We start from the raw sequence: 62,460 nt of genomic DNA, 5'->3' as shown, positions 1-62,460 counted from the left end.
GCAAAAGTATGGGCACCTCAACATAAAAGTGACATTAATATTTTGTAGATCCTCCTTTTGCAAAAATAACAGCCTCTAGTCGCTTCCTGTAGCTTTTAATGAGTTCCTGGATCCTGGATGAAGGTATATTTGACCATTCCGGTTTACAAAACAATTCCAGTTCAGTTAAGTTTGATGGTCGCCGAGCATGGACCGCACGCTTCAAATCATCCCTCAGATTTTCAATGATATTCAGGTCTGGGGACTGGGATGGCCATTCCAGAACATTGTAATTGTTCCTCTGCATGAATGCCTGAGTAGATTTGGAGCGGTGTTTTGGATCATTGTCTTGCTGAAATATCCATCCCCTGCATAACTTCAACTTTGTCACTGATTCTTGCACATTATTGTCAAGAATCTGCTGATACTGAGTTGAATCCATGCGACCCTCAACTTTAACAAGATTCCCGGTGCCGGCATTGGCCACACAGCCCCAAAGCATGATGGAACCTCCACCAAATTTTACTGTGGGTAGCAAGTGCTTTTCTTGGAATGCCGTTTTTTTGCCTCCATGTATAACGCCTTTTTGTATGACCAAACAACTCAATCTTTGTTTCATCAGTCCACAGGACCTTCTTCCAAAATGTAACTGGCTTGTCCAAATGTGCTTTTGCATACCTCAGGCGACTGTTTGTAGCGCGCTTGCAGAAACTGCTTCTTTCGCATCACTCTCCCATACAGCTTCTCCTTGTGCAACGTGCGCTGTATTGTTGACTGATACACATGGACACCATCTGCAGCAAGATGATGCTGCAGGTCTTTGGAGGTGGTCTGTGGATTGTCCTTGACTGTTCTCACCATTCTTCTCTGCCTTTCTGATATTTTTCTTGGCCTGCCACTTCTGGGCTTAACAAGAATTGTACCTGTGTTCTTCCATTTCCTTACTATGTTCCTCACAGTGGAAACTGACAGTTTAAATCTCTGAGACAACTTTTTGTATCCTTCCCCTGAACAACTATGTTGAATAATCTTTGTTTTCAGATCATTTGAGAGTTGTTTTGAGGAGCCCATGATGCCACTCTTCATAGGAGATTCAAATAGAAGAACAACTTGCAAGTGGCCACCTTAAATACCTTTTCTCATGATTGGATACACCTGCCTATGAAGTTCAAAGCTCAATGAGTTTACAAAACCAATTTAGTGCTTTAGTAAGTTAGTAAAAAGTAGTTAGGAGTGTTCAAATCCAGAAATTGATAAGGGTGCCCATACTTGTGCACCTGTCAAATTTTGTTTAAATGCGGATTGCACATTTTATGTTAGTACAATAAATCTCATTTCAATCCAGAAATATTACTGAGTCCATCACTTATTAGATATATGAAACTGAAATAGCTGCTGCAAAAACCCAAATTGTTATAAAGAAAAAAGGTTAACATTAATAGGGGCGCCCAAACTTTTTCATATGACTGTATATAATTCAGTGACGCAGGAGAGAGTGGTTATAATGCCGTACTGCCGGATACACTCAAAAGGATTTTCATTAAAATCAGCAGGTTTTATTATTCATAGTTCTATGCATTGCGGAGCTAGCATGCTCCTTCTTCAGGAAGCAATAATAACAATGGTACATTATTATTTCTTCCTGATCTGAAACCTAGCTTGAGTTTGTATGTTCTCCCCGTGTTTGCGTGGGTTTCCTCCCACAGTCAAAAGACATACAGGTAGGGACTCTAGATTGTGAGCCCCGATGGGGACAGTGTTGCCAATGTATGTAAAGCGCTGTGGAATTAATAGCGCTATATAAATGAATAAAATTATTATAATTATTATTATTTAAGGATTGCTGCGTCACAGGTCAATAGTTTATTAGCTTTTTATACCATTATATTATGCCCATAGGAACTCCACAAGCTAGCAGTACCTCAAATAAAACTATAACAAAGCAAAATGAGTGTGTCAAATGGCGGTGATTGGATTGTGTCCAAACTGCAGTATGTCCATGTATAGACTGTAAGCCTGCGAGCATGGTCCTCACTCCTCTTGTAATCTGTTCAATTGCGTTACTCTAATGTCTCATTGTCTTTGCATGTCCCCTTTGAATTGTAAAGTGCTGCATTACATTTTGGCACTATATAAATAAAAAATATTATTATGATGTATATTTAATTAGCAAACACAGGTATATTTCATTACCAAACACCAAGTTTACAGTTCGTCTTGCAGTGTAACTACAAGCTTAAAGTGAATCTATCATCACATCCCCTTCTATTTAAAATAATCCCCATAGCCTGGAAGAGCTAATTCACATAAAGTGATTAAAGACGATTTATATGCAAGGCTTCTGATATGAGACATAAAAGGTATGGCATTTTTCAGCATTCTATAAGCTGTAGGCTCATATTAATAGTTTAGATGAGTCAAATGTGGTGACAGGTTCCCTTTATAATAATAAAAAAAAAGGCTCCCATCTCCTCCCACAACTATGACCTGGACAACCCAGGGGCCATGCCCAGGTCACAAATGTAGGCAGAATGCAGTACCTGCAGTTGGGCACAGATCACAATCTACACGGTGTGCAGAATTATTAGGCAAATGAGTATTTTGATCACATGATACTTTTTATACACGTCAACTGTAAGCTGTATAGGCTTGAGAGACAACTACCAATTAAGTAAATCAGGTGATGTGCATCTCTGTAATGAGGAGGGGTGTGGTGTAATGACATCAACACCCTATATAAGGTGTGCTTAATTATTAGGCAACTTCCTTTCCGTTGACAAAATGGGTCAGACGTGAGATTTGACGAGCTCTGAAAAGTCCAAAATTGTGAGATGTCTTGCAGAGGGATGCAGCAGTCCTGAAATTGCCAAACCTTTGAAGCATAATCACCGAACAATCAAGCGTTTCATGGAAAATAGCCAAAAGGGTCACAAAGCGTGTTGGGCAAAAAAGGCGAAAAATAACTGTCCATGAATTTAAGAAAATCAAGCGTGAAGCTGCCAAAATGCCATTTGCCACCAGTTTGGCCATATTTCAGAGCTGCAACATTACTGGAGTATCAAAAATCACAAGGTGTGCCATACTCAGGGACATGGCCAAGGTAAGGAAGGCTGAATAACCACCACCTTTGAACAAGAAACATAAGATAAAACGTAAAGACTGGGCCAAGAAATATCTTAAACCTGATTTTTCAAAGGTTTTATGGACTGATTAAATGAGAGTGACTCTTGATGGGCCAGAGGCTGGATCAGTAAAGGGCAGAGAGCTCCACTCCGACTCATACGCCAGCAAGGTGGAGGTGGTGTACTGGTATGGGCTGATATCAAAGATGAGCTTGTGGGACCTTATCGGGTTGAGGATGGAGTGAAGCTCATCGATCAGACCTACTGCCAGTTTCTGGAAGACAACTTCTTCAAGCAGTGGTACAGGAAGAAGTCGGTATCGTTCAAGAAAAACATGATTTTCATGCAGGACAATGCTCCATCACATGAATCCAAATACTCCACAGCATGGCTGGCCAATAAAGGTCTAAAAGATGAAAAAATGACATGGCCCCCTTGTTCACCTGATCTGTACCCCATAGAAAACCTGTGGTCCCTCATAAAATGTGAGATCTACAGGGAGGGAAAACAGTACACCTCTCGTAACAGTGTCTGGGAGGCTGTGGTGGCTGCTGCACGCAATGTTGATCGTAAACAGATCAAGCAACTGACAGAATCTATGGATGGTAGGCTGTTGAGTGTCATCATAAAGACAGGTTACAGGTGGCTATATTTATTTCTAAATTTTGTGCAGTTATATTGGTTTACCTGGTGAAAATAAACAAGTGAGATGGGAATATATTTGGTTTTTATTAAGTTGCCTAATAATTCTGCACAGTAATAGTTACCTGCACAAACAGATATTCTCCTAAGATAGCCAAATCTAAAAAAAAACACCACTCCTACTTCCACAAATATTAAGCTTTGACATTTGAGTCTTTTGGGTTGATTGAGAATATAGTTGTGTTCAATAATAAAAAAAAAAAATCCTCTAAAATACAACTTGCCTAATAATTCTGCACACATTGTAAGTACGGGACCTGTCATGTTTGCTGGTGTGTAAATGTCTGACATCTCAAATGAAAAATGGTAGCAGAAAAAAAAAAAAAAAAAAAAAAAAAAAAAAAAAAAAAAAAATCGGTGCATTTATTTTGGATTAAAATTAATTGATTATATAATCAATTATTAATATAAAAATCAAAATCACAGCGCCTTCCTCTTAAGTTCCACATTCCACGTTCAGTATTTGTAAGCCAAACCTAGAAGTGGTACACGCGTTTCTATTATGCTTTACCTCTGATTGTTCCACCCCGTGTGAATGTGTCCTTAGGCTGCAGTTATGAACTGCAAAAATAAGTACTGGACTATTGGATGCTAAATTAAAGAAATTTTACTAGTTGTGTCTTCCAATACACATATACAGTACATGAGACAACCGTGAAAAGTAGAATTGTACAACAAGGGCAGTATTAAACCATCTCCGCTACAGACAGTCCACTATCTCTTCCAGAGGCTGGGAGCGACCTGGTTTATATACAGAATAGTGAAATTGAGTGAATCCTGGAGCTTTACTGCAGGCCGCACCTATAAAGATAAAGAAAGGATAAAGATAAAGGAAACAAAAAAAAATGACAATTCTACATCTTTGTGGACTTTTTCTATAAAATGACCTCACAACTTAAAAAGCTCAGTGATTACCATTAACATACAACTAAAAAACCTATTCCTACTACTTAAAAAATAAATAAAAAGAAGTGCAGTGTCATAATGATTAAAGAGTAACGAGCTTCTTCTGGTCTAATCTCGCATACACAAATCTGTGGGAAGTAAAAGATCAAAGTATGAAATAAGCAGTCTAAGCTAATAAGTCTTATTGATCGGTAAATTGTACTCTCTGCTAAACTAAAGCGTACTAATGAGACATCCTGCACAATGACTGATCGCTGATTGCTTTGAAGTCTCGAGCCTTTCTATATATTTATGCAAAACAAAGCCGACTATAAACGCCACGCTCCATCATTACATCGGGCAATTTGTAGTGGGGATTGCGGAAGATTTGAAGGAACCTTGTTAAGCAGAGCTCTTCAGAGGACGGGACTGAAATTCAACTTTATCAGAGAAGCCATCAATCGGGCATCAGTTACCGCAGGAATGCCATCCTATTCATTCTATAATGTTTACTACGTCACTACTCTACCCACTCCTATACATAATCAGACGTGCAAGCTTGGCCTGGTTTTCACCGGACCAGAAAACAGAGTTACACCTTATTCCAGGATCTAGAATGCTACCCTATGGCAGCTGGAGCAGGGTATTTCTAACTTCCCCAACTGCCACTTCACTGCCAGCATCATGGATATTTCTTGTGATTTACTAGGCTTCATGCGATGGCATGACTTGTATTGAACTGCAAAGTCATAGTTAGATAGATTGAAAAAGGACCTAGATCCATCTAGTTCAACCTCCCTCCTCCAATTACATATTTGTTCTCACTAAATCATCCAGCCCCTTTATAAAAGCTGTTATAGTATCTGCCATTACTACCTCTTGTGGTAGGGAATTCCAGTCTGGCTCCTCTAACTGTAATGAACCTTTCATATTTAGCTGCCGGAATTGATTTTCTTCCACTCGCAGTGAATGCCCCCTGGTCCTTAGTATTGAAAGTCATGAGCCAGTCCTTTCTATTGACCACACATGTATTTATACATATAAATGAGATCCCCTCTAAGACGTCTTTTTTATAAGCTAAAATAAATTCAATTTTCCAACCAGTCATCATAATAAATATATGTTATATATATATATATATATATATATATATATATATATATATATATATATATATATATATATATATATATAATGGGAGTCTAATAATCACGAAAGGCTTCCACGATACTGACCACAGAGTGCCAGCACAGATGAATTTTACAGGATCCTTGGCCAGCTGCCAGACATTACAAACATGGATGCCAGACCAGATTCATGGATTACTCAACTCGAATGCAAAATAATGCCACATCCTGCTAGTCCATTAGTTCCTTGGCCTGGGCAGGTTATAAGGCTGGGGCCACACGGGGACTACTGCGATCCCCTTGCATGAGACTCGGCTCGTGCTGGCAGTACAGCAGAGCCGAGTGTCATGCGTGTGTCCTTGCAACTGAGGTCCGTTCGTGCGAGCAGACCTCAGCTGCGGGGGGCGGGCCGGCATTCAGGAGGGGAGGGAGGGATTTCTCTCCCTCTCTCCTGCGTAGTCAGCTATAGCCATTCTCGCATTGCACTGGCAGTACACCGGTGTACTGCGAGTGCAGTGCGATTTTTCTCTCGCCCCATTCACTTGAATGGGTGCGAGAGAAAGAGTCTCGGATTACAATCGCAGCATGCTGCGATTGTTTTCTCGGTCCGATTAGGGCTGAGAAAATAATCGCCCATGTGTGCTGACACACAGGCTAGAATTGGTCCGAGTGGAATGCGATGTTTTATCGCACTCCACTCGCACCGATTTTCTCGCCGTGTGGCTTAGCCCTAACTGCTGCCCTCTATTTGCTGAATTGAAGATTTTCATCCTACTTTTTGTTGCTTTTTTTATATGATAGCATATATATATATATATATATATATATATACACACACACATACATACATACAGTGCCTACAAGTAGTATTCAACCCCCTGCAGACTTAGCAGGTTTACACATTCGGAATTAACTTGGCGTTGTGACATTTGGACTGTAGATCAGCCTGGAAGTGTGAAATGCACTGCAGCAAAAAAGAATGTTATTTCTTTTTTTTTTTTTAAATTGTGAAAATTTTATTCAGAGGGTCATTTATTATTCAACCCCTCAAACCACCAGAATTCTGTTTGGTTCCCCTAAAGTATTAAGAAGTATTTCAGGCACAAAGAACAATGAGCTTCACATGTTTGGATTAATTCTCTCTTTTTCCAGCCTTTTCTGACTAATTAAGACCCTCCCCAAACTTGTGAACAGCACTAATACTTGGTCAACATGGGAAAGACAAAGGAGCATTCCAAGGCCATCAGAGACAAGATCGTGGAGGGTCACAAGGCTGGCAAGGGGTACAAAACCCTTTCCAAGGAGTTGGGCGTACCTGTCTCAACTGTTGGGAGCATCATCCGGAAATGGAAGGCTTATGGAACTACTGTTAGCCTTCCACGGCCTGGACAGCCTTTGAAAGTTTCCACCCGTGCCGAGGCCAGGCTTGTTTGAAGAGTCAAGGCTAACCCAAGGACATCAAGGAAGGAGCTCCGGGAAGATCTCATGGCAGTGGGGACATTGGTTTCCGTCAATACCATAAGTAACATACTCCACCGCAATGGTCTCCGTTCCAGACGAGCCCGTAAGGTACCTTTACTTTCAAAGAGTCATGTCAAGGCTCGTCTACAGTTTGCTCATGATCACTTGGAGGACTCTGAGACAGACTGGTTCAAGGTTCTCTGGTCTGATGAGACCAAGATCGAGATCTTTGGTGCCAACCACACACGTGACGTTTGGAGACTGGATGGCACTGTATACGACCCCAAGAATACCATCCCTACAGTCAAGCATGGTGGTGGCAGCATCATGCTGTGGGGCTGTTTCTCAGCCAAGGGGCCTGGCCATCTGGTCCGCATCCATGGGAAGATGGATAGCACGGCCTGCCTGGAGATTTTGGCCAAGAACCTCCGCTCCTCCATCAAGGATCTTAAGATGGGTCGTCATTTCATCTTCCAACAAGACAACGACCCAAAGCACACAGCCAAGAAAACCAAGGCCTGGTTCAAGAGGGAAAAAATCAAGGTGTTGCAGTGGCCTAGTCAGTCTCCTGACCTTAACCCAATTGAAAACTTGTGGAAGGAGCTCAAGATTAAAGTCCACATGAGACACCCAAAGAACCTAGATAACTTGGAGAAGATCTGCATGGAGGAGTGGGCGAAGATAACTCCAGAGACCTGTGCCGGCCTGATCAGGTCTTATAAAAGACGATTATTAGCTGTAATTGCAAACAAGGGTTATTCCACAAAATATTAAACCTAGGGGTTGAATAATAATTGACCCACACTTTTATGTTGAAAATTTATTAAAATTTTAACTGAGCAACATAACTTGTTGGTTTGTAAGATTTATGCATCTGTTAATAAATCCTGCTCTTGTTTGAAGTTTGCAGGCTCTAACTTATTTGCATCTTATCAAACCTGCTAAGTCTCTGCAGGGGGTTGAATACTACTTGTAGGCACTGTATATTATATCAGTGTAGGGACCCACAAGCGTGACAACCCTTGACGTGGGCAACTGTATTCAAAATTCCAGACGCACACTGAAAAAACAAAATAAATTCTACCTTATACATTAATGGAGGTATTTAGAATATTAGAATGGTCATTGCAATACCAGCATAGCGCCCTTTCACGGCAACCTCCTTTGCTGGGTCCTACACTACACTGCATCTTCTCTGGGTTTTAAAAAACTACAAGATCAGATGGTGAACAAAAAGAGGCTAATGAAGCAGCCAGGAGCTGGGGTGCAAATCCAGCAAACAGAGCACCACTCCCTGTTATATGCATTATACAGTCATGGCCAAAAGTTTTGAGAATGCTACAAATATTAATTTTTACAAAGTCTACTGCTTAAGTTTTTCTAATGGCAATTTGCATATACTCCAGAATGTCATAAAGAGTGATCAGCTTAACAGCAATTACTTGCAAAGTCAATATTGGCTAATTAAATGAACTTCAACCCCCAAAACACATTTCAACATCATTGCATTCCTGCCTTAAAAGGAGCAGCTAACATTGTTTTAGTGATTGTTCCATTAACACAGGTGTGAGTGTTGATGAGGACAGGGCTGGCAATCAGTCATGATTAAGTAAGAATGACAACACTGGACACTTTAAAAAGGAGGCTGGTGCTTGGTATCATTGTTTCTCTTCAGTTAACCATGGTTATCTCTAAAGAAACACGTGCAGCCATCATTGCTCTGCACAAAAATGGCCTAACAGGGAAGAGTATCGCAGCTACAAACATTGCACCTCAGTCAACAATCTATCGCATCAAGAACTTCAAGGAGAGAGCTTCCATTGTTGCCAAAAAGGCTCCAGGGCGCCCAAGAAGGACCAGCAAACGCCAGGACCGTATCTTAAAACTGTTTCAGCTGCGGGATCGGACTACCAGCAGTGCCGAGCTAGCTCAGCAATGGCAGCAGGCTGGTGTGAGTGCTTCTGCACGCACTGTGAGCCGCAGACTGCTTGAGCAAGGCCTGGTTTCAAGGAGGGCAGCAAAGAAGCCACTTCTCTCCAGAAAAAACATCAGGGACTGACTGATATTCTGCAAAAGGTACAGGGAGTGGACTGCTGAGGACTGGGATAAAGTCATTTTCTAAGATGAATCCCCTTTTCGACTGTTTGGGACATCTGGAAAACAGCTTATTAGGAGAAGAAGAGGTGAGCGCTACCACCAGTCTTGTCTCATGCCAACTGTTAAGCATCCTGAAACGATTCATGTGTGGGGTTGCTTCTCAGCCAAGGGAATCTGCTCACTCACAGTCTTGCCTAAAAACACAGCCATGAATAAAGAATGGTACCAGAATGTCCTCCAAGAGCAACTTCTCCCAACTGTCCAAGAGCAGTTTGGTGCCCAACAATGCCTTTTCCAGCATGATGGAGCACCTTGCCATAAAGCAAAGGTGATCACTAAATGGCTCATGGAACAAAAGATAGAAATTTTGGGTCCATGGCCTGGAAACTCCCCAGATCTTAATCCCATTGAGAACTTGTGGGCAATCATCAAGAGACGGGTGGACAAACAAAAACCAACAAATTCTGGCAAAATGCAAGCATTGCTTATGCAAGAATGGACAGCTATCAGTCAGGATTTGGTCCAGAAGTTGATTGAGAGCATGCCAGGGAGAATTGCAGAGGTCCTGAAGAAGAAGGGTCAACACTGCAAATATTGACTTGCTGCATTAACTCATTCTAACTGTCAATATAACCTTTTGGTACTCATAATATGATTGCAATTATATTTCTGTATGTGATGTAAACATCAGACAAATGCAATTAAAAACCAGAGGGCAACAGATTATGTGAAAATATAATTTTGGTGTCATTCTCAAAACTTTTGGCCTTGACTGTACAATAGAATAAAACAGAATGAAACAGAGGTTCCCTTGCTGGTTTCCCACGCCGGTATATATATATATTATATATATATATGTATATATATATATATATATATATATATATATATATATATATATATATATATATATATATATATATTTATTAGATGCAGCCAGGCCCCTTAATGTAGGCCTTGTATATTGGTGTCCCCATCCCTGTACGGTGTACTTAGATAGTACTGGGCAGCCTGCCTGGTCGAATAGTATGGGCGTAACTAATAGGCTGCTAGCCAGACACTGTGCACTTACATGTGTGAATGGCGTCCTATACAAGCCATGTGTGTGCAATTTTATTATTCAGCAGTCGCCCCCTCCATGATTGGAATTGTGTGAGTGATTTGCTTCTTTTGCACCTGTGATGCCTCCACCTTATTGGGGGTCTTGCTGCACCTGCTAGTGCATTAGTTCCTTGGCCTCAGCAGGTTATAACGGCTGCCCTCTATTTGCTGTAGGTAAATAAATGCTGCAGTAAAAAATCCTCAACTTGAAGGCTGAGAAGAGGGAACTGTAGAGCAGATGCAATGCACTTAATAAAAAGGTTGTATTTTAAGGAGATTATAAAAAAAAAAAAAAAAAAAAAGAAGATTGAAATCACTGAGCAGTTTGTGTGCTCCCACCCCCCTCATGTGATAATCAATACATTACTACTTGTCGAAAAATGTTTATTCAGCCACTGCAAATGTCAGCTCGGTCTACATGGAGTGTCTCAGGCTACCGCTGTCCCCACTGCCAAAGCAGAGAATTAGTTGTCTGAATTAATCTGCCCCGTCCTCATGACTATTGCTGGGATCATATTGGCATCTCTTATCTGCAAACGCAACCTATAGATGAAAGAAGAACAAGAACAGGGCTAAATAAATCTGTTCAGCTCTGACATATCTAAAGTGAGTGACAAGCCGAAGCTTTCCCATACACTTGTATGATATAGTCACACACGGCATACATGTTACAACCATCCACATTAATCTAAATGGTTCATGCACGTATCTATGGGCACAACTCATCAGGTGATTTTTTTTTAAGCCACTTTGTTTTAGAGTTTTTATTGCATCAAATTGATCAAGATGGCACAGGCAGTTAATAAATTAGCAAAATAAAAAAAAAAAATTATATATTTTTTGTCTTTAACCAAATTTGCGACTTTTTTGATATGTCGCAGGTGTGTCGTCAATTGCACGGAAATAATTAAAAAAAACAATGCCAAAAACCTTACTTCAGGCAACGACTGGAGTGAAATACACCAAAACAATACAAAACAAAAAATAAAAATAAAAAATTGCATTTCATGGATCTGTGTAGAATATATATATAACAAATCTGGATAAACAATGTTGTTGGAGGAGTATAATATATAAAAAAAAAAAAAAAAAAAAAAATATCTATCTAAAGGGAATGTGTAACCAGGTTTTTGCTCCCTCATCTGAGAGCAGCATAATGTAGTGACACAAACCTTGATTCCAGCAATGTGTCACTTTCTCAGCTGGTTGCTGTCATTTTGATAAAATTACCTTTTTTTGCTGCAGATCTAGCAGTTATACAAAGGTCATGAATATGCTGAACTAATGGTAGCAGGCCAAGTAGTCCTGTAATGATAATCTCCTGTTGATTAATCAGTGATTTTATGAAAATTACACTAAACAGCCCAGTAAGTGACACGTTGCTGGAATCAAGATCTCTGCCCCTACATTATGCTGCTCTCAGATTAGGTGGCAAAAATCTGGTAACAGATTGCCTTTAAAAAACACAAAGATAATCTTTAAGCATGCACTTTTAAAGTTAAGGGGCAAATTACTAAAGCTTCAATAAGGAACGGGAGAAAATGAATTTAGAGGTCTGTGTTTGCAGTCAAAATAACTTCAAAGAAAAAAAAATGGATGAGATTTTCAGTCCTGAAATTTGTGCAATAAATGTGAGGCATGTGAACAATCCCTTACAGAGGAGGCTTTTGGTTGTGCTTCTACTACTATTGTGTGTGATCTTATTTAAAGAGGACCTTTCACCAGCTCAATAGTGGCCAATTTTAGCTCTTACTTTATATTATTACATTACCACAGTAATTCGCCATCGTATTTTTTTTTTTTTTAAATTCCAGGAATATGGGCCATTTATTTAGTGCTAATTGTTATGGTCTATACCGAGGGGGCGTTCCTGAGCAGCCTACAGACATGCTGTAACAGTGTGTCCCTCCCCCGCCTTTTCTCATGGTGTAATAGTCTGTCTTCTCCTTGACTGTCCTGAATGTATACTGTACACTGTATACTACTGGTGGGAGATTGTAAGTGTCCAGGCGGAGTTGGACTCTTTTGCCCACCTAAGGGGCTGATCCCAGGAGAGAAGAACAATGAGACCCATGTTAGTTCAGTTAGTTGGATCTCGGCTGGAGAAGGACTAGGATCTATTGCTGAGGCTGGATCCTAGGGCTTGTGTATGGACTGTTACAGACTGGAAATCAGTGGCCATGTGGGATTGCGTTTCGTGTTCCCCCTGTTGGACTCAAGGAACTCATAAGGACCATTGCCCTATTTTCCCTGGCATCGGAATACCGGGAGGTGCCCCTGGATCTTTTGTTTTGTTGTGGACTCCTTGCAGACTTTAAGGATTTATATTTGTTTGGTGCTTTATCTTTGTGGTTCCAATAAAGCCCTTTGGATTGTTCCTTGGCCTGGCGTCCCTTACTGCTCTGCCGCATACCCCGTCACACATGCCACAACAGAATCCTGCGAGCCAGCCCACTTGTCAAAGACCATGCAGATCAGCATTAAATAAAAAGGTCAGTATCTCCGAAACAGCATGGTGGATTAAAAAAAAAAAAAATAATATTATTAATTACTCAGGAGCATCAGAAATAAAATAAGAGAAAAATCTGGTCACTTTTGACCTGCTGGCAGCTCTTTAAGACAATGTTGTGTGTATTCAGGATAATTCTAATGACTAGACTTAGACTACTTCTCGCAGAAATGTAAAACCACATAAGCCATGAGGTTGTAAGGCATAAAGCCTCATAATCCAGGACAACTCACAATGAAGCAAGTGATGCTTCAGTGAAGATCTGCAGTGATTACCTTTAATATCGCTCAAAATCCCAATATTTCTAATCTTATTTTAATAAAAGGAAACATGTACTGCGTGACACCTGACCTACAACCGCAAGCCGTGCTGGATTTCCTGTCATTTACATACACCCTTCATTGTTCTCTGCCTGATAAACACAAAGAACTGCACCGAAAGCAAAGCAGCAGCTCGCAATCACACAATAGTTGCCATTCAGGAGCCTGGGAAGCTGGGTATATAATATTGGGTATGGGAACTGAATGCATTGCTGGAAGTAAGTTATTCATACTCAGGATGTCGTAATGGGTTTTCATCACAGGGAATGTGGAGCTAAGAACATTATTTAGCTGTAGCCATTGTGGTAATCTGCTGGTAAATAACGTTGTGAACATATGTTGCAGCCTGACTGGTTATGGTGTAAAAAGGGGGAAGATGAGGGTATATTCTCCCTACAGCCAATCACTTCAAGTCATCAGTGTAACAGAGTGTCCCTCCCCCGCCTGTGCGCATGTTGTAATATTCTGTCTCTCCTTGAGTGTCCTGTATGTACTACTGGTGGGGGATTGTTAGTTCTTCTCAGCATGGGACTGCTCCAATCCACAACTTGGTAAACAGAACAGAGCCAGGAGTCTAAAGTCCATTAATGTATCAAGTGTCCAGGCGGAGTTGGACTCTTCTGCCCACCTAAGGGGCTGATCCCAGGAGAAGAGAACAATGAGACCCATGTTAGGTCAGTTAGTTGGATCTCGGCTGGAGAAGGACTAGGATCTATAGCTGAGGCTGGATCCTAGAGCCTGTGTATGGACTGTTACAGACTGGAGATCAGTGGCCACGTGGGATTGTGTTTTGTTGTTCACCCTGTTGGACTCAAGGAACTCGTAAGGACCATTGCCATATTTTCCCTGGCATCGGAATACCGGGCGGTGCCCCTGGATCTTTTGTTTTGTTGTGGACTCCTTGTAGACTTTAAAGATCTATATTTATGTTTGGTGCTTTATCTTTGTGGTTCCAATAAAGCCCTTTGGATTGTTCCTTGGCCTGGCGTCCCTTACTGCTCTGCCGCATACCCCGTCACAATCAGGGTAGAACAGGGACAGTCAGTACTTAGTAGTATAGGAGCGTTATAATCACTTGTCCCACTCCCTGACTGACATCCTGGTCAATGGGTGCAGAGTAGGATAGACAGCAAGCAGGGCGAGTGATTACAGCACGATCACTATATACTAAGCACTGACTGTTAACAGCCGCAGCCCTGATGACTGGAAGTGAGCGGGTGCAGGGAAGATATAAGTTCATTTTCTCCCATTAGCTACACTAACAATCAGGCTGCGATATTTATAAAACTGTAGTTATCTGCAGATTACCACTATGGCTACAGGTTAATACTATTTTTTTCGCTGGCAGGTTCCCTTTATTATCGCACAGTGTCTCTGATACCAGTATATATAGCAGCTAATAGTAACTGTTCTCTGCCAGGAAGAGCAGTACAAATCAGAAGATCATTCCTGGTCCAGTGACTAATCTCACCTTTTAGTAACTGAACACATTAAGTTAGGTTAAGAAATGCCATTTCTGTTTCTTTAAAGAGGACCAACCATCAGGATTTTCCTATATAAACTAAAGCCATTGCTATACTGGCGCTATCATGCAGATTCTAAACATACCTTTAGTTGTGAGATCGGATGTATAGTTTTTTTAAATAGAAGTAAAGTTTGTGAAATACACTGTTATTTGATTGATAGCAGCTACAAAATATCTAACAGGTTGGTCGGGTTTTGCTAGTTATTTCCACCCCTGTCTGCCTGCCTGTCCTTCCTCCCCCTGTAATAACAAAAACAGGGGGAGGAAGGACAGGCACGCCCACACACTGGCACAAAATAACTAGCAAAACCCAACCCACCTATAAGATATTCTGTAGCTGCTATCAATCAAATAACAGTATTTCACAAACTTTACTTGTCTGTATTTCAGAAACTATACATCCGATCTCTCAACTAAAGGAATGTAGAGAATCAGCATGATAGCACCAGTATAGCTCTGGCTTCAGTTTATATAGGAAAATCCTGGTGATTGGTCCTCTTTAACATGACATGTAAACTCACCATAACTTCCTGTATTGTTGGCGCAGATGATTGCCCCAAAAAAGACTGGAATGTGTTTCTGAATCCTAGTAATAGCCTTCTGGCACGCAGTGGTGGGGTCTGCGCCCATCCTCATATTCTCCACAGCTTGATAACTGTTAAGAATTTGTACATAATATCCATTATTGTGCTATAATGCAATATATCTTGCAATTTGTTAAAAAACAGAAGAAAAACTATGCAATCATACTTTGTATATTTAAAGTGAATCTGTCAACAGATTTTTGCAACCATATCTGCAGCATGATGAAGGGACAGAGCAATCATCACTTAATGGCTGCTTAGTGTAGTTTCCACATAATCACTGTTTTGTCTGCTGCAGATCAACCCTACCATCTCCACTGATAGAAAAGCTAATAATGAGTGTTGGGGGCAGAGTAAGGGGTGCTTCACACACAGCGAGCTCACTGCCGAGATCGCTGCTGAGTCACGCTTTTTGTGACGCAGCAGTGACCTCATTAGCGATCTCGCTGTGTGTGACAATGAGCAGCGATCTGGCCCCTGCTGCGAGATCGCTGCTCGTTACACACAGCCCTGGTTTGTTTTCTTCAAAGGCGCTCTCTCGCTGTGACACACAGATCGCTGTGTGTGACAGCGAGAGAGCGACAAATGAAGCGAGCAGGGAGCAGGAGCCGGCGTCTGACAGCTGAGGTAAGCTGTAACCAAGATAAACATCGGGTAACCAAGGTGGTTACCCGATATTTACCTTAGTTACCAGCCTCTGCAGCTCTCACGCTGCCTGTGCTGCCGGCTCCGGCTCTCTGCACATGTAGCTGCTGTACACATCGGGTTAATTAACCCGATGTGTACAGCAGCTAGGAGAGCAAGGAGCCAGCGCTAAGCAGTGTGCGCGGCTCCCTGCTCTCTGCACAAGTAGCTGCTGTACACATCGGGTTAATTAACCCGATGTGTACTGTAGCTAGGAGAGCAAGGAGCCAGCGCTCAGTGTGCGCGGCTCCCTGCTCCCTGCACACACAGCTAAGCGGTGTGCAATGGTAACTAATGTAAACATCGGGTAACCATACCCGATGTTTACCTTAGTTACCAGTCTCCGCAGCTTCCAGACGGCGGCTCCGTGCAAGCGCAGCGTCGCTTGCACGTCGCTGCTGGCTGGGGGCTGTTCACTGGTTGCTGGTGAGATCTGCCTGTTTGACAGCTCACCAGCGACCATGTAGCGATGCAGCAGCGATCCTGACCAGGTCAGATCGCTGGTCGGATCGCTGCTGCATCGCTAAGTGTGAAGGTACCCTTACACAGAGCAGAAAGACAGCTAGTCCTAAAATGATAATCTCCAGATAATAAAACACTGGTTTTATTGAAAACTACAACAAGCAGTCCTGTGATACAAATGGCACATCAATTGAATCAGAGTCTCTGGCCCTATATCATGCTCTCAGTGTAAATAGGAAAAACCCGCCAACAGACTTCCTTTAATCACATATGTTTAATACATCCACATGTAAATATTTAAAGGACACAGTTATACAGAGATACATTAGGGATAAGCAATTTGATTATGTGATTTGACCAGTCTGGTCCTCTGAGGCAGCCAATCTTAGCTTCTGCACTCATCATACTGAGTCTCTGGCACTTACCAAGCACCGCAACGCACACTGTGAGAATGCAGGAAGCCTCACACGTGGTTGCCGATTGCCATGGAGGACTGAACTTAATGCAAGACCAGGTAACACAAATCTAATTGCTCATCTCTAAAAAAATGTTGCATGTGGATAACAAAAAGTAATAGAAAAACCTAACAGACATTTTACTTCAATGTATGTTAATTACACCACAATCCACAAGGTTAGCACCATTCATTTTCAATGTATCTAGGCACAGTCTCACCAAGCAGTTTCCTTATAAAACCTTTTTTTAACATTTAATCTATCCAGACCATAACCGCTCGCGGTCACATCACCTGGGTAGGAATCGCATCATGGTGTCCCCATCTCCAGTGGCTGCTGCTCCTCCTACTGAACTGTCTGCATAAGATCCAGCTCCGATCATTGGCGAGTCTCCCACCCGGCTAGAAATAAAAGGAAGCTTTCATCATATTAATAAATTGCAATTTCAAAGATTGATTGATGATTTTAGCAACTGTGCTCCCTCCAAGCTGCTGCGTACACAGGGATCCTCCACATGCCGGGATGTTTCACTTACGGTAATGAGATATCTGAGCCACTTAATTCAGAATTTAATTGAGAATTTTGAGAATGAAAACTCCGTTCAGAAGGAGAAAGAAGCAAATTTGTCTGATAACATATATTACAAAGTTGCTTATTTTCATTATTCACTATTGGATTAATGAAATAAAAATTAAAATGAAGATTTCGCTTTAAGCATTTTTCAGACATTTTGACAGTCTGGATTTTACGGTTTTACCTATCAGGGTAAGCGATAGGGGCACTGTGAATCTAAAAACAGACTAAAGGGGCCCTTTGCACACTACGACATCGCAAGACGATGCTGCGATGCCGAGCACGATAGTCCCCGCCCCCGTCGCATGTGCGATATCATGGAGATAGCTGCCGTAGCAAACATTATTGCTACGGCAGCTTCACATGCACTTACCTGCCCTGCGACGTCGCTCTGGCCGGCGACCCGCCTCCTTCCTAAGGGGGCGGGTTGTGTGGCGTCACAGCGACGTCACACGGCAGCTGTCCAATAGAAGCGAAGGGGCGGAGATGAGTGGAACGTAAACATCCCGCCCACCTCTTTCCTCCCGCATTGCAGACGGGACGCAGGTAAGAGATGTTCCTCGCTCCTGCGACTTCATGCACAGCGATGTGTGCTGCCGCAGGAACGAGGAACAACATCATACCGTAGCAGCAGCCAAAATAATGAAAATGACCGACACTACACCGATCATACGATATCGACGCTTTTGCACTCGGTACTCGTAGTTAAAACGATTTACACACTACGATGTCGAGAGCGACGCCGGAAGTGCGTCACTTTTGATTTGACCCCACCGACATCGCACCTGCGATGTCGTAGTGTGCAAAGGGCCCCTAAGCATCTGGTTTTAGAGCAGAGCCACTTTCCACATGCACAAATAATGGTGAGACATGGAGACGGCCTATTTGACAACACTAAAATATTATTGTAATGTAAAGGTGTCAGAGAAATTTTCACATACCCCGGGACTTTGTGAGAGGCTCCATTTGTGGAGGTCCCGGTTGCAATATTTCCATTTCTATCAACTGCAATCATTCCTAGTGAAGACATATAAGATACATAAATAAGCCATTTCTACATGACCATTTACGTTCTCCACACTGTGCCGTACACGATCACACCAAACACTCACCAATGGTATCATGGCTGTGCAAATCCACGTCTTTCTGTGGGAAGGAGGTTTTTCCTTCTGGTGAACCTCTTACAGGTTTATAAGGGCCACAGGATTTTGCAGGATCTGGAATCACATTCTGCAAGCCGTATATCACAATGTGTAATTTTAAGTCAAAGACACTTCCATTACATTTGGTTACATATAGATGACTAAACCCAATTTATAATCTTGAATACATCTTTTGTGAAATAGGATTATTTGTTTTAAGGCATAGGAGTATCGTATTTGTCGTTTTATAAAGACGCACCGGATTATAAGACGCACCCCAAATTTAGAGATAAAAAGAAAGGTAAAAAAAGAAAATGGAAACAGTCTTCTGCTCTGGTGTTGTCTTATCAAAGAGGGGGCGGCAGCGGTGGTAGAGCTTAGTAGTGGTAGTGTGTGCTTTTTCAGGCGGGCAGACATGTAAAAAGGCAGCAGCCTTAACAGTGACATGTTAGACACCACTGCAGCCAATGATTGGCTGCAGTGGTCACATGCCTTTTGGCTGTAAAAGGAAGCAGTGTCACTGGTAAAAAAGCCAGGCAACGCTGGGAGAGAAAGGTTATGGTAGCTGTATGATATCTTCAAGTATTCTAGGCTCGATTTATGAAAAACAAAATCAACATTGGGATAAATGACTCTACACAGACATCTTTTAGTATAAAAAGTAAGTAATTTTGGTAGCTCCGGAGGCAATTATGTTCTTTACCCGTCAGCTCTTGCCATGTACATAAACATGTTCCCTGACATTCTCTACACACATGGGTTGCTTCCATTATTCCCATTATACACGTTACACTGATAACCAGTGCCACATACAATAAGAAGCCTCTTATCTCCACATGCCTCCGAACTGCTAAGTATATTTTATCCAAAAGCTTATAAAAACTTTTTTTTTTTTTTGCACTTGATTAAATGCAATTTCTTTGCATTTGTATTATCCAAGGCTGATACCGTATTTCACTCGGCATGACACGCTGTAATCTAACGAGTGAGGTTTGTTTCATCTCAGCTGTCACACAGTTTTGTTGCCCATTGAGCTCAACCCCTGGAAGTTGATTTCAAAGCTTTATAATAGCAATTTATTCAGATGTTGTACAGATTCATTTACAGTCTAAAATGCTACGACAAGGTCTGAAGAAAGAAGATATGTAGAGAACAGAAGCATTTTATATGAAAATTAAATCCGATCCATCTGCGGTGCAGGGCACTTTTGTAGTGCCTTTCTTTTGGCATTTTGTGTCTTGCAGCATGTGCCCCATCCTTAATTGTTCAATAACCCAAAAGTTTTAATATAAAGTCATGTCCTGCTAATTGTGTCTTACCAAGGGGGGTTTGGTATATTGTATATAAGATCTTTGCATACACCCAGTTTATACTATATCATAGAAATATAGATATTGTGTGCACTACAGCACCTCTTTCCACACGCATCGATGAGTCTTCACGATCACTGGTTTGCATGTTGGACCACTTTAGATAGGTATGAGAGATGGGCGAGCACTAAAATGCTCGATCCTCCAGTCCAGCAGGTCAGACCCTCGAGTAAAAGGTATAATGGAAGTCAATGATTGGGCAGTCTGGCCATAAAAAGAGCATTTCTGGCGGGAGGGATGGCAGGATGTTTCTTTTTTCTTGGCACACTACATCCGAAAACAATTTTTATCCCCTGGAGAGCCATACAGTGCAAATTGCTGTCCCTGGGGTGCTCATTCAGTGAAGAGAGCCGGCTCTTTGTGTTCATGTTTCACTGATGACATGATACTTGGCCGAGCACGGTACCCTGACGAGCAGTGGCCAGCAAGCTCCCTCATCACTGGTACTAACCACTATATACTGGGCACACTCCATAAAACATGCTGTTTTTCAAATCTAGTCGTTTAGTCATCACATTCTGGGCCCTATCAAAACCACTTAGATCCTTATATTTTAAATTGTTTCCTACTTTTAACCCATCAACATTCAAAAATTGACAGTCTCTCTGTGGCTAATACATTACCTCGTGCCATTGTCATAATCAATGTTTTTTTTTTTTACTTCTACTGTTGGTGGTTTTTACCCCTTTCGCGCCCAGTATAGGTGTAAGTGTATGGAGTTGACTGTGATACGCATCTGCCTATAAAACTGTAGCAATTAGAGATGAACAAACCTTAGGCTTGAGGTTCGGGTTTGGAAACTGAGCTCCAAAAAACAAAAAACAAGGTTCAGGTTCAAGCGAGTGACGAGTACAAACCACTCAAGCGAGCAGCACTGTGCTTGGGTGTGAGTGATTCTCAGCCCTGTGCGAGCCACTTGCAGTGTTTGATCGGCTTACATTTGGGGTAAAATCAGCGTGATCAGATGTAGTCTGCAAACACAAACCCCTCAGGAAAAAAAAAAATAAAAAATATTATATATGTATGTATATGTATGTATGTATGTATGTATGTATGTATGTATATGTATGTATGTATGTATGTATGTATATATATATGTATATATATATATATATATATATATATATATATATATATATATATATATATATATATATATATATATATATATATATATATATATATATATATATATATATATATATATATATATAATACCCTGCCCCGAAAGTGTTTTGCTAATGGCCCATAAGCAAAACATTTCCTGGACAGAGTGAGCGGGGTTTATTAATTTTTTTTTTTTTTTTTTTTTGGGGGGGGGCTGGGTCTTGTGTGCACCACATTTGATCATGCACATTTTACCCCATATGTGAGCCAAACACTGCAAGCAGCTCGCACAGGGCTGAGCATCACTCATACCCCAAGCACAGCGCTGCTCGCTTGAGTGGTTCGTACTCGTCACTCGCTTGAACCTTGTTTTTTTTTGGAGCTTGGTTTCCGAACCCAAACCTCCAGCCTCATCTCTAGTAGCAATCAAAACTAGCCTCGACCAGTGCCGTTTATCTATATAAATGCCACTGTCAATCATTGACAGCTTCATCTAAATAGCACAGTCGCAGTGCCCTTGTGCACCACCGTTTTTAATCATAGACTAATTACACAAAAAAAAAAAAAAATCAAAACGCCATATCTGCAATTTTTTAATCAACACACTTCTGAGGAAATAGCGACACAACTTAATGCTTTCTACAGGTGTCACAATCATACAGACCTGGAGAATTACCGTGTTTTTCCAAAAATAAGACCTCCCCCAAAAATAAGCCCTAGCAGGGATTTTCAGCATTTTCGGAGAAAGGCTTAAATATAAGCCCTCCCCCGAAAATAAGCCCTAGCCACGGATCAATAATGTAGTGTCCATGCAGCTAAAAAAAGATACATGTACTGCAGAACACTTCATTATACACAGTGGCACCCGGCAATTACACTCACCCGACACTGAGCGGCAGGACCTGCAGTGATCACACACCCGCACACATCAGCTCTCACACACACAATCAGATCTCACACACAAACATTGGATCACACACACAGTCAGATCGCACACACAGTCAGATCGCACACACGTAAACATCAAATCACACACACACAAAGATCGGATCGCACACACATCGGATCGCATACACACTCACCTCATCCAGCGACACCGATCTCTTCTCGCCGCAGAATCCTGAGAGGCAGTGCGGTGCGGCACGTCGAACAGGACCTGCGGCCGGACACGTGACTTGCTCTCAATCCCTGTGGCCGTAAGTACTGGATGTGATGTGAGTGTGTGTGTGATCTGCTGTGTGTCTGCGATCGGCTGTGTTTTTCTGCGATCGGCTGTGTGTGTCTGCGTTCGGCTGTGTGTGTCTGTGATCGGCTGTGTGTGCCTGTGATCGGATGTGTGTATCTGTGATCGGCTATGTGTGCCTGCGATCGGATGTGTATCTGTGATCGGCTATGTGTGCCTGCGATCGGATGTGTGTATATGTGATCGGATGTGTGTATCTGTGATCGGCTGTGTGTATCTGTGATCGGCTGTGTGTATCTGTGATCGGCTGTGTGTATCTGTGATCGGCTATGTGTGCCTGCGATCGGATGTGTGTATATGTGATCGGCTATGTGTGCCTGCGATCGGATGTGTGTATATGTGATCGGATGTGTGTATCTGTGATCGGCTGTGTGTGTCTGTGATCGGCTGTGTGTGCCTGTGATCGGCTGTGTGTATCTGTGATCGGCTATGTGTGCCTGCGATCGGATGTGTATCTGTGATCGGCTATGTGTGCCTGCGATCGGATGTGTGTATATGTGATCGGATGTGTGTATCTGTGATCGGCTGTGTGTATCTGTGATCGGCTATGTGTGCCTGCGATCGGATGTGTGTATCTGTGATCGGCTATGTGTGCCTGCGATCGGATGTGTGTATATGTGATCGGCTGTGTGTGCCTGCGATCGGATGTGTGTATATGTGATCGGATGTGTGCCTGCAATCGGATGTGTGTGATCTGCTGTGTGTGTGATCTGCTGTGTGTGTGCCTGCGATCCGATGTGTGTATCTGTGATTGGCTGTGTGTATCTGTGATCGGCTATGTGTGCCTGCGATTTGCTGTGTGTGCCTGCGATCTGCTGTGTGTGTGATCTGCTGTGTATATCTGCGAACTGCTGTGTGTGTGTGATCTGCTGTGTTTGTGTGTGTGATCTGCTGTTTGTGATCTGATGTGTGTGTCAGCGTGTCAGCTAGCAGCAGGGGAGAACGGTGTGCAGCACCGACCGGAGATCACAGGGAGGACCTGGGAGCCACGCAGACGTCCTGGTCTGGTGAGTATGAGTCTCCTGGGAAGTGGGGGGGGGGTCTGCTTTTTTGGGGGGTAAACTTACTCCCAACCGTGTTTCTCTAAAAATAAGACCTCCTCCAAAAATAAGCCCTAGTTCTTATTTGATGGGCAAAAAAAATATAAGACAGTGTCTTATTTTTGGAAAAACACGGTACATTGTCGGGTAAAATTTACTGCACAATAAATGCCATAAAAACAAAATTCGAAAAAACAACGGTGCAATTGTAGCTTTTCCACAATTTCACTCAACAATAATTTTTTGATTTACATCATATGGTAAAATAAATGGGTCATTAAAAACTCATCCAGCAAAATAACAAGCTCTTATATGGCTATGTGGCTGGAAGAATAAAAACTAGGCATCTTGGAATAAGGGGCGGAAAGAAATGAAACTGGGATAAGGAAAAGATGGCCAGCTACGAAGGGGTTTATATTATGGCTGAATAGTGCACACTATTTAAATACTGTTCTACAGTCATACGCCTTGCGAAAGTATTCGGCCCCTTGAATTTTTCAACCTTTTCCCACATTTCAGGCTTCAAACATAAAAGGTAAAAAATTAAAAATTTTATGGTGAAGAAATCAACAAGTGGGACACAATTGTGAAGTTGAACTAAATGTATTGCTCATTTTAAACTTTTGTAAAAAAATAAAAAAAAATGAAAATTGGGTCGTGCAAAATTATTCATCCCCTTTACTTTCAGTGCAGCAAATTCACTCCAGACGTTCATTGAGGATCTCTGAATGATCCAATGTTGTCCTAAATGACTGATGAGAAATATAAGCCACCTGTGTGTAATCAAGTCTCCGTATAAATGTACCTGCTCTGTGATAGTCTCACTGTTCTGTTTAAAGCACAGAGAGCATCATGAAGACCAAGGAACACAACAGGCAGGTCCGTGATACTGTTGTGGAGAAACGTTTAAAGCCGGATTCGGTTGCAAAAAGATTTCCAAAACTTTAAACAGCCCAAGAAGCACTGTGCAAGCGATCATATCGAAATGGAAGGAGTATCATATCACTGCAAATCTACCAAGACCCGGCCGTCCCTCAAAAATTTCATGTCAAACAAGGAGAAGACTGATCAGAGATGCAGTCAAGAGGCCCATGATCACTCTGGATGAACTGCAGAGATCTACAGCTGAGGTGGGAGAGTCTGTTTATAGGACAACAATCAGTCGTACACTGCACAAATCTGGCCTTTATGGAAGAGTGGCAAGGAGAAAGCCATTTTTCAAAGATATCCATAAAAAGTGTTGTTTAAAGTTTGCCACAAGCCACCTGGGAGACACACCAAACATGTGGAAGAAAGTGCTCTGGTCAGATGAAACCAAAAATCAAACTTTTTGGGCACAATGCCAAGCGATTTGTTTGGTGTAAAAGCAACACAGCTCATCAACCTGAACACACCATCCCCACTGTTAAACATGGTGGTGGCAGCATCATGGTTTGGGGCTTCTTTGATTCAGCAGGGACAGGGAAGATGCTTAAAGAAGTTGTCCAGTTACCAAAACTGATTTTTTTTTTTCTGATAAATCTTGCTAATATGTGCCCCTCAACACATCTATTATGTTTTTTCAGCAAAATTACCTTTTATTGTGCACTAGCAACACACGGTCATTGCTGGCTCCAGCTCTGATGGGGTTAATCTCTCCTCTGACTTCCTGTGTTCAGTTCCTACAAGTCCCAGAATTCTTTGTGGCTCTAGGGCGGTGTCTGGCTTATCTAACACACCCACTGTGTCTAATACACCCACTCTGCTCTCCACCCAAACCCTCCTCCCTGCCTCTTCCCTGTGGATGCACTGAGATCAATCATACAGAGACAGCAACAGCTCTACACAGCCAGGGGAAGAAAGTGTGTGTGCGCGTATATACAGTGTGTGTGCGTATATACAGTGTGTCTGCGTATATATTACAGTGAGTGTGTGTGTATGTGTATGTCATACTCACCTGTCTGCAGGGTCCCGGTGCCATGCCTGCTTCCAGCCCCTGTCTCGGTACCGCCGCTCTGGCTGTGTGCAGTCTCCCCGAGGCACGTACGAAGCTTGCAGGACCTGGCGGTGGATCACCTGATGCAGTCACCTGACGCATCAGCTGATCGATTCTCGTGGTGTCGCCGGCTTTTTCGCGCCCGGCCGGCTATCAGCTGATCCTGCCGTCAGGGGACTTCATCAGCTGATTACCGGCAGCTCCTGCAGTGATGGGCCAGGATCAGACTCCGCTGCAGGAGCTGCCGGTAATCAGCACAGATGTGAGTATTTATTTATTTTTTTTTTGCACTGATGCTTCAGCTGATTGTATAAAAGCCGATTATACAATCAGCTGATGTGTCATGTGATTCACGTAGTTTAACCTGACATCATCTGATCGCTTTGCCTTCCAGCAAACCGATCAGATGATATTGGATCCTGATTGGACGGCGCGGGACCCTGACCCAGGATTACTGCGGAGGGGGGTTTATTTCAATAAAGATGGAGTCACTAATTGTGTTGTGTTTTATTTCTAATAAAAATATTTTTCTGTGTGTTGTGTTTTTTTTTTTTATCATTACTAGAAATTCATGGTGGCCATGTCTAATATTGGCGTGACACCATGAATTTCGGGCTTAGGGCCAGCTGATAATATACAGCTAGCCCTAACTCCATTATTACCTAGCTAGCCACCCAGCATCAGGGCAGCTGGAAGAGTTGGATACAGCTCCAGAAGATGGCGCTTCTATGAAAGCGCCATTTTCTGGGGTGGCTGCGGACTGCAATTCGCAGTAGGGGTGCCCAGAAAGCTTGGGCACCCTTCACTGTGGATTCCAATCCCCAGCTGCCTAGTTGTACCCGGCTGGACACTAAAATTAGGCGAAGCCCATGTCATTTTTTTTTTCTTTTTGGGTAAAAAACTGCATACAGTCCTGGATGGAGGATGCTGAGCCTTGTAGTTCTGCAGCTGCTGTCTGCTCTCCTGCATACAATGAACATTTTGAATAAGGAAATGACATCAGACCTTTTTTTTTTTTTTCATCAACAATCTTTAATGGCATTGTGCACTGATTAAAAACGCAGTGAGCAAAAACGCAGCAAAAAAGGCACCAAATCGCGGCAAAAACGTGACATGCAGCACCGCAGGTGACAGAGCAGAGCAAGTTGGTGACATGCTCTGCTCTGACACATAGTGTGCTGCATGTCACTGTATCCACTCTGGGACTTGTTGTGCAGGTGACCGGATGATACATGTCACTAACTGCCCCACTCTGTGATTTCTGCTGCATAGTACCAACTGTATACACTCTCACCTGCACAACAAGTCCCATAGTGGAGACAGTTAGTGACATGTAGCATCCGGTCACCTGCACAACAAGTGCCAGAGTGGAGAAAGATAGTGACATGCAGCACACTATGTGTCAGAGCAGAGCATGTCAGTGTCTCCACTCCGCTTACCTCACAGCCCGTACACGCTGCGATGGATGCAGGGGGACACAGAACAAGTAAATCGGCCGACACTGGAGTCATCTGATTACTTGGGATGAATTGAGCAGTAAAATGCTCTGGTGCTCGATGGGCGAAGCCCATGCCGATTTTTTTAAAAAAAAATTCATTAAAAAAAAAAAAAAAAAAAAAAAAAAAAAAAACACATTGTTTGTGGGCTCCCGCTGCATTTTATATTGCTAAGGGTAACCAAAGCAGCTACTGGCTGCTAGCCCCCGCTGCTTGGTGTTACTTTCACTGGCAATAGAAATGCAGGGAAGCATTTTTTTTTTTATAAAGGTTTTTCCCTGAAAACATTTTTAAGAAAATGACGTGGGCTTTGCCATATTTTTGTATGCTAGCCAGGTACAGCAGGCAGCTACGGGCTGCCCCCAACCCCCAGCTGCCTTGTTGTACCCGGCTGGGAACCAAAAATATAGAGAAACCCTTTTTTTTCATGAATTTCATGAAATAATTAAAAACAAAAAAATAAATGATGTGGGCTTCACCAAATTTTTGAGTCCAGCCAGGTACAACTAGGCAGCTGGGGATTGGAATCCACAGTGCAGGGTGCCCAAACTTTCTGGGCCCCCCACTGCGAATTGCAGTCCACAGCTGCCCCAGAAAATGGCGCTTTCATAGAAGCGCCATCTTCAGGCGCTGTAGCCAACTCTTCCAGTGGCCCTGGTGGCAGGTGGCATGCTGGGTAATAAGGGGTTAATACCAGCTATGTTTTACCAGCTGGTATAAAGCTCGAGATTCTTAATGTCAGGCCAAGTTTAACCTGACCATTAAGAATCTCCAACAAAGGGTTTTAAAAAAAAAAAAAAAAACACATCACACAGAGAAAAATACTTTATTAGAAATAAATACACAGACACAGTAGGGACTCCATGTTTATTACTCCCTCTCACCCCTCCACGATGGAGAGATTTCTGTACTGACCATGCCAGGGGGGGGGGGGGGGGAGAAGAGAGAGAGAGGGGGGGAGAAGAGAAAGAGAGGGGGGGGAGAAGAGAGAGAGAAGAGAGAGAGGGGGGGAGAGAAGAGAGAGAGGGGGGGGAGAAGAGAGAGAGAAGAGAGAGAGGGGGGGAGAGAAGAGAGAGAGGGGGGGGAGAAGAGAGAGAGGGGGGGGAAGAGAGAGAGGGGGGGAAAGAGAGAGAGAGGGGGGGAAGAGAGAGAGAGGGGGGAAGAGAGAGAGGGGGGGGGAAGAGAGAGAGAGGGGGGAAGAGAGAGAGGGGGGGGGAAGAGAGAGAGGGGGGGAAGAGAGAGAGGGGGGGAAGAGAGAGGGGGGGGAAGAGAGAGGGGGGGGAAGAGAGAGAGGGGGGGAAGAGAGAGAGGGGGGAAGAGAGAGAGGGGGGGAAGAGAGAGGGGGGGAGAAGAGAGAGAGAGGGGGGGGAAGAGAGAGGGGGGAGAAGAGAGAGGGGGGAGAAGAGAGAGAGGGGGGAGAAGAGAGAGAGGGGGGGGAATAGAGAGGGGGGGAGAAGAGAGTGAGGAAAGAAGAGGGGGGGGGAAGAGGTGCTCTGTCACAAACTGTCTCCACTCTGTGACTTGTGGTGCAGGTGACAGAGTGCAGACAGTTGGTCCCATGCAGCAGGACAGATGGCAGAGCACAGCGGTGACATGCCTGTCAGCGTCTTGCTGCTGGGAGGAGCACACGATCACACTGCCCGACACCGGCCGCTCTCCTGACATCACAGCAGAGCGGGCGGGTGGACAGTGTGATCACATACTTACGTGCAGGGGGGGATTCAGCTGAAGAACCCCCCCCCTGTACTGCACACTGGCGCCCCGTGCCTCACCATCTGCAGGACGCTCAGCCGGCTCCACACTGACGTCCTCCGGATCCTCCCCTCGATGCTGAGCTGTGATGTGCGGTAGTCACCGCCCACAGCCCTGTCACTCAATCTGAGTGGCGCCGGCATCCTGTGACGTACCAGTCTTGTTTGAGAGCCCGGAAATGCCGGGACGTCAGAGGATGCCGGCGGCCACAGCTCCAGGGGGTCATGTGACAGGCACTGAGCGTGCAGCATAGCGCCGCTCAGTGCCAGAAATGGAAATACAAGCCAATGGAGAAAATACCTAGAATTGTAAGTAGAACTCATACAGAAAATAAAAAAAAAATGGGTGAACCACCCCTTTAAAATTGATGGAAGGATTGATGGACCCAAATACAGGAACATTCTTGAAGAAAACCTGTTGGAGTCTGCAAAAGACCTGAGACTGGGATGGCGATTTGTCTTCCAACAAGACAATGATCCCAAACATAAAGCAAAATCTAAAATGGAATGGATCACAAATAAACATATCCAAGTGTTAGAATGGCCAAGTCACAGTCAAGACCTGAATCCAATCGAGAATCTGTGGAAAGAGCTGAAAACTGCTGTTCACAAACGCTCTCCATCCAACCTCACTGAGCTCGAGCTCTTTGCAAGGGAAAAATGGGCAAGAATTTCAGTCTCTCGATGTGCAAAACTGATAGAGACATACCCAAGCGACTTGCAGCTGTAATCGCAAGTCGGTGGCGCTACAGCTGTAGTCGCAAGTTTGTAGATGGCGCTACAAAGTATTAACTCCAAGGGGCTGAATAATATTGCACACCCCACTTTTCAGTTATTTATTTTTTACAAAGATTTACAATAAGCAATAAATATCGTTCACCTTCACAATTGTGTCCATTGTACAATGCTCAGACGGGACGGGCGCATCATCACCACGTTTTTAATCATTGTTACAATAAAGAATATCTTTTACATATTCCCTGATTCGTTTTGTGTGTGAATTGGTGATATTTAACTATGAATCAGTTGTATATCCATATTTACTATATCTATGGGGTAGTGGGACTATCGCTCAATCTTGAGTGACCACTGAATTTAGTCCCTTAATATCAGATATATGAATCCTGGCTGAATATTTGTTGTATAGACTGTATATAATATGTAGATCACCAATATTACTTACCCTCCGAAAGTTTGGCTGACATTGCTGATCGAGCCACTTCGAATAAATGGATAACGATCTATTGGTGGTTAAGTCTTCGCACACAAAACCCATACTCTCAGCAAACAAGGACGCTAAAAATGATATATTTCACAGTTAGTCTGGTTTTAATTGTTATTATACTGCATTTTCTTGCTGCCTCATAAACTGGACGTTCACATTACACTTTACAAAGTACAATTCAAATTCATTTTAAAGACATTAGACAGCACTTTATGGAGCCACAAAATGTGGCGTCCAATGTCACATCAGTGTCAGGAGGGAGAGGAGCAAGAACAGTCAACTTCTCTTCACCGCACGCTACAAAATAAATCTGCGTTTATCCTAGTAGGAACTTGGTATAAAATTTAAACAGAACCCTTACACCTCACGCTTCACAAATAAATATGGCTGAATCACACTATTAGAGGGCTTTACTTACATTACTCATTTTCACATGCTTTATTTGCGCGTGGCATTTTGTAGCACCACATTCTAACAGATCCATATTTGAAGCGCATAAAAGTAATATTTTTAATCTATTTTTTTGTGTGTATACTAGTTCCATTTCCTCTCACTCATTTTGCAGATACATTAAGAAAAATTTACAAAAACTGCAGAACAACCCTTCGACAAGAAACGGAACAAATATGAATGAAAAATGGACAACATAAAAGATGGAGAAGAAACTAAAGAAAGATCAGTAGTCTCATACAGAGATGTGAGAGCATCTGCGAAGCCATCCGGGTGTACGCGTGCCGACTTCAAAGAGGAGTAGTGTACATGACCGGAAGTGTGGACTTTGATCATGCTCAGTGAGTTTCTCTGAAGACGTGACACGTACACCCGGCCTCAGAGACCATCATTGCTGAGGGGACAAAAGCTGCGAGTGTGCGCAGCTTTATATAACGCTGGCAAAGCTGGCTGCTTTTTTAAAGCATGTTATCATGCCCACAGGGGTGTGATAACATGCTTAGTGGGCCGACTAGTCAGGTGAATCATCGCCCCTGCAACTAGTCACAGGCCTAATTAGCATAGGGAAAGCTAACCTTATGTTGTTAAATTCTGTTTTTTGACAATAGCATTAGACAGGGATGGTTAGGCAGAATTTGGGCCAACACATGTGCCTGCTGCTAGGTTAGAGGGCACAAGAGACCTGACAGGTTCCCTTTAAAAAAAAAAAAAACCTCCTGAGTTGCTTTGGCTGTATTTTATTTGGCAATTTTCCATCTGTATTGTGAAGCGCTGCCAGGTCAACCTTGCTGCATTTGGATGAATCTGAGCAGACAGTATAGCCCTGTACACATCGGAATTCAACCTGCTGCTTCTATCTTCAGTCACATCATCAATAAACACTAGTGAGATTGAAAGCCATGTATCCCTAAGCATCGAACTGCCTCCGCCATGTTTTACAGAAGATGTGATGTGCTTTGGATCATGAGCCATTCAAAGCCCTCTCCAAACTTTCTTCTTACCATCATTCTGGTACAGGTTGATCATAGTTTCATCTGTCCAAACAATGCTTTTCCAGAACTAGGCAGCTTCTTTAGATATTTTTTTGCAAAGTCAAATCTGGACCATTTGTCTGATTAATGGCTTGCAACCTGTAGAGAACCCTCTGTATTTGCACTCATGAAGTCTTCTCTTTGTGGTAGAGTAAGAGACTCGTGTGAACGTTGAGTATTTGGTGAGATTTTTACCTCAGTATTTGTAAGCCACGGAGTGGGTAAAAAATGCAGAAGTTGAGCACCTGTTTCTATTTTACTTTTCCTCTAACGGTTCCACCCCTGGTTTTTGCTTACAAAACACTGAAGGGGGTGTAAGGAGGGAGGGGGGGGGGGGGGGTGGAAATCACCAAATACTCAATGTGTGTACAACATGGCCTTAGAGTCTGCAACGCCTGCCTCCTGGAGAGAGTGTTCTTCACTTGGGTGGATGTTGTGAAGGGGTTTTTCTTCATCATGGAAAGGATTCTGCCATCATCCACCACTGTAGGCTTCCGTGGACATCCAGGCCTTTTGAGTTCCAAAGCTCACTAGTGCTCTCCTTTTTTCGCTGAATGCTCTGAAATGTTGATTTCACCACTCACTATCTCTCTGCTAGAATATTAAGTCTAATGATGGTCTGTTTCACTTCCATTTAGAGCTCCTTTGATCTCATTTTGGGTTCCCAGCAACAGTTTCCAAATGCCACACCTGGAATCAGCTCCAGACCTTTTCCCTGCTTAATTGATGAATTAATAAAGGAATAACCCATACATTCCATTAGGCCTCTTTCACACGTCCGTGTCTCTGGCATGTGTTTGGTCCGTTTCCTCACAAACCGGAGACACGGGCACACGTAGACCCATTTAATTCAATGGGTCTGCGCTCACGTGGGTATTCTGCCATGGACCGTGTGTACGCGTGGTCATACGTGTGCCCGTGTGCTCCACACGTAGACATGTCCGTTTTTCTCCGGCATCATGGGTGTCACACAGAACGCAAACAGACCACAAGGAGGTGTTCCGTGTGACACTCGCCGGAGAAAACACACGTGTCTGAGAAAATACTAAAAAAACTTTACTCACCTTCTCCGGCACTGCTGTCTCTGCCATTGCTGTCACTTGCTTCTGACCGCCGCTCATTGCATATCCATTTCACTGCGGCCGGAAGCAGCAGCAGCGGGGAGTCGGCAGGACCGGAGACCGAAGATCAGCACCACGCACAGCGAAGCCAGGGACAGGTGAGTAGAAAGTTCCTGTTCTCTGTGTGTTATCACGGATAACACATGGAGAAAACACGTGTGCCATAAACACGGCTCACAAAGGGCAAAACGCAACTTTGACACGTCCGTGAAAAACGTGCGTGGTTTTTCACAGACGTGTGAAAGAGGCCTTAAAAAGCTTTTCAAATATATGTCCAATTACTTTTGGTCCCTTGAAAAGAGGCAGTTACATATTAAAAGAGCTGTAATTCCTAAATCTTTACTCCAAAGCATGTAAATACCTCAAAATAAAGCCGAGTCTGCACTTTAAACCTATATTAATTGTATAACTGAATCTTGAATACGTTTTGGTTAGCAGCTAAAATGCCAAAACTTGTGTCACCATTCAAATATTTCTGGACCTAACTGTGCGTGTGGTCCCCACACATCCACAATTATGGCCTTGCACGTCACTCGAGCCAATAATGTGATGTTTAAAGGTGACAACATAATTAGGCAGAGGGAACAAAACACCGATGCTTAAGAAAACAAGAAAGAATTGGTACTGCAGGTAAAAAAAAATATATAGGATTATATTTTACATTTAGAAATCACACATTGTCTGATACGCAATGTGCTCCAATTTATTTTGTAACTAAATTTGGTAATTACATGATAAAATATAGCACAGGGTTCATACAGATTAATTTGTGAGTTCAAATAGCAGTGAAAAGTCTTCACTAGATCCGAAAATATGAGGTAATAGTAATTCAGAATTATGTACCTGATTCACCAACTAGAAACGTGTGCTTCGTGTGCTCCATGACCGCTCTGGCCACACCAATGGCATTTTTAATTCTTCTAAGATTGGCCACTGCGCCGACTTCCATTGTGTTTCTGAAATAAAGACAGCTGAAATCAGGTAGACTGGAATGTCTCTGGGAATTTTGGCCAGGGCCAATAGTTTTAGGGCAACAATTCATGAGAAGTGCATATAATCAATATGTAGATTGAATACCAACGAAAGGTTAAGGTCAGCTCAGATCCTTAATTGGTGTCCCCTAGAAGGCAGAGTTCCCCACGCACCCACCAACGTACGTTTCACCTAGAAGACGAAAATATCCCAATGCGCGGCTTCTCCCTCCCTGAAGAAGCCGCGCATATTGATTATATGCACTTATCATTAATGCTGCTATTGTGATGCCCTGGACTAGTCAGGTCGTCCCAGGTAGTCACACACACACACACACCCTCCCCGAGTAGGTGACAGCAGCTAACCAAGAAACCCTTGTCACCACCCTCCAGGTTTGATGTCCACACCAGGGTGGGGGGCGGAGCCAGGCTGTTGGCTCCGCCCACCAAGGAGTTCACAGGCCTGGAGGCGGGAAAGACACAAGTTCAGACAGAAGTTCTAGAGCAGTGTGAGGAGTAACCTTGACAGTGAAGGACGAGTTCAAGGGCAGACCTGTGACCAGGCCTGCCACAGACTGCTCCGGTGGCTGGGTTGGAGCCCAGTCACCTTTGGCAAGGAGGCAGACGGTGGTGGTCGCCTACAGGAGCTGGGATTACAGTCGGTGGAACCGTAAGGATCGGGGTCGGGCGATGGCCCGCCGGTACCGAACTGGGGAACAGGAGCACCAGGAGGGGTTTCATAGTTTTTAAGGTTGAAGGGAGACTCTAAGTCCATCTAGTTCAACCCGTAGCCTAACATGTTGATCCAGAGGAAGGCAAAAAAAAACCCAATGTGTCAAATAAGCTCCAATGGGGAAAAAAAAATCCTTCCTGACTCCACATACGGCAATCAGACTAGTTCCCTGGATCAACACTTTGTCATAAAATCTAATATACATAACTGGTAATATTATATTTTTTAAGAAAGGCGTCCAGGCTCTGCTTAAATGTTAGTAGTGAATCACTCATTACAACATCATGCAGCAGAGCGTTCCATAGTCTCACTGCTCGTACAGTAAAGAATCCTCGTCTGTGGTTATGATTAAACCTTCTTTCCTCGAGACGTAGCGGATGCTCCCGTGTTCCAGTCGCAGGCCTAGGTGTAAAGAGATCTTTGGAAAGGTCTCTGTACTGTCCCCTCATATATTTATACATTGTGATTAGATCCCCCCTAAGCCTTTGTTTTTCCAAACTAAATAACCCCAAGTTTAATAACCTGTCTTGGTGTTGCAGCCCACCCATTCCTCTAATAATCTTGGTCGCTCTTCTATCTACCTGTAAGATTATGCTATTTATAACCTTCTATACTTTTGCTATCAAGAAAAGCATCCATTCCTCTCTTAAATTCATTCAGTGAGTTGGCCATCACCACTTCCTCAGGAAGAGAGTTCCAGAGCCTCACTGCTCTTACCGTGAAGAACCCTCTTCTATGCTGATGTAGGAATTTTCTTTCCTCCAATCGACGAGAATGCCCCCTTGTTCTTGTCATAGTCCTTGGTACAAACAGATCATGGGAGAGATCTCTATATGGCCCTCTGATATATTTGTACATATTTATTAGGTCTCCCCTAAGTCTTCTCTTTTCTAGAGTAAATAGACCTAATTTTGATAACCTTTCCGTGTATTGTAATGCACCCACTCCATTTATTATTTTTGTAGCCCGCCTCTGAACCCTTTCAAGTTCAGTAATGTCTTTCTTGAGCACCGGCGCCCAAAATTTCACACAACACTCCAAGTGTGGTCTGACGAGTGATTTGTACAGAGGGAGAATGATGTTTTCATCTCGTGCCCCCAGACCTCTTCTAATGCATCCCATCACCCTATTTGCTTTGGTGGCTGCTGCCTGACACTGGGCACTCCAATTTAGATTCTTATTGACCAAGATGCCTAAGTCTTTTTCCATGTCTGATTTCCCCAGCGGTTTCCCATTTAGTAAGTAATCATAGCATCTGTTTCTCCTTCCCATGTGCATAACCTTACACGTATCTGTGTTAAACCTCATTTGCCATTTTTCAGCCCAATTCTCCAATTTACTCAAATCCATCTGTAGTTGCAAACTGTCCTCCTTTGTGTTAACTACCTTACATAGTTTTGTATCATCTGCAAATACTGATATTTTACTCTGTAAACCATCCACCAGATCATTAATAAATATATTAAATAGTAGGGGGCCCAATACAAACCCCTGTGGCACGCCACTAGTAACCCTGGCCCAATCCGAGTATGAGCCATTAATAACCACTCTTTGTTTTCTACCACTAAGACAGCTACCTACCCATCTACACACATTTTCCCTGAGCCCAAGCTTTCTCATTTTACTTAGCAGTCTTTTATGTGGGACAGTGTCAAATGCTTTACCGAAGTCGAGATAAATGACATCCAATGATTCTCCTCGGTCCATGTGAGAGCTTACATCCTCATAGAAGCTGATCAGGTTATTTTGACAGGAGCGATCCTTCATAAATCCATGTTGATATGGAGTTAAACAATTATTAACATTGAGACATTCCATAATAGTATCCCTTAAAAACCCTTCAAACATTTTACCCACAACAGATGTTAAGCTTACCGGCCTATAGTTTCCAGGTTCCCTTTTACACCCTTTTTTGAATATTGGTACCACATTTGCTAGCCGCCAATCCAGTGGAACAGACCCAGTTTCTATAGAGTCTTTAAATATAAGGAATAGAGGCCTGTCTATCACATTACTTAACTCCCTTAATACCCGAGGGTGAATGCCATCAGGGCCTGGTGATTTGTCAATTTTAATGTTACTAAGTCGGTTCTGCACTTCTTCCTGGGTTAGGCAGGTCATACTTAATGAAGCGTTTACATGATCACTCTGCATTTCCTGTGGCACATGCTTTTCCTGTGTGAACACAGTTGAGAAAAAAGTATTTAAAACATTTGCTTTTCCCACATCGCTTTCTATGATTTTACCCTCATTCTTTAAAGGGCCAACACCATCAATTTTAATCTTTTTTCTGTTTATATAATTAAAGAATAGTTTGGGATTTGTTTTGCTTTCCTTAGCAATGAGTCTCTCAGTTTCTACTTTTGCTAAATGTATTTGTTTTTTTTACACATTTTATTTTTTTCTCTATATATTTTTTAATGCTTCTTCGCTGCCTTCTTGTTTTAGCTTTTTAAATGCCTTTTTCTTATTATTCATTGCCCCTTTTACATCCTTATTTAGCCACATTGGTTTTCTCCTGTTCCTAGCCCTTTTATTTCCGCATGGTATGGCTCGCTCGCAGTGGGTGTTTAATACAGATTTAAAAATTTCGCACTTATTTTCTGTGCTCCCATTTTTGAGGACATTGTCCCAATCAATTTGGCGAAGGTCTTCTCTAAGATGATCAAACTTTGCTTTCCTGAAATTCAGCGTTTTTGTAACCCCCCTCCAAGGCACCTTACTGAAACACAAGTGGAATTGTATTATATTGTGGTCACTATTCCCTAGGTGCCCATCCGCTCATACGTCTGTTATTCTATCTGGCCTGTTGCTTAAAATTAAGTCGAGAAGGGCTGCCCCTCTAGTTGGGCCCGGCACAAGTTGGGACAGATAATTATCCTTAGTTACTGACAGAAGCCGGTTTCCTTTCTGAGGTACTCAGACCCAGTACAAAGCCCTGAACCGACAGAGCCGAGTCACATCAACTGATTGAGGACTGGACTTAAGGACCTATCCCACACAAGACCTGTTAGAAGACAACAGCCCAACCATACAGGGTAAAGCCACCGCCAAGGCATAGAGACCCAAAGGGCCAGCGTCTGCACACAAACAGGCTCCTACGGTATATACCAGTCAGGGAGCGGACTACCGTTGCTTAGGCATAGGAGTCAAACATTCATACAAAGAGGTGCAGGAGAAAGGCGGAAACCACCAACCTATTCTGGGAGAAGCTGCAGCCGGCTGCGGGCCCCGTTCATCACCCCATTTGGTTTACCGGAAACTCCAGTGTATTGTGTCATAGGGAGTACACCAGTGCCTTCGGGCCGCGCACCGCATCAGCACCCAGCACGCACCCACTCCCACGCCTCAGCACCTCCCTCGGACCCCCGGGACCATCACTCCCCTACCCACGGAGGGGTCAACACCAAGCTGCGCAACACGTCCCCGGGAGGCCTAGTTAACGGCAGCGGTGGTGTCCATCTATTCACCACGACCCGTGGGTGGCGTCACGAACTTACATTCCAAACCAAACCACCGCTGCCCCGGCCGTGGAACTCCCCGTCAAGTCCCTGCGTGTAGTGCCAACATCCTTGCAGAGCGACGTGACCCCCGGGTCCGTGAGAAGCTCGAGCCACCACCCACTGTACGAGCACGGATCCGAGCGGCTCGGCGGTCGCAGCCAAGCCCACGGGGCAGTACACTATGACTGCACTTTAGCACTTTACATAGGAAGGCTGCTGCGTTTTACATGGCCTTTTATATGGAAACTATTCCCAGCGATTTGCAGAATTAGCCTCTCTTTTGTTACCCATTGTTTGCATTTAGCACTTTACCATCATTGCTGCTATATTTTCATGTTGACACCCTATAGGCTATGTGCCCACGCTGCGGATTTACCGCGGATTTTGCCGCGGATTTGCCGCGGATTTCCCGAAAATCTGCAGCAGCGGCACTTTCAAGCCATTTCAATGGCATTTTGGAAATGCTGTGTCCATGCTGCGGATTTTCCGCTGCGGATTTGCCGCGGATTTTGATCCGGAAAAATCTGCAGCATGTCAATTGTTTGGTGCAGATTTGGTCCGGATTTTTGGTTTTGAATGGGGGAAAAAAAAAAAAAATTAAATCCGCATCAAAATCCGCGGCAAATCCGCGGTAAATTCGCGGCAAATCCACGGCAAATCCGCACCCGCAGGCAGAAAAATCCGCAGGGACATTCTAGCGTGGCCACATAGCCGTACTGGGCAATTGCAACAATTTTGTATGCACATAGCACTTTTTTGATACATGCATTGATGTGTGGGCAAAAGCAAAAAAAGTCACAATCTCCTTGTATACAGCTATCCTAATTTGCCGAGTCTCATTACAATTTTCCATACCTTTGGTATCCCCTAGTCACATTTTTTACTCACATATGTTTTTTAGATGTGTATGTTTTCATCTGTTTTTGCATTTTGTCACCATATGTATTTAAATATATAAAATCTGAAAAAAATACTATTAAGAAATAAAAAGAATTGTTTGATTACACAAAAAAAAACTCCTTTCTTCTCCTGTTCTTGCATTATCCATGGAGTTTGTGTGGGTGGGGTGATTTACTATACCCCACCATTTGACTAATTTTGACATGGTTAGTTTGAGACTTTGTTTGTTAATGATTTTAATTAGATGTAGAAACTTGGCACTCAAGATCAATGTGAATAGTGTTTTTTATTGTGAAGAACTTGTAGAACCAGCACAAGCACAGACATTTCGGTCAAAAGACCTTCATCAGTGTGCGTGCAGAGGGTCCTCAGAAAGTATAGCAACTTGGCAAATGGCGTAACTGGGTATTACGCTGTGCCCACGAACCACTATTCACATTGACCTTGAGTGCGAAGTTTCTACTGGAGATGGTTTTGGACCCTACTTGAGCAATACCCCAGAAGTGCAGTGTGTATATCCTAAGTCAGTTTTTCAAAATCTGCCGTTTCTGGAAATAGTCGGAATTGTGTCCAGGATATTCTACCAGAAACTGGAGCAGCACAGAACAGAATTAGGCTGGATTCGCAAGGCCCTCTGTCGCAGTCTCAGCTTGGGCATGAAATCATAAAGGGGTGTCCACAGTTTTTCATACGGCTATACGAGTGTTCATATTTTCTGGCTTCAGAAACACAATATTAATGCTATTGGAACATTATTAGATGCTTTAGTTTTGCTTTAGTGCAATACGTCTGGTCAGACTATCCTCCAGCAATTAACACTCCTTTCTTTCAGACAATTAGTCCTTGGATGCATTTGCTAAATCCAGCCGAATAATAGGGATGTGAAAAATACCGCGGCCTTGTTTTGTGTTAATGTTGAAGCTGGCAGAGTGTCAAAATTTTAAGAAAGAATATTTATTAATCAAATCCTGAGGCCTAGGAACTATTATATACTCTAAATGTACGATCCTCAGAGAATTTTTTTTTTTTTTAGTTATAAATCACCAGAATACACTATCCTCCTCATTGTGTAGATAATAGACACATTTATCTGCTTATTTTCAATTAATTGCTTTTTTTTTTTACATTATTAAAAGGGTCTTTCTAAGAGGTGCCGTCACTAACCAGTCAGTGCTGGCCATGTCAGGCTATGCAGAGATTGACAAATTGCAAAAAAAAAGTACATGGACCGCTCCAGTGCAAAACTATGAAGCAAATGTCCATCTGCAATTGACTTCTCATGCCATATCGGCATGAGAAAACAGTCGCAGCATGCTGCATTTGGCAGCGAGTCTCAGCTCACGTGCATCCATACAAGTGCGTGTGAAACATCGGACTGCACTCGGATGACACCGGAGTGCAGTGCAATATACAGCTCCCTCTCCTCTGCAACTGTGATCCGATCGCAAGATGGGATCACAGTCGCATGACCCTCAGCTCACGCTGGCAGCAGAGCGGGAGCCAAAGGTCATTAGCATTAAACATTAAGTGGAACCGAGGCCAGAGACAGAGATGCTTATTCCAGTGATGTGTCACTTAGCTGTTTGTTGTCATTTTGATAAAAATCCATATTTTATCTGCTGCAGATCTAGCAGTTATACAGAGCTCATGAATATGCTGGACTACATGGCAGCACTCCAACTAATGGTAATCTCCTGCTGATTAGTCAGTGATTTTATTAAATCTACACTTAGCAGCCCAGTAAGTTAAACACCGCTGGAATCAGGATCTCTGCCCATACATTATGCTGCTCTCAGATTAAGTGGGAAAACCCTGGAGACAAATTCCCTTTAAGGGGATAAGTTTGGTAGTGTTGCTCTTCAGACATGTCATGCGCAGAAACCCTACAATAGCATTGCCAAATACCCAGGTGTATGTCTATTTTTAAGGGTGCTTTATACGCTGCAACATCGCTAGCGATGTCGAGCGCGATAGCACCCACCCCCTGTCGTTCGTGCGACATTTGGTGCTCGCTGCCGTAGCGAACATTATCGCTACGGCAGCGTCACACGCACATACCTTGTCAGTGACGTCGCTGTGACCGCCGAACAATCCCTCCTTCAAGGGGGAGGTGCGTTCGGCGTCATATTGACGTCACTAAGCGGTCGCCCAATAGCAGAGGAGGGGCGGAGATGAGCGGCCAGAACATGCCGCCCACCTCCTTCCTTCCTCATTGCCGGTGGACGCAGGTAAGGAGATGTTCGTCGTTCCTGCGATCTCACACATAGCGATGTGTGCTGCCGCTGGAACGACGAACAACCTCATACCTGCAGCAGCAACGATATTAAGGAAATGAACGACGTGTCAACGATCAACGATTTTTCACATTTTCACACTCGATCATCGCTCATTGGTGTCACACGCTGCGATGTCGCTAATGGCGCCGGATGTGACCCTGACGATATATTGTTAGCGATGTCGCAGCGTGTAAAGCACCTTTAAGGCTCAGCACATGGAGACAATCTGTTGCTACATCCCCAAAACAGTGGGCATCCTGACAGACCGGTGTATCCCAAACGCCGGTCCTCATGGCCCCAACAGGTCATGTTTTCAGGATTTCCATAGTATTGTACAGTTGAGAAAACCTGTGGAAACGTATGATGCCTTGCCAATAATTCTAATTATCTGTGCAATACAAAGGAAATCCTGAAAACGTGATCTGGTGGGTACAGTGAAGACTGGAGTTTGAGAAATGGCTCGTGCATGTGACCATAAGTTTGATACAAGTGCGAGTTCTGGATGCATATTGCTAATCCCTGCCAACTGTTCCTGCATCTAGTAGCATAGATAAAGAGATCTTTTGAAAAAGTATTTCTAAAGATCTTTTATCCTATGGCAATGAGTCCAGCGACTAGTAGCAAGGGCATTAGTTCCCTTGGTTAGTCGGCCCCCTTAGCATGTCAGCATTCTAACATGCTAATAAATGCGCCACGACAGAGGCATGGTTGCTCTCACCTCTACTGTCACCACTGGTTTTCAGCTCAGTGTGCATGATCAGAACGTAACAGGACTTCCGGTTATGTGCACTACACCAGTTTGAAGCAGGGACGCATACACTCGGCTTCATAGTGCGCATAACCGGAAGTCCGGGACTTCTGAACATCTGAATATGTGCACTGAGCCAAAAACCAGAGGTGGCAGCAAAGATGACAGTGACCATGCCTCTGACACTGCACAATCATTAACATGTTAGCACACCCACAAGGACATGCTTACATGCCAAGGGGGCCGACTAGCCAAGGAAAGTAATGCCTTTGCGACTAGTTCCTGGCCTCATTAGCATATCATAAAGGATCTTTAGAAATAATTTTTCTGAAGATCTCTTTATCTCTGCTACTATAGGCTGGGACGGTTAGGCAGGGATTAGCAATATGCACCCAGAACTGCTCGTGTTTCTGGGTGCATATTGCACCTGACAGGTTCACCTTAAGTTTATGTTTCGAATAGGGATGAAGGAGCACCATCATGCTAAGGTGCTCAACACTCGTGTACAGAGTATAATGGAAGTCAATGGGGAACTTGAGCATTTTTCAGGAAGATTTTTCAGAGAAATACTTGAAATCCTTTAGAAGACCAAAAAGGGGTAGAATAGGATGTCCTTAATTAGTAGGCCAAACTATATACATCCATAAAAATTAACTTTTATTACGTAATTAATTAAAACAACATCACATTTGAACACAAAACAATTACACACAATGTGCGTATGATGTGTGATCAATACACACTAGGCTGGAGGTATTGGGATCTGTGATCTGGGACTAATGTGCAGTTGTGGAATGAAGATAGAAGTAGCTATCCAAAATAGGGGACTCCGGTGGAATTGCTCACCCACCAATATCACATTTGTCCCACAAAGTCGTTAGGTGCCCAGTCATGATGTCCCTTTAGGCCAGGCCAGGGTGCCAAAAGTTTACACCGCGGTACCTTGTGCTCTACAAAGTAGTAGCGTACACAGGACCGCAATGTAAACTATTGGCACCCTGGTCTGGCCTAAAGGAACATCGTGACCGGGCACCTGACGACTTTGTGGGACTCTCTCTATGGGGTGGCGCTCTGAGCAATCAGGATGCGACTGAGCCCCTGATAGCTATCTCTGATTCCCCTAATGAACCCCAATAATTAGTGGTGGGAAACACGTTGAGAAGAATAGATTCTCCTAAATTATACAATACCGGGGCTTGCCCTTAACAGGAACTCGGTTATGGGAACGTACACCCAGAAATGTGGATCCTCCATGTAGCCCAGGAGGACTACCACCTAACAGTAATGTACCCCATTGATACGATTAATGTGACTTTATCGTTTATGTCTAATAATATCAGGCTATAAATATCAAATATATTGGTGACCTGAGTGACAAGTTCTCATCAGGAAGAACTATACTTGACGTATTCCCATTCTGGTGTGAATGTTATGTGTACCAGGTTTACTTGCACTAGCAATTTTTTGGAGGTCAGTGGTGGGTCTCTTATGAGGTAGTGAGGGATAACCAGGGACAGCCATCGTGGAATGGGAGCACCACACATTTCGGGAGCTTAAAGCCCCATTGTTAGGACTGAATAGAGGGAGAGCAATTCCCCCAGAGTCCCCTATTTTGGATAGATACTTCTATCTTCATTCCACAACTGCACATTAGTCCCAGATCACAGATCCCAATACCTCCGGCCTAGTGTGTATTGATCACACATCACATGCACATTGTGTGTAATTGTTTTGAGTGTTCAAATGTGATGCTGTTTTAATTAGTTACATAATAAAAGTTATTTTTTATGGATGTACATAGTTTGGTCTACTAATGCTCGAGATCCCCATTGACTTCCATTATACTTGGCACACAAGTTGAGCCCGTCCGAGCTGCTCATAACCAGTAACAAGCAACTTTTCCACCATGTACATTAATGTTCTGTTGCTTTGGGCCATTTGTTACCAGATGAAGGCTACAAGTGTGTTTTTTGGGCATTTCCCTCTTTATGGTTGTCTGATAATTGCCATAAACACTGTGTGCACAATCTCACTTCAGACATACGGTAGATATCGACTGCAACAGGAAAAACAAAACACGGCATATTTCATCGGGGTCCATATGTACATAGATATTCTTCCCAAAAAAACACTGCAGGATCCAGATGAAGAGATCGTTACCCATTCATGATCATGGCATCCAGTGTTGTTTCTCCAGATTCATCAGGGCTTCCTCCATATCCCACGGTGCCATCACACTGGTCCACTTCACACTGGGCACAGCCCTTCTCAACTGCATCCAATGGAGATCCACCGGCCGCGAGCGCCTTCCAGGCTGCATGAAAGAAGTGCACCGCCATAGTCAACGCACACAGAAAGCCGACAACATGCACATCTGCTCATACATTGTGAGCCACCAGAAAAGCTCCAGCCAAATATGATGAACGAGTCTCTGGGACCCCATTTACCATGCACTTATCATAAACCATGGGGTCCTGTGGGGTGACCTGATTCTGTATGAATGGGTATAACAATAGGTGCAGGGGCTACAATCACACCCGGGCCCTGGCGCCTAGAGGGCCCAAAAAGTCCTTTTGGCCTATATGAAACGACCAATGATATTATAGACTTCCAATAATTGGGGCCCTACTGGAGCTTTTACATTGGGGCCCATGACATTCAGGTTACACCATTGTATACTGTAAATACATCCTAGTATATACGGTCAGGGTCTGTAACCAGACGCCCCATTAATAGTTTGTGCATAAGGCAAAGCTACATCGATATAGTGACAAAGTCCTGATCTGCGGCCTGGTCAGATGACCGTCACTTGGCACAAGCCACCAAGTAGTGCCATCTCCAAGCTACTGCGTGGCGTAAAAAATCTCTGCCCTCAGCTGGACATGGGCTATTGTGTAACTAAGACCATCGGCTATGGAGTTATTGGCATCGGAAGCCCCCCTGTAGCTACTGAACTGCACTGAGTACTGCACCCCTTCAGCTCTGAGCTAATGATGGGCGCCCAGCCGCGAGACTAAAAAGGTGGGCGCCCAGCCGCGAGACTAAAGGGGGTGCACAGCCGCGAGACTAAAGGGGGCGCACAGCCGCGACACTAAGAAGGTGGGCGCCCAGCCGCGAGACTAAAGGGGGCGCCCAGCCGCGAGACTAAAGGGAGCGCACAGCCGCGAGACTAAAGGCAGCGCACAGCCGCGAGACTAAAGGCAGCGCACAGCCGCGAGACTAAAGGGGGCGCACAGCCGCGAGACTAAAGGGGGCGCACAGCCGCGAGACTAAAGGCAGCGCACAGCCGCGAGACTAAAGGCAGCGCACAGCCGCGAGACTAAAGGCAGCGCACAGCCGCGAGATTAAAGGCAGCGCACAGCCGCGAGATTAAAGGGAGCGCACAGCCGCGAGACTAAAGGGGGCGCACAGCCGCGAGACTAAAGGGGGCGCACAGCCGCGAGACTAAAGGGGGCGCACAGCCGCGAGACTAAAGGGGGCGCACAGCCGCGAGACTAAAGGGGGCGCACAGCCGCGAGACTAAAGGCGGCGCACAGCCGCGAGACTAAAGGCGGCGCACAGCCGCGAGACTAAAGGGGGCGCACAGCCGCGAGACTAAAGGGAGCGCACAGCCGCGAGACTAAAGGAGGTGCCCCCTTGTGGTCATGATGTCAGGAGATGGGCGTTTGGGGGGGTACTGGGTGTCCTGGCCATACCTGCCACCACTGCCTCCCCCCACACCACTCTGCTGGCACCTCCCACCCCATCATTACATGGCAGGACCCTCCTGCAGCCCCCACCCAGCACAGCGGCTGCCTCCGTGCAGTTCACCTGCTTGTGTCGCGCTGTGGAAGGGCCAAGTGTTGACGACCAGGGGCAGCGCGGGCTCCGAGTACACGGCGCAGAGCTGAGCCGCCAGCACGTACAGCACCGGGGAGCCGCCCTCCATGTCTGCCGGAAACACAGCAGTGTGCGCGGCGCTGAGGGAGGAAGGGCGGCAGCTCATAAGGAAGCGGCTATCTGGCCGGAGTGCACAGCGGAGTGCGGGAGGGCACAGACATGTCAGGCAGGGGATAAAGTGTCAGGAGAAGGCACATTACTATAAGGACCAGAGATCTCACACGGAGCCCAGTCTGCCAGAGGCTGCAGACAGTGACAATGTGGCGTCAGTACAAACCACCATAGACAGAGCTGTGGAAGGCCGTGTTCACATGGCACTGTAACCCCTTCACCCCCGGGCGGTTTCCATTTGTAATTTTTTCGTTCCCTTGTTCCGGGAGCCATGACTTTTTATTTTTCCGTACATATTGCCATATGCAAGGTTATTTTTTGCAGGACATGTACTTTTGAATGAACCCATTAGTTTTACCATACACTGTACTGGAAAACAGGAAAAAAGAATTAAGTGCGGTGAAGTTGAAAAAAAAAAGTGTAATTGCACGATTGTTTTTGGAGTTTATTTTTTTATTTCCAGTGTTCACTACATGGTAAATCTGAGCCGGCATTATGATTCCCCAGGTCGGTGCGAGTTCACAGATACCAAACATGTATAGTTTTACTTTTATCTAAGGGGCCAACAAAAGAGACGTTTGTTCAAAAAACGAATAGCGCTTTTGTCACTATTTTCGGAGACCTGCAGCGTTCTCATTTTTCAGGATCTGGGGTTCAGTGATGGCTTAAGTTTTGCGTCTTGAGCTGACGTTTTTAATTCTACCATTGTTGGGTAGATGTGATGTGTCGATCGCCTGGTATTGCATTTTAATGCAACGTTGCAGGGACCAAAAAATCTTACTTCGGCGTTTGGAATTCTTTTCTCACCACGCCGTGTACCAATCAGATTAACAGATTTTATGTTTTGATAGATTGGGTATTTCTGAACGCGGCAAGCGAAACCAAATATGTGTATTGTCTAAAGGGAACCAAACATCAGCATTTTCCTATATAAGGTGCAGCCAGTGCAGTACTGGCACTATCAGGCACAGGCTGTACATACCATTAGTGGGCAGCTCGGGTGTTTAGGCTGTGAAATTCAACTTTATAAAGTTTGAAAATTCATGCACTTTTTGATTGATGTGTGCACCTCGCTGCTAATGTCCGGGCGGGTTATGCATGTGTATCCCTCTCACTGGCCGTATGTAAATTTCTAATCTTCAGTTACACGGCGTTGGAGTTAGCGCCTGCGCATAGCGCTCATCTCCGGCGCCGTGTTTCTGAAGCCCACAGTATTATGGTGCATGAGAGGGCGGCGCATGCGCCCTCGCTTCTTCAGATCTGTTGTGATTGCGGGAACGTGCGCGGTCACAACAGGACTGGAGAACAGCTGATCTTACCGATTAGCTGCAGCAGACGATATCGTAGGAGACGTCTGTTGCAGCTAATCAGGGTAAGATCAGCTGTGCTCCAGTCCTGTTGTGACCGCGCACGTTCCCGCAATCACAACAGATCTGAAGAAGCGAGGGCGCATGCGCCGCCCTCTCATGCACCATAATACTGTGGGCTTCAGAAACACGGCGCCGGAGATGAGCGCTATGCGCAGGCACTAACTCCGACGCCGTGTAACTGAAGATTAGAAATTTACATACGGCCAGTGAGAGGGAGGAACAGGCGGGGGGGGGGCGGGGATACACATGCATAACCCGCCCGGATATTAGCAGCGAGGTGCACACGTCAATCAAAAAGTGCATGAATTTTCAAACTTTATAAAGTTGAATTTCACAGCCTAAACACCCGAGCTGCCCACTAATGGTATATACACAATGTGCCTGATAGTGCCAGTCCTGCACTGGCTGCAGCTTATACACAAAAATGCTGATGTTTGGTTCCCTTTAATAAAACGTTATTTTATTCTCAATAGGGCAAAAAAGGGTGATTTGAACTTTTTGGGTGGTTTTTTTGTATTTGTTAAAAAATTTTTATTTTTTTTATTTTTTGCTTTTCACACTGATTTTACTAACCTCTTGGAGACTTTATCATTGCACAGTTGCTCTGATCAGCAGAAATTCTGATCTCCTGTGAGTGCTGACACTCTGCCGACATTCACAGGAAGAGAGTCATGGCAGTGATAGGGGTCATCAACTAACCCCACGCTGTTACGGCAACACATTCGCACTAGTGATGGGCAGTCTGGCTCTTTTTGGTGATCCGGTTCCCATGGCTCCGCTCTCAAAAAAGATTTGGCTCATTCAGATTGTTCTTGGCTCCGTATTAAATATGTGTTTACCCCAGGTGAACACATATTTAAGATTATAGTAATGTTGCTGAAACCCCGCCCACCCGCGACTAAACCCCGCCCACTTACATGGGACAAATTAGATTGTTGAGTGGGTGTGGTTTAGCGGCGGGTGGGTGGGGTTTCAGCAGCCGAAAAGAGCCGTTTAGAAAATTTTGTGTCTCACTGGGGATCCGGCTCCTGTCAGTCACAGCAGAGAACCATATCTTTGTGTCGGATCGTTCGCGACCGACAAATCACTAATTCGCACCCCGTGATCATGTCACAGGGTTGTCGATAGCGTAATTCCAGCCGGAGTGGTTTAGGTCAAACTGACAGCGTGTTCTAAGGGTTTAACGGGCGCGGGTGGATTAGAGATCCACCTACGCCTTTTGGCTGCACATGTCTGCTGATCAGATCTGCAGACGTGTGGATATGACCTTGAGCTTGCCGTGCATACCCACGGTAATCAGGAACTAATAAAATCAATAAAAAGTGTTTAAAAAAGTTTTTTTCAAAATATGAAAGAATAAAAAAAAATGGAAGTTAAAATCACCCCCCTTTTGCCCCACTGAAAATAAAAAAAGTTCAGAAATGCTCGATCTCTCAAAATGTAAAATCAATTAATCTGATCAGTAAAGGGTATAAAGAGAACAAAAAACAACTGCAGAATTATAATTTTTTAGGTCCTGCAACATTGCAGTAGTAAAATGCAATAACAGGCGAGCAAAACATTGTACATACCCAAAAATGGGATTATTAAAATTGTCAGCTCAGGGCACAAAACATAAGCCATCACTGAGCCCCAGATCCCGAAAAATGAGAATACTATGGGTCTCAGAAAATGGGGACCAGTTTCTAAATGTTTTTTCACCAATTAAAGGAGTTGTCCGACATAAACTCAAAAATGTTTGGTAAACTAATCTGTGCTGTATTGTCATATAAAACACCCCTACATTGTTATTTTTTGTTTTCTAACTTTTGTTCCTCTTGAATTCACCCTTTATTCTCTGCAGCTCCTTGTTTACATTCAGCTCCAGCAAACTGACCACTTCCTGTGCTAAACCTCAGTCAGAGCTGGCACCGCCCAGCCTCAGTGTCCAGCCTCGCCCTCTGCCCGCCCTCTGCACACACATTCCCTGTCAGTATTCTTCCCCAGCACTGACCTGTTATGACTACAGCATTGCAAATAACAGCCCCACATCAGGCTCTGCACCGCACACGAACATAGGGCTCTGCACCCCACACCACATCGGGCTCTGCACCCCACACCACATCGGGCTCTGCACCCCACACCACATCGGGCTCTGCACCCCACACCACATCGGGCTCTGCACCCCACACCACATCGGGCTCTGCACCCCACACCACATCGGACTCTGCACCGCACACGCACATAGGGCTCTGCACCGCACACGCACATAGAGCTCTGCACCCCACACCACATCGGGCTCTGCACCCCACACCACATCGGGCTCTGCACCCCACACCACATCGGGTTCTGCACCCCAAACCACATCGGGTTCTGCACCCCACACCACATCGGGCTCTGCACCCCACACCACATCGAGCTCTGCACCCCACACCACATCGGGCTCTGCACCCCACACCACATCGGGCTCTGCACCCCACACCACATCGGGCTCTGCACCCCACACCACATCGGGCTCTGCACCCCACACGCACATAGGGCTCTGCACCGCCCACGCTCATCGGACTCTGCACCGCACACGCACATAGGGCTCTGCACCCCACACCACATCGGGATCTGCACCGCACACCACATCGGGCTCTGCACCCCACACCACATCGGGCTCTGCACCCCACACCACATCGGATTCTGCACCCCACACCACATCGTGCTCCGCACCCCATACGCACATAGGGCTCTGCACCGCACACGCACATCGGACTCTGCACCGCACACGCATATAGGGCTCTGCACTGCACACACACATAGGGCTCTGCACCGCACACGCACATCGGAGTCTGCACCGCACACGCACATAGAGCTCTGCACCGCACGCAAACATCGGATTCTGCACCGCACACGCACATAGGGCTCTGCACCGCACACGCACATATGGCTCTGAACCGCACATGCACATCGGACTCTGCACCGCACACGCACATCGCACTCTGCACCGCACACGCACATCGGACTCTGCACCGCACACGCACATAGGGCTCTGCACCGCACACGAACATTGGGCTCTGCAATGCACACGCACATCGGGCTCTGTACCGCACATGCACATAGGGCTCTGCACCCCACACACACGTAGGGCTCTGCACCGCATACGCACATAGGGCTCTGCACCCCACACCACATCGGGCTCTGCACTCCACACCACATCGGGCTCTGCACCCCACACCACATCAGGCTCTGCACCCCACACCACATCGGGCTCTGCACCCCACACCACATCGGGCTCTGCACCCCACACGCACATATGGCTCTGAACCGCACATGCACATCGGACTCTGCACCGCACACGCACATAGGGCTCTGCACCGCACACGAACATTGGGCTCTGCAATGCACACGCACATCGGGCTCTGTACCGCACATGCACATAGGGCTCTGCACCCCACACACACGTAGGGCTCTGCACCGCATACGCACATAGGGCTCTGCACCCCACACCACATCGGGCTCTGCACCCCACACCACATCGGGCTCTGCACCCCACACCACATCGGGCTCTGCACCCCACACCACATTGGGATCTGCACCCCACACCACATCGGGCTCTGCACCCCACACCACATCGGGCTCTGCACCCCACACCACATCGGGATCTGCACCCCACACCACATCGGATTCTGCACCCCACACCACATCGGATTCTGCACCCCACACCACATCGTGCTCCGCACCCCATACGCACATAGGGCTCTGCACCGCACATGCACATCGGACTCTGCACCGCACACGCATATAGGGCTCTGCACTGCACACACACATAGGGCTCTGCACCGCACACCACATCGGGCTCTGCACCCCACACCACATCGGGCTCTGCACCCCACACCACATCGGGCTCTGCACCCCACACGCACATAGGGCTCTGCACCGCCCACGCTCATCGGACTCTGCACCGCACATGCACATAGGGCTCTGCACCGCACACCACATTGGGATCTGCACCGCACACCACTTCGGGCTCTGCACCCCACACCACATCGGGCTCTGCACCCCACACCACATCGGGATCTGCACCCCACACCACATCGGATTCTGCACCCCCACACCACATCGGGCTCCGCACCCCATACGCACATAGGGCTCTGCACCGCACACGCACATCGGACTCTGCACCGCACACGCATATAGGGCTCTGCACTGCACACACACATAGGGCTCTGCACCGCACACGCACATAGGGCTCTGCACCGCACACGCACATCGGAGTCTGCACCGCACACGCACATAGGGCTCTGCACCGCACACGCACATATGGCTCTGAACCGCACATGCACATCGGACTCTGCACCGCTCACGCACATCGGACTCTGCACCGCACACGCACATCGGACTCTGCACCGCACACGCACATAGGGCTCTGCACCGCACACGAACATTGGGCTCTGCAATGCACACGCACATCGGGCTCTGTACCGCCCATGCACATAGGGCTCTGCACCCCACACACACATAGGGCTCTGCACCGCATACGCACATAGGGCTCTGCACCCCACACCACATCGGGCTCTGCACCCCACACCACATCGGGCTCTGCACCCCACACCAAATTGGGATCTGCACCCCACACCACATCGGGCTCTGCACCCCACACCACATCGGGCTCTGCACCCCACACCACATCGGGCTCTGCACCCCACACCACATCGGGATCTGCACCCCACACCACATCGGGATCTGCACCCCACACCACATCGGATTCTGCACCCCACACCACACCGGGCTCCGCACCCCATTGCACATAGGGCTCTGCACCGCACACGCACATCGGACTCTGCACCGCACACGCATATAGGGCTCTGCACTGCACACACACATAGGGCCCTGCACCGCACACGCACATATGGCTCTGCACCGCATACGCACATAGGGCTCTGCACCGCACACGCACATCGGACTCTGCACCGCACACGCACATCGGACTCTGCACCGCACACGCACATCGGACTTTGCACCGCACACGCACATCGGACTCTGCACCGCACACGCACATCGGACTCTGCACCGCACACGCACATCGGACTCTGCACCGCACACGCACATCGGACTCTGCACCGCACACGCACATAGGGCTCTGCACCGCGCATGCACATATGACTCTGCACCGCACATGCACATTGGATTCTGCACCACACACGCACATCAGGCTCTGCACCGCACATGCACATAGGGCTCTGCACCGCATACGCACATAGGGCTCTGCACCGCACACGCACATCGGACTCTGCACGGCACATGCACATAGGGCTCTGCACCGCACATGCACATCGGGCTCTGCACCGCACACGCATATAGGGCTCTGCACTGCACACACACATAATGCTCTGCACCGCACACGCACATAGGGCTCTGCACCGCACACGCACATCGGAGTCTGCACCGCACACGCACATCGGACTCTGCACCGCACACGCACATCGGACTCTGCACCGCACACGCACATCGGGCTCTCCACCGCACATGCACATAGGGCCCTGCACCGCACACGCACATATGGCTCTGCACCGCACATGCACATATGGCTCTGCACCGCACATGCACATCGGATTCTGCACCACACATGCACATCAGGCTCTGCACCGCACATGCACATAGGGCTCTGCACCCCACACGCACATAGGGCTCTGCACCGCATACGCACATAGGGCTCTGCACCGCACACGCACATCGGACTCTGCACCGCACATGCACATAGGGCTCTGCACCGCACACGCACATCGGACTCTGCACCGCACACGCATATAGGGCTCTGCACTGCACACACACATAAGGCTCTGCACCGCACACGCACATAGGGCTCTGCACCGCACACGCACATCGGAGTCTGCACCGCACACGCACATATGGCTCTGCACCGCATACGCACATAGGGCTCTGCACCGCACACGCACATCGGACTCTGCACCGCACACGCACATCGGACTCTGCACCGCACACGCACATCGGACTCTGCACCGCACACGCACATCGGACTCTGCACCGCACACGCACATCGGACTCTGCACCGCACACGCACATCGGACTCTGCACCGCACATGCACATAGGACTCTGCACCGCACATGCACATCGGACTCTGCACCGCACACGCACATAGGGCTCTGCACCGCACACGCACATAGGGCTCTGCACCGCACACGCACATATGGCTCTGCACCGCACATGCACATTGGATTCTGCACCACACACGCACATCAGGCTCTGCACCGCACATGCGGCTCTGCACCGCATACGCACATAGGGCTCTGCACCGCACACGCACATCGGACTCTGCACCGCACACGCACATAGGGCTCTGCACCGCACACGAACATTGGGCTCTGCAATGCACACGCACATCGGGCTCTGTACCGCCCATGCACATAGGGCTCTGCACCCCACACACACATAGGGCTCTGCACCGCATACGCACATAGGGCTCTGCACCCCACACCACATCGGGCTCTGCACCCCACACCACATCGGGCTCTGCACCCCACACCAAATTGGGATCTGCACCCCACACCACATCGGGCTCTGCACCCCACACCACATCGGGCTCTGCACCCCACACCACATCGGGATCTGCACCCCACACCACATCGGGATCTGCACCCCACACCACATCGGATTCTGCACCCCACACCACACCGGGCTCCGCACCCCATTGCACATAGGGCTCTGCACCGCACACGCACATCGGACTCTGCACCGCACACGCATATAGGGCTCTGCACTGCACACACACATAGGGCCCTGCACCGCACACGCACATATGGCTCTGCACCGCATACGCACATAGGGCTCTGCACCGCACACGCACATCGGACTCTGCACCGCACACGCACATCGGACTCTGCACCGCACACGCACATCGGACTCTGCACCGCACACGCACATCGGACTCTGCACCGCACACGCACATCGGACTCTGCACCGCACACGCACATCGGACTCTGCACCGCACACGCACATCGGACTCTGCACCGCACACGCACATCGGACTCTGCACCGCACACGCACATAGGGCTCTGCACCGCGCATGCACATATGACTCTGCACCGCACATGCACATTGGATTCTGCACCACACACGCACATCAGGCTCTGCACCGCACATGCACATAGGGCTCTGCACCGCATACGCACATAGGGCTCTGCACCGCACACGCACATCGGACTCTGCACGGCACATGCACATAGGGCTCTGCACCGCACATGCACATCGGGCTCTGCACCGCACACGCATATAGGGCTCTGCACTGCACACACACATAATGCTCTGCACCGCACACGCACATAGGGCTCTGCACCGCACACGCACATCGGAGTCTGCACCGCACACGCACATCGGACTCTGCACCGCACACGCACATCGGACTCTGCACCGCACACGCACATCGGGCTCTCCACCGCACATGCACATAGGGCCCTGCACCGCACACGCACATATGGCTCTGCACCGCACATGCACATATGGCTCTGCACCGCACATGCACATCGGATTCTGCACCACACATGCACATCAGGCTCTGCACCGCACATGCACATAGGGCTCTGCACCCCACACGCACATAGGGCTCTGCACCGCATACGCACATAGGGCTCTGCACCGCACACGCACATCGGACTCTGCACCGCACATGCACATAGGGCTCTGCACCGCACACGCACATCGGACTCTGCACCGCACACGCATATAGGGCTCTGCACTGCACACACACATAAGGCTCTGCACCGCACACGCACATAGGGCTCTGCACCGCACACGCACATCGGAGTCTGCACCGCACACGCACATATGGCTCTGCACCGCATACGCACATAGGGCTCTGCACCGCACACGCACATCGGACTCTGCACCGCACACGCACATCGGACTCTGCACCGCACACGCACATCGGACTCTGCACCGCACACGCACATCGGACTCTGCACCGCACATGCACATCGGACTCTGCACCGCACACGCACATCGGACTCTGCACCGCACATGCACATAGGACTCTGCACCGCACATGCACATCGGACTCTGCACCGCACACGCACATAGGGCTCTGCACCGCACACGCACATAGGGCTCTGCACCGCACACGCACATATGGCTCTGCACCGCACATGCACATTGGATTCTGCACCACACACGCACATCAGGCTCTGCACCGCACATGCGGCTCTGCACCGCATACGCACATAGGGCTCTGCACCGCACACGCACATCGGACCCTGCACGGCACATGCACATAGGGCTCTGCACCGCACATGCACATCGGACTCTGCACCGCACACGCATATAGGGCTCTGCACTGCACACACACATAAGGCTCTGCACCGCACACGCACATAGGGCTCTGCACCGCACACGCACATCGGAGTCTGCACCGCACACGCACATCGGACTCTGCACCGCACACGCACATCGGACTCTGCACCGCACACGCACATCGGGCTCTCCACCGCACATGCACATAGGGCCCTGCACCGCACACGCACATATGGCTCTGCACCGCACATGCACATATGGCTCTGCACCGCACATGCACATCGGATTCTGCACCACACATGCACATCAGGCTCTGCACCGCACATGCACATAGGGCTCTGCACCCCACACGCACATAGGGCTCTGCACCGCATACGCACATAGGGCTCTGCACCGCACACGCACATCGGACTCTGCACCGCACATGCACATAGGGCTCTGCACCGCACATGCACATCGGACTCTGCACCGCACACGCATATAGGGCTCTGCACTGCACACACACATAAGGCTCTGCACCGCACACGCACATAGGGCTCTGCACCGCACACGCACATCGGAGTCTGCACCGCACACGCACATATGGCTCTGCACCGCATACGCACATAGGGCTCTGCACCGCACACGCACATCGGACTCTGCACCGCACACGCACATCGGACTCTGCACCGCACACGCACATCGGACTCTGCACCGCACATGCACATCGGACTCTGCACCGCACACGCACATCGGGCTCTCCACCGCACACGCACATAGGGCTCTGCACCGCACACGCACATATGGCTCTGCACCGCACATGCACATCGGACTCTGCACCGCACACGCACATCGGACTCTGCACCGCACATGCACATAGGACTCTGCACCGCACATGCACATCGGACTCTGCACCGCACACGCACATCGGACTCTGCACCGCACACGCACATAGGGCTCTGCACCGTACACGCACATATGGCTCTGCACCGCACATGCACATTGGATTCTGCACCACACACGCACATCAGGCTCTGCACCGCACATGCACATAGGGCTCTGCACCGCATACGCACATAGGGCTCTGCACCGCACACGCACATCGGACGCTGCACGGCACATGCACATAGGGCTCTGCACCGCACATGCACATCGGACTCTGCACCGCACACGCATATAGGGCTCTGCACTGCACACACACATAAGGCTCTGCACCGCACACGCACATAGGGCTCTGCACCGCACACGCACATCGGAGTCTGCACCGCACACGCACATCGGACTCTGCACCGCACACGCACATCGGACTCTGCACCGCACACGCACATCGGGCTCTCCACCGCACATGCACATAGGGCCCTGCACCGCACACGCACATATGGCTCTGCACCGCACATGCACATATGGCTCTGCACCGCACATGCACATCGGATTCTGCACCACACATGCACATCAGGCTCTGCACCGCACATGCACATAGGGCTCTGCACCCCACACGCACATAGGGCTCTGCACCGCATACGCACATAGGGCTCTGCACCGCACACGCACATCGGACTCTGCACCGCACATGCACATAGGGCTCTGCACCGCACACGCACATCGGACTCTGCACCGCACACGCATATAGGGCTCTGCACTGCACACACACATAAGGCTCTGCACCGCACACGCACATAGGGCTCTGCACCGCACACGCACATCGGAGTCTGCACCGCACACGCACATATGGCTCTGCACCGCATATGCACATAGGGCTCTGCACCGCACACGCACATCGGACTCTGCACCGCACACGCACATCGGACTCTGCACCGCACACGCACATCGGACTCTGCACCGCACATGCACATCGGACTCTGCACCGCACACGCACATAGGGCTCTCCACCGCACACGCACATAGGGCTCTGCACCGCACACGCACATATGGCTCTGCACCGCACATGCACATCGGACTCTGCACCGCACACGCACATCGGACTCTGCACCGCACATGCACATAGGACTCTGCACCGCACATGCACATAGGACTCTGCACCGCACATGCACATCGGACTCTGCACCGCACACGCACATCGGACTCTGCACCGCACACGCACATCGGGCTCTCCACCGCACACGCACATAGGGCTCTGCACCGCACACGCACATATGGCTCTGCACCGCACACGCACATCGGAGTCTGCACCGCACACGCACATATGGCTCTGCACCGCATACGCACATAGGGCTCTGCACCGCACACGCACATCGGACTCTGCACCGCACACGCACATCGGACTCTGCACCGCACACGCACATCGGACTCTGCACCGCACACGCACATCGGACTCTGCACCGCACACGCACATCGGACTCTGCACCGCACACGCACATCGGGCTCTCCACCGCACACGCACATAGGGCTCTGCACCGCACACGCACATAGGGCTCTGCACCGCACACGCACATAGGGCTCTGCACCGCACACGCACATATGGCTCTGCACCGCACACGCACATCGGACTCTGCACCGCACACGCACATCGGACTCTGCACCGCACATGCACATAGGACTCTGCACCGCACACGAACATCGGATTCTGCACCACACACGCACATCATGCTCTGCACCGCACATGCACATAGGGCTCTGCACCCCACACGCACATAGGGCTCTGCAACGCATACGCACATAGGGCTCTGCACCGCACACGCACATCGGACTCTTCACCGCACATGCACATAGGGCTCTGCACCGCACACGCACATCGGACTCTGCACCGCACACGCACATAGGGCTCTGCACCGCACACGCACATCGGACTCTGCACCCCACACGCACATAGGGCTCTGCACCGCATACGCACATAGGGCTCTCCACCGCACACGCACATCGGACTCTCCACCGCACACGCACATAGGGCTCTGCACCGCACACGCACATCGGACTCTGCACCGCACACGCACATAGGGCTCTGCACCGCACACGCACATCGGACTCTGCACCGCACACCGGACTCTGCACCACACACACAGGGCTCTGCACTGCACACACATATGGCTCTGCACTGCACACACATATGGCTCGGCACCGCACACACATATGGCTCGGCACCGCACACACACATATGGCTCTGCACCGCAGGCACACACTGCGCTCTGTACCGACCCTCCCTACCCCCATAGGGAACACATGTAGGGAATACATACTCACCCCTCCCCGGTCCCCGCCGCTCCTGCACGTTCGCACACTGTCTGTGCTCTGGACATATCAGCACAGTAGTGACGTCACCGCTGTGCTGAAGAGAGCACTGACAGCGGGACAGTGATGAGAAGCAGCGCTGCGCTGCTTCTCATCAGCGCTTTCAAATGTACCGGCATCTGTGATGCCGGTACATTTGAATGTGCGATCCTGAGCAGGGGGCCCGGTGCTGGCGCTGACACCACGGCAGCCGCCGCCAGGCCCCTCCCCCAGGTCACGGACCCCACAGCAGTGCAGGGGGAGGTTGCGGGGAGAGTGCGGGGTGCTGGGGGAATGTGTGGGAGGGTGCAGGGAAGGGGGCGGGGACTCTACGCACAGTACCCGCCCAGCAGGGAGGCAACATGCTGTTCCAGATTTGCATGTCAACATGGCCCTGCCCATGTTGACATGAAATGACCGGAAGCAGCAAAATCGCGGCAGGAGCGGTCACATGACCATTCTGAGCCGGGGTAGAGGGGCTGACAGCAGGGCAGGTAAGTGCTCTCTATCTACTTACCTGCCCCAATGTAGCCCAATAGGGTAATAAAAAAAAAAGACAAAAGAAGCCGGATAACCCCTTTAAATACAAATAATTTGGTATCTAGGAACTCTCACTGACCTGTGGAATCATATTGCCCCGTCAATTTTACCATTTAGTGAACACAGTACATAAAAAAAATCATGGAATTGCACTTTGTTTTGCAATTTCACTGCAATAGAAATTCTTTACCCGTTGTCCAGAATAATATGGGGCAGAATGAATGGTGTCATTCAAAAGTACAACCCGTCCCGCAAGAAACAGGTGATTATATGGCTATATTGACGGAAAAATAAAAAGCGGAAAATCGCTGGGTGGTGAAGGGATTAAAACACCACTCCAGCGTTTTTTGGGGAGTTTTTTCATGCTTTAAATCTAAGGGGGGCTTTACACGTTGCGACATCGCTTCCGAAATATCATAGGGGTCACGTCGTTAGTGACGCACATCCGGCACCAGTAGCGACATCGCAACGTGTAAATCCTAGATGCGCTGATAAATGATCGCAAAAGCGTCGTAAATCGGTGATTTGTGTAGCATCGGTCATTTTCATGATGTCGGGTCGACTGCAGGTATGATGTGTTTGTCGCTCCTGCGGCAGCACACATCGCTGAGTGTAAACCCGCAGGAGCGACAAACATTTCCTTACCTGCGTCCACCAGCAATGCGTAAGGAAGGAGGTGGGCGGGATGTTATGTCCCGCTCATCTCCGCCCCTCCGCTTCTATTGGCCGTCCGATTAGTAACATAGCGGTGATGTCGCTGTGACGCCGAACGCACCTCCCCCTTGAAGGAGGGATAGTTCGACAGTCACAGCGACGTCACCGAGCATGTATGTGAGCGTGAAGCTGCCGTAGCGATAATGTTGCTACGGCAGCAATCACCACATATCGCATGTACGACAGGGGCGGGTACTATCGCACTCGGCATCGCTAGCCGATGCTAGCGATGTCGCAACATACCCCTAAGTCCCCTGCTCCCTGTCCTATACTCTCCTTCCGGCGGCTTCACCTTTCACCAACGCCTCTGCGGTCTCGCAACACCATCTTGTGACTAACTTCTGACTCTCCATAAGTCAGACATTACATCACAAGCTCCCAATACAGCTTCACCTTCTATTGCCACAGCTTCAGTCAGTCTCCGGCAATCTGTGACCTACCAATGCCCGCCAGGATTTCAAGGAGCGCGCCGGAGGTCATTACTCAAAACAAGTCTATGAAATCCTCATTCTTGCTCTCCTAGAGATGCACTGGCAGCTTGCAGTGTAACGTCTGACTTCCGGCTAGTCAGCAGTTACTATTAAAATATGGCGCCATGGTACCAAAGCAATATCAGTAAAAGGTGAAGACGCCGTAAGCTGAGTAAAACACCAGGAGGCATACATTTAACCCTTTTACGACTGCCGTACAGATTAAAACGGCGGTAGAAAAAGGGTACTTATGCCATTTCGCCGTATTAAAACGGCGGTTTAGGAAAAAAGTTAAAAGCGTCCCCCAGCATCGGAAAATCTCCAGAAATTCAGCTACCAGGGGTAGCTGAGACACTGGAGATCATTATTCCGGACGACTTTTCCAGTCCCCGGTCACGTGATCACCGTGTAACCATGATGACGTGACAGTAAATGGCGCAGGTAAAAAAATATTTATCTCCCACCTGGCATGATCAAACATGTCAGATGGGAGATAAATCTCCTCCCCCGGCCCCCTGGTGTCGCCAAAGTGCCCCCCCAACCCCAGGCAAGGTGAAGCTAAAGGGTGCCAGCTTAGAATATGCAGGGAGGTGGGACATTAATGTGTTTGATATCCATCCATCCTAGCTTTTTAGGCTGCATTCCCACGATCAGGATTTGCAGCGTTTTAGACGCAGAATGTTTTTGCTGCATCCATAACCCTGCGTTGTGCAGTACAAGCGCAGTGGAAGGATTTTTAGAACTCTCCTGCCCATTGTGCTTCTTTTCTCCGCAGCATAACGTGACCTGCGGTGCAACTTGCTGAGCCACAGCATGTCAAATTATGCTGTGGAGACAAGTGTTCTCTGCAGGGAGAGTAGAGCTAAAGTCTGCAGCAGCCCGGATCGTGGGCATCGGCATCTGCCGTTGACAACAGTCGACAGTTGACATCTCTGCAGAAGGACTGGCACTGTGTACTAGATGCAGTGTCGCCGGATCGTGGGCATGTAGCCTAAAAGTGAGAAATTTGGTGCTACAGCAACATTTTTGCAAATGACCTGTGTATTCAAAATGCTTACTATACCCCTGAATAAAATCTCTCAGGGGTCTAGTTTCCAAAACGGCGTTACTTGTGGGGGGTTTCTGTTGTATAGGTACCCTAGGGGCCCTGCAGATACAACATGGTGCCCGCAATTTATTTCAACTTTTCCAAAATTCAAATGGTGCTCCTTCCATTCCGAGCCCTACCGTTTATCCAAACAGAGGTTTTTGACCACATGTGGGGTATCCCTACGCTCTTAAGAAATTGGATAACAACCTGTGTTGTCCACTTTTTGGTGTTACCTCTTGAAAAAGTGAGAAATGTGGCGCTAAACCAACATTTTTATGAAAAAAATGAAAATTTTTAATATTGCGACCTAAAATTATCAAATTCTGTGAAGTACCTTTGGGTTCTAAATGCTCACTATACCGCTAGATAAAATCCTTAAAGGGTCTAGTTTCCAGAATAGAATCACTTGTGGGGGAGCTCCACTGTTTAGATACCTTAGGGGGTCTCCAAAGGCGACATGTTATTCACTAATGATTCCTGACAATTTTGCAGTCAAATGGCACGCCTTCTTTTCCGAGTTCTGCCGTGCACCCAAACAGTTGATTTCCACCACATATAAGGTATCAGCGTACTCAAGAGAAATTGCACAATAAATTTCTTGGTGCATTTTTTCCTGTTACACTTGTGAAAAAAAAGCTATCTGGTTGAAGTAATAATTTTGTGGTAAACATGTATTTTTTTATTTTCACAGATCAACATTATAAACCTCTGTGAAGCACCCAGGGCTTCAAGGTGCTCATGAAACATCTAGATAATTTCCTTGAAGGGTCTAGTTTCCAAAATGGTGTCACTTGTGGGGGGTTTGTGCTGTTTAGGTATATTGTGAGCCCTGCAAATTCAACGTTCCCGCAATCTATTTCAGCCAAGTTTGCTTTCCAAAATTCAAATATTGCTCCTTCTGTTCTGGGTCCTCCCATTTGTCCAAACAGAGGTTTATGACCACATGTGGGGTATCAGCGCTCTCAGAAGAAATTGAGTATCAAATTTTGGAGTCCTTTCGTCGTCTTATTTCTTCTAAAAGTGAATAAACTTGGGCTAGAGAAACATTTTTAGTTAAAATAATTTTTATTTTTGTTCATTCCGCATCGCTTTAGTTCCTCTGAAGTACCTGAAGGGTTAATCAACTTCTTGAATGTGGTTTT

General features: G+C 46.9%; 1 protein-coding gene across 2 annotated transcripts; it reads right to left on the bottom strand.

Annotated features, from left to right (window-relative positions):
- Window positions 1-4,392: 4,392 nt before the first annotated feature.
- Window positions 4,393-45,741, bottom strand: AGA (aspartylglucosaminidase). 2 transcript variants are annotated; one of them, XM_075334819.1, is made up of 9 exons: window positions 45,479-45,627; window positions 43,829-43,982; window positions 33,381-33,493; window positions 29,894-30,006; window positions 18,699-18,816; window positions 18,528-18,603; window positions 17,307-17,414; window positions 15,350-15,483; window positions 4,393-4,604 (listed from the first exon to the last, which is right to left on the bottom strand). In XM_075334819.1, exons 1-9 carry the CDS (start codon window positions 45,594-45,596, stop codon window positions 4,504-4,506), a joined length of 1,035 nt encoding a protein of 344 aa, XP_075190934.1. In that variant the 5' UTR covers window positions 45,597-45,627; the 3' UTR covers window positions 4,393-4,503. The 2 variants fall into 2 exon arrangements, with proteins under 2 accessions (XP_075190934.1, XP_075190925.1); XM_075334810.1 differs by lacking the exon at window positions 4,393-4,604 and adding an exon at window positions 10,948-11,017 and having other exon boundaries at window positions 45,479-45,741.
- Window positions 45,742-62,460: the final 16,719 nt, after the last annotated feature.

The sequence above is a fragment of the Anomaloglossus baeobatrachus genome, chromosome 1 (assembly GCF_048569485.1).
Source record: "Anomaloglossus baeobatrachus isolate aAnoBae1 chromosome 1, aAnoBae1.hap1, whole genome shotgun sequence".
Lineage (NCBI taxonomy): Eukaryota > Metazoa > Chordata > Amphibia > Anura > Aromobatidae > Anomaloglossus > Anomaloglossus baeobatrachus.
This window is presented reverse-complemented; position numbering and strand designations above follow the sequence as displayed.

Excerpts from the sequence above, each read along its gene's own strand:
- AGA (XM_075334819.1), bottom strand. The coding sequence starts at position 45,596 with ATGGAGGGCGGCTCCCCGGTGCTGTACGTGCTGGCGGCTCAGCTCTGC. Across the intron at positions 43,983-45,478 it reads CCACAGCGCGACACAAGCAG|CCTGGAAGGCGCTCGCGGCC; the intron begins GTGAACTGCACG and ends TCTTTCATGCAG. Across the intron at positions 15,484-17,306 it reads ATGATGCGATTCCTACCCAG|TTATCAAGCTGTGGAGAATA; the intron begins GTGATGTGACCG and ends AATTCTTAACAG.